Consider the following 72,089-nt stretch of genomic DNA (forward strand, 5'->3'; position numbering starts at 1 on the left):
TTTGACTGGTATTTCTTAGATCAAGATTTTTAATTACTGAGTTCTGCTTGCAATGAACTATTTTGATAATATCATGCGATTACCATTTCATCTTCTTGTAGCATGATTGTTTTTATGTGCGTTTTATTTATTAATTTATTTATCTTAGTTTTCAATTGGTTTCATGAAAAGCTTTTACATATTTAATAATTTTTGTTTCATAAAAAAGCTTTGTAAAAATTATAAGTGTCTTAGGTTCATAATTAAGTGGTAAATATCTATTTGGTTTTAATCTTTTTATTTTTTTCATTTATGAATATTTGTTTTTAGATTTTTGTTGTTAAAATGTTTCATGTAAGCCGTGGATGTGAAGAGGCGTACTTTTCTATGACTTTCTTGCCATATTTGTTTATTTTCTTGCAGTGTAAATAGTGTGCCATTATTTCGTGGTAAGTGGAAGCACTCTGCAACTATTTGGCTCCCATTTACTGTCATGGTAAGAGATCTGCAATTGTTTGGTTCAGTATTATCTCTTTCTCTCTTGGCTCAAAAATAATATGGTGGTTTTTCTTTATAATATTCTTTTTAATGTATAGAATTATTTATGAAATTAAAGATTGATGCTGTGTGAATAGTTTTCCTAATAATATTTTCAATTGTTTTGCTAATAATATTTTGAGTGTGTTTATAAGGATTATTAGTTTTAATTATTTGATCACTGAAAAGTTAAAACTACTCATTTATAGTAACTACTCATTCATAGTCATTGCATTGATACATTCAAACTTAGTTTTTGTTAAAATGATTAAAATCTTGAATTAACTAAAGCAATATATTTATAAGAACATGCAATTTCTATACCAAAAATTATAACTTTCTTGTTAGTTTAATAAATTAATTAATAAATATGCATTTGGTTTTAATTCTTTTCATTTATTAATTTTTGTTGTTATAACTTTTTGTAGAAGTATTAGGTTTGAAGAGAGGCATTTGTTATAGTCATGTGGGACTCTTTGGCTAGAAGAGATTTGTATTTCATCCCAATGCAAACAATGTGCTTTTGTTTGGTGATCAATGCAAGCATTCTACATATGTTTGGCTTGTATTTGTTGCGATTGTAAAGCATTTGTAATTCTTTGGTTGAGTAAAAGCAGTTTCTCTCTTGACTCAAAATACAATGCCTTTTCTTTACAATGTTTTCATATTATTTCATTGTTGAAAAGTTAAAGCCAACCATTTATGTTTTGTCATATTAATTGAAGTTGGGTTATTTTTTTTAATATTCAACCATTTATGGTGGTCATGTTAAACTATATGGTTCATAATATTGTTAATATTTGAATTCAATCCCACAGGTAACACATTTTTTAGTTTGGTATATTTATATTTTACCATGCAATTATATTTTACTACCTCCTACCATGGTTTGGTTTTCCAAATGGCTTTGATTGGTATCTCTCTTCAACATTATTAATTGCTCAACATTTAAGAAGTTTTGGTTTATTAAAAACTTTGCAAATATTTAATATGGACAAAATATAATCATTGGTTGTGATGTCAAACTAAAACTCAATATCGTAATTATCAAACACACTGTATTGCTCATGAAATAGAGATTGGTTTTGGGTAAAAACTAATATATTACATAGAAAACTAAAACATAATATTATAACCCACTCAATTAACTATAAACAAATAGAAAATTACAAATGCTTTCCAAAACATAACCCTTCTAATTTTAATGATATAAGATTATTTTTAATTCATTATTTTTAATATTAAAAAATATATTAATAATTATTAAACATTAGATTAATATAAACATAAAATTTGTTATAAAACTAATTTTTCGTCAAACTAAAAATCAATATTGTAATTATCAAACATACTGTGTCAAAAAACATGTTGATGAAAATAGAGATTGGTTTTACCGGTTGATGAAAACAAAGATTGGTTTTGCATTTTAGTTAATTATTGAATAGAGCGATATTAATATAAATAATATTAGTATTATATAACAAAATAAAACCTAATATTATAACCCACTCATAACCCACTCCACTGGCTAAGAAGAAATAGAAATTTACAAATGCATTCAAAAGAATAGCCCCTTGTAATTTTAATGATATAGAATTTAATTATTTCCTAATAAAATAATTGTCAAATAAGTGATAGGTCAACTAAATGGTTACAGGAACGAAATCTTTGATCACTTTGAGAGGAAGGCATAAAAATACTGAAGTTCTTGGTATTGTAAATGAATATGTATCTATTGACTCTATCATTTTTCAATTTTATGGAGGATGGACCAACAAAAATACAAAAAATATAAGTTGAATGAAATAATTATTTCTGTTAGCAATATATCAAACCCAATAAATTAAATTCAAAATAAGTAAGGCTACACCATTGAAACAAATGAGATATTGCAAAATTTAGAATGCCACGCTAATATTTTGATATACCATGCTCATAAACAATTTACAAAGTTTATTTTTTAATATGAGGTTTTATTTTTTAATATAGGATTTAGTATTAGGTTTACTAATATATTATTTTATGTTTATTAAAATTTAAGTTAATAATAATAATAATAATTTTTTAAGAATTTAGTATAAAAATTCTCTTGCTAATATATGTAATAATTTAAATTTAATATATTTTAGCAATTGATTTTAAAAAAAGTTAATAAGTTACACCATTGAAACAAATCAGATATTTCAAAATTTAGAATGCCACTCTAATATTTGACATATACTTGTATGCATCTAAAGAATTTACAAAGTTTATTTTTTAATATAAGGTTTTATTTTTTAATATTGGATTTAGTATTAGGTTAACTAATATATTATATTATGTTTATTAAATTTTAGATTAATAACAATAATAATATAGTTTTAATAATTTAATATAATAAATTTTAGCTATTAAATATAATAATTTAATTTAATATATTTTAGCAATCAACTTTAACAAAACTTTAATGTTGTTAATAAAAAAAGTACCTATCATACAAATGTAAAGAAAAAATGGATTATTTTGATAAAAAATTTAAATTCATACATTAAATATTTAATTTATTTTATTAATTATAATTTAAAAAATAAAAATAGATTAATTTGATTAAAATTTATAAATTTATACCGTAAAATATTTAATTTATTTTTATAATTACAATTTTTTTTGTTTTTTCACCATGTAAAATTAAAATTACAATTTGTACTTGAAAAATCTTTAAAAACGTTGAAATCTCACTTGAAAAATGAATCCTGAATAATTAGCATTTATTGTTTAATAATATTGAAGTTAATATGAGTGTTTAGTTCATCCACGCTTTGGGTCTGCTATAATTAGCATTTATTGTTTAATAATATTGAAGTTAATATGAGTGTTTAGTTCATCCACGCTTTGGGTCTGCTATAAGGTTTGGTTTTATTTTTAATATTTGTTGTTTCGTTTTTTTAATATTAGATTTTAATAATAAGTTTATTATTAATAGTAGATTTATATTAATTTTTTATTGAGGTTAATGATTATAATATATTTATATTAAGATTTATACTAGAGTTAATAATAATATTAGATTTAATATAATTTGTATGAGATTCAATATTGATATTAAGTAATGATTATTACCATTATAAATATTATTATTTTAACATTATATTTAATAGGTAATGATTATTAATATTCATAATATTTTAATGTTAATATTTAATATTATTTATTGATATTATTTTTAACATTATTATTAATTTTAATTTTAATTTAATATATTATTTTAATTTGGTTTTATTGGATGTTAACCGTCATCATGACCATCATCATATTAAAATTAATATTAATTTAAATATTGATTATTAATATTAATATCAATTAATATAAATATGAATATTGATATTATTTTGATTATTAATAATATTTATAAATATCAATTTTAATGTTAATTATTAATACTAATAACATTAAATGATATTAATAATGATGATTATTAATAAAAGTATTAATATACCATGTGAATTATGTTTAGAAAATTAATATTAATAATATTATTAATCATAATAACTTTTTGAAATTTTTAACATAATAGCATTAATATTGTTAATAACATTTAAGTTATAATATTAAATTTAACAACATTTGATTAATATTATTAATATCATTAACATTATTACTATAAATAATATTAATAACATTTAGTATTAAAAATAATATTAATAAATTTTAATTTATTAATATTATTTTCTAGTATTATTTCCAATTTTTAATATTATTAATATAAATATTAATTAATGGTGACGGGCCTTGGTTTGACTGTAAAGGGTGCACTATTAAGGCACTTCATGCAATATGCCATTGGTTCCAGTCCCCCTATGGGCGTTGACTTACCAAAAAAATTATTAATATTAATTAATATATTTTAACATTAATATCATTAACGCTTATATAAATAACGCTTTAATATTATTTATTAATATTAATTTTAAAATTAAAATTAATATTAATATTAATTAAGATGAATACAAATATTAATATTACTTTTAATATTATTAATATTTACAAATATTAATTTTAACATGAATTAATAATATTAATAACATTAAATAATCATGGTCAATCATGGTCAAACATGGTCATATTGTGATGAATATCGTCTCTTGGTCCAACATCACATTATCACAAGCATGGTCATCCATAGTCAACTAAGGTCCAACTATGGTGACAAAGTTTGTCTCAATATCATAATCAACCTTGGTCAACCATGGTGTGAAATCACATTGTGACAAATATTATCTCAATATGAAAATCAACAAAGGTCAACAATGGTCTAACGTCGCATTGTGACAAATATTGTGTCAATATGAAAATTAACCATGGTTAATAATGGTCAAACGTGTTTCTTTTAGGGTTTATAATATTTATCTTGGGGTTTATATACATTGGGTTTATAATATTAAATCCTTGGGTTTAATATTATTCCCTCGAGTTTATAATCCCTTGGGTTTTTAGTATTAATCCCTTGTATTTATTAATCCCTTTGGTTTATAATATCAATCCCTTGGGTTTATTAATCTAAGGGTTCATATATTCATAGGCTATAATATTATTCATAGGGTTTATAATATTAATCCCACAGTTTAATATAAATCCCTTCGGTTTATAATCTTGGTCAACCATGGTTAATGAGTGGCCAATGTCACATTGTGACAAAGATTGTCTCAATATGAAAATCAACCACGTTCAACCATCGTCAACCATGGTCCAATGTCACATTGTAACAACGATTGTCTCAAAATGAAAATCAATCATGGTAATATTAATACCATGAGTTTAATCCCTTGGGTTTATAATATTGATCCTAGGGTTTCTAATATTAATCATAGGGTTTAATGTTAAGCTTATTGTTTATAATATTAATGTTATGGTTTAATGTTAGTCCCTTAAGTTTATGATCTCTTGGGTTTATCGTATTAATCCTTTGGGTTTATCAATCTTAGGGTTTATGTTCCTAGGATTTAATATTAATCCTAAGGTTTAATGTTATTCCCTTGGGTTTTTAAAATTAATCCCTTAGGTTTATTAATCACATATGTTTATAATGTTAATATTAAGATTTATAATATTAATATTAGGGTTTACCGTTTATTTTAGTGTTTATATCCCTTCGGTTTATAATATTAATACCTTGTGTTTAATATTATTCCCATGGGTTTATAATCTGTTGGCTTTATTAGTCCCTTGCGTTTATGATAGCAATCCCTTGGGTTCATTAATATAAGGGTTCATATTCCTAGGATATAATATTATTGACAAGATTTATAATATTAATCTTAGGGTTCAATTCAAATCTCTTGGGTTATAATCCATTGGGTTTATAATATTGTGTCAATATGAAAATCAACCATGGTCGATAATGGCCAACCATGTTTATTTTAGGGGTTATAATATTTATCTTAGGGTTTATATACATTGTGTTTATAATATTAAATCCTCGGGTTTAATTTTATTCCCTTGGGTTTTTAGTGTTAATCCCTTGATTTTATTAGTCCTTTTGGTTTATAATATCGATCCCTTGGGTTTATTAATCTAAGGGTTCATATTCCTAAGGTAGAATATTATTTAGAGGGTTTATAATATTAATCATAGGGTTTAATATAAATCCCTTCGGTTTATAATGAAGGTCAATTATGGTCAAAAAGGGTCCAATGTCAAATTATGACAACGATTCCCTCAATATGAAAATATACTATGTTCAACCGTCATCAACCATGGTCAACCATGGTCCAACATGACATTGTAACAAATATTGTCTCAATATGAAAATCAACCATGGTCAACAATATTCAATCATGGTCAACCATAGTCAAATGTCGCATTGTGATCAAGATAGTCTCAAAATGAAAATCAAACAGGATCAATCATGGTAAATATGAAAATTAATCAATGGAAAATCATCCTCAACCTTGGTCCAACATCACATTGTGAAAAATATTGTCTCAATACAAAAATCATGTAGGAATTTACAGGGTAAGTTCCTTAGAGAGAACACCAAAGGACACCGCTCACAAATAGATCACAGATCAATACACCGGTATTCTTGACGTGGTTAAAACCCTCAAAGAGGGAACAGTCCATGGCCTGAGCCAACACGGCCACTTCAGACAATTTATTAATAAAAGAATGAAAATTTACATAAGCTTCTCTCATGAACGGTTACCCTACAAATCACCCTCCATGCTCTTTAAATAGAGATCATGGACCAATCGGGTGTTAAGCCACGGATCAAGTGTCGGTAATACCGAGGAGAGAATGAACCGTTAGATCAATTCATGTCTAGAACATATCATGACTATCGGATTGTAAGTTACAAAAGTACATAGTAAATAAACACACTTTACCTAACTCTACACTAGACCAAGTTATACTTAACTATTTCCTATGTGTCAGAATATCCTAACATCCCCCCTTAAGAACAACTTGTGATAGGATTGAAGGATGTACAAATATGACACAATAGGAGAAGGAAGGAGGAATTAGAGCCTATCCCCCCTTAGTGAAAACTTCCTGAACTCCAACCATAAATTGAAGTTTAGTAAAATTTGTCTCTGTGAGAGCCTTTGTAAAGATGTCTGCAACTTGATCATTTGTTAAACAATATTGCACTTCAAGAACATGGTCATGAATGAGCTTTATGATGAAGTGCATGTGCAATTCAATGTGTTTTCTGCATTGATGTTGGACTAGATCTTTGCGTAGTTGAATATCACTTTGATTATCACACCAAAGTGTACTCGGATGCTCCTACTGAAACCAAACTCTGACAGGATCTAATGAAGCGCAAGGCTTCCTTACTAGCTTCTACAGCACCAAGATACTCTACCTCTGCTAAAGGAAGAGAAATGGCACTTTATTTCTTGCAAGCCCATGTAATAGGTCCTAAACCAAGAGTGAACACATAACCTGCAGTAGACTTCCGATCATTAGGTTCAACAACCCAATCAGAATCAATGAAACCAACCAATAGAGGAGATGCTTTTGCACTATAATGAATCCCAAATTGAACTGTACCTCGAACATAACGAAGTATTATTTTAGCTGCTTTCCAATGACTTTCATGTGTGTTTTTCATAAAACAAGCAATAAGGACAACCACAAAGGAAAGGTTAGGATGAGTATGGGTCAGGTACAAAAGTTTTCCTACAAGTTGATGGTATAAGGTAGCATCAACTTCAACGGAAGTACAAGTGACTAAAAGTTTGGCTCCAGAATAAAAGGGAGAAGGGGTTGGCTTAAAGTCTTCCATATGAAAATGGCGTAGAATATCATAGGCATACTTGGACTGGGAAAGGGAAACATATTCCTTGGATTGCAAGATTTGAAGACCAAGAAAATAATGCAAGTGTCCTAAGTCTGCCACTTCAAACTTCTTTTTAAGGCTGGAGTTCACATGGTTTATAAGGTTGGGATCACTACGAGTAAGGATAAGATCATCAACATAAATAACAAGAATGATAAGAGACTTGCCCACTTTCTTGGTGTAGACATTATTGTCAGAATGACACCTAGAAAAGCCAATTTCTAAAAGAAAGGTATCCATTTTGGCATACCAAGCCCAAGGGGCTTTCTTGAGACCATAAAGGGATTTCTTAAGCTGACATACAAGGCTGGATTCTGTTTGTATAAAGCTAGTAGATTGTTCCATATAGATTTCTTCATGCAAGTCCCCATGCAAGAAGGCATATTTAACATCCATCTGATGGACTTCCCATTTGAAAGAGGTAGCAAGGGAAAGAACAAGGTGGATAGAGTTCATTTTGGCAACAGGGGAGAAGGTTTCCATATAGTCAATGCCTTCAACTTGTGAAAAACCCTTAGCAACAAGACGAGGTTTATGTTTATCAACTTTTCCATCTAGTCCATACTTGGTTCTATAAACCCATTTGCATCTAACAAGTTTTCATCCCTTTGGAAGAGGAACAAGATCCCATGTATCATTTTCCAATAATGAACGATTTTCTTCATTCATATCTGCGTCCCAATCTGGATGGCCTAAAGCTTCTACAAAGGTGTCAGGATCATAATTCGCTCAAGCTTGAGCTAGTAATGAAGAGGCTCTATCGAACTAAGAACGTGTACGTCGTTGATTTGTAGGATCACCAGCAAGAGCACCTGCTGCATCCCGAGTAGCACAGACCCATTTTGGAAGCTGAGGAGCTGAAGGAGGATCCTTAGAAGGTGGGGGAGGATTGTCATCCTCGCTGTCATCATCTGAAGAAGAAATGTTTTTAGATGTAGAAGGGATAGAGAGAGGTGGCACATCCGCCGAACTAGGCTCGTAGGCCGATATATTTTCAGAAAACTTCACATATCTTCTAATGATAATAGTTTTGGACTTAAGTGGAATAAGTCTATATCCTTTGACATCTTCATAATATCCAACAAAAATACATTTTTCACTCTTAGGTTCTAAAGCTTTATGTTTCTCATCTGGATTATGGGCCCATGCTTCACTTCCAAAAACATGAAAGTGACTTACATCTGGTTTAATTGAGCTCCATGCTTCTTCTGGAGTGATATTATTTAAAACCTTAGTAGGAGCGCGATTTACTATGTAATTTTCACAGTTAATTGCTTCTACCCAAAAATTAAGACTAAGTCCTTTAGATTGAAGCATACAATTAGCCATTTCCTTTAAGGTGCAATTCTTCCTTTCAGCTACACCATTTTGTTGTGGAGTATATGGAATAGTATGTTGCATTTGAATTCCATTCTTAGTGTAAAAGTTGATGAATTTGTTGTTAACATATTCTCCACCATTATCAGATCTTAGCTTAAGAATTTGATGTCCAGATTTCTTTTCAACAAAGGCCTTAAAGGCCAAGAACATGCTAAATACTTCACTCTTGAGTTTTAAGAAGTATACCCAAGTGCGTTTGGAGAAATCATCAATGAAAGTTAAGAAACACTTGTAGCCAGAGAATGAAACAAGTGGAAGTGAACCACATAAATCACTATGCACAAGCTGTAAAGGGGCTGAGTCGTGCCAAGAGGCATGTTTTTCAAAACTATCCTGATGATGTTTTCCGAGTACACATCCGGAACAAACACCATCTCTACAAGACACCATTGGAAGACCTGTCACCATATTTTCTTTACATATATTCTGAAGGGAGCGATATTTTAAGTGACCAAATCGCTCATGCCAAAGTTTGCTCACTTCATCATTATGAGCAACAAATACCGAGGGAAGATTTGATGACCCAAAGGTGTTAAACTTATACAACCTTGTATAATCATCAGTAATGCCAATAGCTAAAATCTATCTAGGATCTCTTAGGTCCTTAATTACAACATCGTGAGGTGAAAATTCAACGATTTTACCTTCACCTGAATGAGTTATATGATATACAGATAGAAGGTTGCAGGATAAGGTTGGAACACATAATACATCATTAAATTGACCATTGTCTAGATGAACAATTCCAGTCCCTACAACACTAAGAGATCTATCATCACCAACATATATATTTTTGGTGTTACAATCATTTAAAGAAGAAAACATGGCTTTGTTTTTGGCCATGTGATAAAAGGCTCCAAAATCAATGAGCCACTCATGAGAATGAGAAGAATAAGATACATTTAGTGCATAACCAGACTGAGATGCTTACAAACGACATGTAGAAAGTGTTATTCCTCAAAATGAAGTTGAAGTTGAAGAGTTATCGAAATTGATGTTATGCTTCTTCATTGTTGCTTCCAAGGCTTCCATATTCTTAAAGCATTTGGATTCTATGTGGCCACTTCAATTACAAAAGTGGCAATGTCTATCAGTCTTCTTCCCTTTGTTTTTATTTCCCTTATCATTTAATTGAAATGATTTTTCATTTTGAGACTGAAATTGCTTAGGACCCTTGTTTGTTTTAGGACCATTCTTTTTAGGATACTGCTTTTTAGAATTCTTTGAATTTGGTTGTTGCTCGATGGCTAAGGATTTCTTAGAAGAGTTTCAATGATTAAGAAGACCAAGATATAAGAGCTTTTCTTGTTCTCTTATTAAATGATCACAAAAGGCATCAAAAGAGGGGGACTTGAGAAATAAAGGCTTCTCTAGTAGAATGGAAGGTGGAAACGAACACAGAGTAGGCTAGTCCCAACTTAGTAAGAATAGAATATAAAAGGCTACCATCTTCTTTCTTAACCTTAACACCTTCCAAGAGAAGTCTAAGGGTCTTAAACTTGGACAAAAAATCTTCAATGGAAGAAAAATTATTGGGGTCCAATGTAAGAAACTCATTTTTGAGTTGATGGGCTCTAATTTCATTTTTAATTCCAAAAACTTTAGTGAACTGTTTCATTGCTTCATTAGGAGTATCAAGTTCTGTGATATGGAATCTAAGGTCTGGAGAAATAGACATCCCTATCAACCCACGTGCTTGATCTTGCCTATTTTCCCATTTGGTTGCCTTATCTTCATCTTGAGGTTTGGTTTCTTGGCCTGAGGCTATTCTGTAAAGACCTTTACTTCCAAGTAAATCCACAATGTAGGACCACCATTGGAAGTAGTTGGTGCTGTCAAGAATAACTTGGCATGGACTTTCCATTTTAATAGAAACTGAAGCTGTAGATGTTGAAACTAAGTGTTCCAATGGAAAGGTCTTGAAAAATTAAGCTGATTAAAAAAAACAGCTTTGAAAACAGCTTCAGAATGAAGAAGTTATGGCTTTTTGAAGAAAAGTTGTTGAAGATGCCAACAAAGTGAATGAATGTGCGAAAATGAATGATAATGTTATATTTAAACACACCCCCCTCGCCCCTCCTTCCAAACTTAATCTAATTATCTCATTTAAAAAAAAATAAAATTATGTGACTCACTTTTATAAATAAGTGAAAGTCACTTTTACAGGTCGAAGGTAAATTTACAGGTAATTTACAAGTTTTTATGGTTTTTGTTTCGAATTGTCTTTGAATATTTATGCCATTGGCTAATTTCCTACTTTCTTCATGTTTTCCAAGTTGGTTGCAGGTTTGGTGAGCTCTGGAGAAGGTTTGGACATGGAAGACGATTGGACATGGCTTCTACGCCTATCCGGTAGGAAAAATCCTAACAACCATTGCCACTATGTTTTTCAACACCTCACCTTCCTATTGGAATTTTTGTTATTTTTTCTCTTGGAGTTTCAATCGCTTTGCGTTTGGTGAGTCTCCTGTTGCATTTCAAAGGGTTTTGTAGGTTTAAGGTTTTGTGTGTCTTTAGGTGTTTTCTTAACTTTCAGAGTTCTTCACAGTTTTGCTTACTTTTTTATTTTCATTATGGTTTTTTGTGCATTGGCTTTCCCACTTCGTAAGTCCTTAGTCTTTACTCCAAATTTCATAAACTATTTTCTTATTGTAACTATCATTCTGCTCTGCAATTGATTCATTCTCAGAGGACATTTATTTAAGAAAAGGGTGGTCCATGCCATCGACGTATATGGAAGCATGGCCTGTGTATTTATCCTATCTTAGCTTAAACAATAGGGTGTGTTAATTTATTCATTTCGGATGGAATTTGTTCAGATGCAACTTTATCATGTTTGGGTGAATTAGGTTTTGCACTGATTCATATTCTGTTGGATATTTTTGTTTCTTATGCCTAATGTGAATGTACGAATTTTGATGTTTATGCTATACAATGGATTTAACTGGTAGTGTGTTCCCAGATAGATTGATTTATAAGTTGTGTTGGTGGAAGATTGTTAATTGAGTCCTGGTATGGTTACATCGTTTATAGTTTTCTTTAGGCCATCATGTGTTGCCTGAGTCAGTTATAATTTAATTTGTATTTGGTATATTTTAATGAACCACAAAGTTATATGGAAGCATGGCCTTTGTATTTATCCTATCCTAGCTTAAACAATAGGGTGTGTTAATTTATTCATTTTGGATGGAATTTGTTCGGATGCAACTTTATCATGTTTGGGTGAATTAGGTTTTACACTGATTCATATTCTGTTGGATATTTTTGTTGCTTATGCCTAATGTGAATGTATGAGTTTTGATGTTTATGCTATACATTGGATTTAACTGGTAGTGTGTTCCCAGATAGATTGATTTATAAGTTGTGTTGGTGGAAGATTGTTAATTGAGTTCTGGTATGGTTACATCGTTTATAGTTTTCTTTAGGCCATCATGTGTTGCTTGAGTCAGTTATAATTTAATTTGTATTTGGTATATTTTAATGAACCACAAAGTTATTGGCAACAATTGTAACAAGTAAAAACATTTTCTTAAGGCATTTAAATCTAATATTTAAATGTGGATATTTGAGCATGTTAAAGAGTAGCAATGAACTCAATTCCAAAACTTGAAATTGGACAGTTGGAAGTGTGAAGTATAGAGATTGACATTTAGCAAAATAAACTGTCAATAAACTTATAACAGAGGAAACCATGTGTTGGAGGCATGTTAGGTCCCTATACTACTAGTGTAACCCCTTATTGTTATTAATACAACCCCCTTATTATATTGTTGTGCCCATGTAGTCCCCATATTGTTATTATTGTGCCCCATAGAAGCCCACTATTGTTATTATTGTGCCCTTACATTATTATTGTTATGTCAGCTCTGATTATATTATGACCCCTTAGACTCCTATATATAGAAATGAGGTCTTGTCATTTGTATCATTTAAGAATTGTTCATTTGTGTAATGTAAAGGAGGTTTCCCCCTTGAAGAGGCTTATTTCTAAGGTGTTGATCTATCTTTCCTATCTTTTTGTGAGCTGGTTTCATAACATTTGGTATCAGAGCTTTGGATTCTAGGGTTTCACTACTCCAAACAGGTCATCGTAACATTTTCTCTATAACTTTTGCGCTACAAAGTTTCAAAAGCTAAAAGGAAAACCCATTTGAGAAGATATCGGTCTAAACCTCACGTCCAAATTTCAGATGTTGTCTCGCTATATTTTCGGAGATATGATCTGAGGAAGTTAGGGTATTTGCAAGCTCCAGAATTTCATCTCAAACAGGTCATCATGGAATTTTTGCTATAGTATTGTTTCTACAAAGGTTCAGACTCTAAAATTAAAACCCATTTGAGACAAAAAGTTTGTGAAGCTTAGGTCTAAATCTCAGACCTTTTCTCGCTATATTTTCGGAGATATAATCTGAGGAAGTTAGGGTTTTCGCAGACTCCCGAATTACATTCTAAATAGGTGACCTTGGGAAAATCATCATAACGTTTTCTCTGAGAAACAAATTGAAATTTCGTAAGTAGTTACAGAAAGAAGACAAACTGTAGTTTTCTGTGTATATTTTTCAGATCTAAAGGTCGAAACAATGACACGTGGCATGTCGTACAAGTTTGTTGTACTGAAACATTATATAATAAAGTCATCTTAGGAGATTGGGCATTACGTTTTCTTGGAGAATCATATTCTAATCAGACTTGCGGGGTTAGAAAGAGGACTCAGAGGGCTACTGCAGGACACAATTTCAAAACTTGGAGATCTAAAATTAGCAAGTTACAGTCGTTTCAAGATCAAGCTCTTAAAATCAAGAAAAGGCGACATGAGGAAGTTTGATGGCAATGATCCGGTACAGATGGAGCAATATTTTGATCTACATGAGGTTCAACTATTACAAAAGGTACATATTGCATCTTTATATTTAGAACCAAATCAATTTTTATGGTATAAAGGGATTTTTTCTCGTAAAACACTTGTCACTTGGTCAATTTTCACAGAAGAAATGATAGCACATTATGAGGATACAAAGAGTAACACCTTCTTTAGCCAATTGATAAATCGCGAACAAAAGGGTTCAATGGTAGAGCATGTTGAGGACTTTCAAAAATTGAATATAAGGGTAAATGATATTCCAAAGAAGCAAAGGATTGATGTCTTCATAGGGACTTTAAAGGATAACATTCAACATGAGGTTTGTCATTGGGACCTTGATTCATTAGAGCAGGCATTCAGGTTGGAAAGAAAAATTAAAAGTGAAATTATCAAAACAGGGAATCCCACCACTCACAACTATAATTATGGAAGTATTATTCCTCCTAGCCTTCCACAACCTACAAGGTTTACACGACAAGAATTGGAAGAATAAAGAGAAAAAGGGCTTTGTTACAATTGTGATAGCAAATACACTAAAAGTCATAAGTGTGCTAAGAAGAAATTATTTTACATAGATTATGAAGACGAGGAAGAAAATGATCAAGAAACATCAAAAGAAGAGGATATACACCAGGAACCAACCCCAGAGAAAGAAGAAATGAATCCGACCATATCTTGTAAAGCATTGGCAAGAATTAACACTCCTCAAACTTGCAAGATAGAAGGACATATCAAGAAGAAAAAGGTTCAATAAGTGAAAGATCACATCGAGAAAGAAGAAATGAATCTGACCATATCTTGTAATGCATTGGCTGGAATTACCACTCCTAAAACTATCAAGATAGAAGGACATATCAAGAAGAAAAATGTTCAAGAAGTGAAAGATCACATCGAGCATTAAGAAATGAATCCAACCATATCTTGTAATGCATTGGAATAAATTACGACTCCTCAAACTCTCAAGATAGAAGGACATATCAAGAAGAAAAAGATTCAAGCAGTGAAAGATCACATCGAGCATGAACAACAAGTTCTCCAACTTTTAAAGGATAATGCCACTTTGGTGCAGAATCGAATGAAACAATGGGAAGATCAACATCGCAGTGAAAGAAGTTTTGATGTAGGTGATTGGGTATTTTTACAGCTACATGTCAAGAAAGCTATTTATGAGAAGGAAATGTTGGCAATACTATCTGCACTTAAGAAATGGCGACCTTAACTAATGGGAAGACACTTCAAGGTAAAAATGGATCATGATGGTCTTAAATACTTTTTAGAAGAAATACTATCTTTAGAAGAACTGAAAAATGGGTCACAAATATGTTGGGTTATGACTTTGAAATCATCTACAAAAAATGGAAGGAAAATGTTATTGCAGACGCACTGTCAAGAAAGGATGAGGATGTGGAAGCATTTTTTTGTGCTATTTCTATTATCCAACCAGATTGGATAAACAAAGCAAGGGATGAATGGAAGAAGGAATAAGAAGTATGGCCACTCATTCAAAAGTTGCAGAAGATCTGAGTCCAAACAATATTTCCATAACTTGATGAGGAAGGAAAAATCATATTGGAGCCTGGAGCAGTCACTGAAACAAGAACCTAACAGATACAAAATCGATCAATTTCAAAGTATCTCATCAGGTGGAAGAACTTACCAGCTGAAGATTCCACCTAGGAGGACAAGAATTTTATATAGAAGCATCAAGAACTACTCAAGCGTTGAGGACAACACTTTTTATTTTGAAGGAGAGGGGCATGTTAGGTCCCTATATTACTAGTGTAACCCCTTATTGTTATTAGTACAACCCCCTTATTATATTGTTGTGCCCATGTAGTCCCCATATTGTTATTATTGTGCCCCATAGAAGCCCACTATTGTTATTATTGTACCCTTACATTATTATTGTTATGTCAGCTTTGATTATATTATGACCCCTTAGACTCCTATATATAGAATGGAGGTCTTGTCATTTGTATCATCTAAGAATTGTTCATTTGTGTAATGTAAAGGAGGTTGCCCCCTCGAAGAGGCTTATTTCTAAGGCGTTGATCTATCTTTTCTATCTTTTTGTGAGCTGGTTTCATAACAAGGCATGCTCTTGAAAGTAAACTAACAAGCTAGCAAACCTTTTTCCTTCCACAAAATATAGGGTACCATCGAAGGGATCAATATGATTGACAGAAAAAAGGTGGCTAAGTACATTGGAACTAAGCACTAGTTGTCACATAGACTGAAGTTGATCCATAGCCCCATAGAATATTTCAGAGCCACAATAACTAAACATGTAAATGATTTCTTTAGTGGTTCCAAAAGGAGTAGCAGGAGTAGCTATGGTGAAGTAGAATCTGTCCTCCAAGCAAGGCAACACACTCATCAGATTGATTATGCTTACATAATTGTGTTTATGCATCTCAATCATATCGTTGTTACATGATTTGGTAGATAACATGCTTGTAGCAAACTACCTTTAGCCATAGAACACTTTTTCCATCCTAACCTTGGGGAGTTCATTATGGTGATCTCTGGCCATCTTAGATTCCATTAAATAGATTGGTGTGGATTTGCTTCTATTTTATGGTTAGAAATGTTAGGGTATGTAGGTTTTATGGTGCCAATTTTTTCAAAGGATAGTGTATGCATGGATGTATAGAGGGCCATTTTGGCCCCTCTTATGGACAATATTATAATGAAAACTTGTTCATTTTTGGCATGTTCACTATTGGATCCATTTCCTGTGGCCCTGTGTTTTTGTCTACAGGGGATGAATGTTGACCATTTCCTGCATATTGCTATTTCAGTGGCTCTGAATCTTTGTTCTTTTACACTTTTGGTCTATGCTCTCAATAACAAATGACCAATTTAATTGAAAATTTGAGTTGAATTTTCATCAAGGAGGTAGTCCATTCAGGCTTTTACACTCGTTGTGTTTTGTTAGGTCTGTTAGTTTTAATTTTTTCTAGTAGATTTGGGTTTCCAAATGATATGTATATTTTCTGTGGCAATTTTGCATTCAAATATTTTGATTTCTTTTACTGGTACTTATGGTAATGGTTAAATTTTCAGTGATTTTACTGTATTGTAAATAATGAAGTTGATTGACTTGTTTCAGATGTTTGCTCAACAAAAATCAGGGTTTTTTTGTGTGTACTATTTGGAAAGATGCAAGATTTTTCCAGAGGAAAAAACTGTAATTTTCATTCATTTGTAATGGTTCAAAGTTACTTTCTGTAGACACATTTCTGTTGTGTTTTCTTAATGTTTATGATTATTAGTTAAGTGATCTTTTTTCATAGCTTCCAAAGAGGATTTTTATACATTGTTCAACCAAAAAGGACGAGTGAATAGACTCCTTTCATAATGCTGTGTGCAACCAAATAGCATATGGAGAGTTCAAAATGTATAGTAGAAAATGAAAGGGATGAAAGTAGTCAATTATCTTCCTTCCCGTGCAAAGAAATCCATGCAATGTTTTATGTTTTAACTATAGGTATTATGTGCGTTATCTGTTGTTTCATCATGAAGTATTGCTACATTCTCATGAAATGTAAACTAAAAATGTTGTCATTGTTTCACTTGTGTAAACCATTTGGTGTGTAGATGCATAACAGAAAATCCCATTTGCATTCTCAGGTAAGATTTCTACATTATAATAGACTATATATGTTCCTTCTAAAATGGATTTTGGTTACAATGCCGCACACAGTATGAAATAAAACAACCTAGGTTGTAAGCCAAAATGTTTCTGTGACAAGAAAAAGATACAATCCATCCAAAATCCACATCATAATGTGGTTACAACCAAAAACATATGACACCCCTATTCTTTATGGCCCTGAGAATCTTGAGTGCCAAAACTCCCTGAGTTACCTTCTTGAGCTAGGTAGGTTGGCCTTCCTAAAAAGGGTTGATTAGAAAATGGTTGATTGCTGCCATATGATTGAGTCCAATTTGCAGCTTCCAACCATGGACGTATTGAGTACCCATACCTCACATTTGCACTACTGACCACTGCATTAAGTGGAGGCGTGTAATGAGCATACATAGAATTGACACCTCCTCTGGTAGGAAAAAGGCAAGTGGGTAAACCCTTAGTTTTATAGTGAGGCACTTGAATGTTTATGAGATATTGGGATAATGGTGTATTATCTACAATGGAGTCCAATGAGTTTGAAATAATCATGGTTTCATCAACTATGCTTGCATCATTGTCAACCATATTGATCATCCCTTGTTCCTTTTCAAGAATTTGTTGTGTCTTTCTTGATTCCTTTTCCTGTCCTGCCATTTGTTTTTTTTGGTCCTTAACTTTCCTTGCTTTATCTCTTTCAAGCCTTTCATATGCTCGACGTTGCGCTGCAACAATCCTTGCTGCCTTCTTCTCCTTGACTAGATCATTATTTTTCTATTTTAATTCTTGCATTTCAAATTTCTTTTTTTAGACTCAACTAACAGGTTTATATAGTCCTCTGAGGTGAGTAACTGTGAGCTTCAACCCAAACAAAGACTACCCGGTGTACCTTGATTTTTTTTCATTGATACTCTTTCTACTGGTAGCTTTAGGAACTAACCAAGTATCTTCTCTACCCCCCCACTTGCATGTGATTTCTTGGTACTTCCCTTTCAGTATCTGATGGAATTGATTGAACTATATCATTATCTTCATTGGATGCCTCATTATGTACTTCATCTTCTTCCATTGATCTATTTTCCACAAAAAAATGAACAATTTCATAGTTCAATTCTACTGGTTGTGAGGGCATGTTCATTATTTGTTCATTGGTTGTTGAGACACTATGTGCATTCATATTAATCATTGCTTCTTCTAGCCATGACGGTGGGGTCACTTGGCTTGGCAATGTCAATTGGTCATTGTCAACTACATGTTCAACAATGTCATTAACAATATCAACAGCAGGAGTTTCATGTTCTTGAGTTGGTGGAACGATCTCCATGTTACTGCAAATTTGTTCATGGTTATACTGTGTTTCACATACAGTTTCATCATATTCATCATATAAGTGTCCTTGAGAGAGGGAAATCATATTACCAGCTGCAACCACATCATCTTGGTCATCTACTTCATGCACTTCAACACCTATTTGGGCATTCCCTTCTTCCAGACCATCCACATGAAATGCCTGGCTACAACCAGTATCATGCATAAGAGCATCATAGTTCAGTGGCCAGATTCCTATCCTCCTAAAGCCAACCTTGATATTTGATGGTGTTAGAGCCCTTTTAAAAGCTTTACTTGCAAGCTCTGCTAGCTCGAACCTTTTCACCTCAACCCCTGGATTTTTTGCCATCCATGCAGCACACTCCGACTTGAAATAGTTCTTGAAAGGGCCAAACACACTAACATCAAGGTGTTGCAGTCTGTGAGTGGTATGAGAGGGCAATGTCAACAGGTCGATGCCTAAATTGTTTGCTTCCTCAATTTTTTGTACAACCATGTGGCTCCCATGGCCATATAATATCAATGGGTGTCTATTACTAGGTGAGACGCCACTTGGTACCAATGCAGCAAAGTGAAAAATCCAACTTAAAAATAGTTCTTTAGTCATCCATGCATGGGGATGTGCAACCATGCATGCACCTGGTTCACAGTTCTGTATATAGTTTTTCAGTTGATTTTTACCTTTGAATAGATAAAATCCTGGGATTGAAGTACCAATTGCATTGACACAACATAAAATAGTTATCCACTCCCTACTCTTAGGAAAAATATTTGGCACATTTCGGCTTCCTCTATTGGCAATTACTTGCATGCCACAATTCCTCCCTGCCTGTAAACCTGTTTCATCACATTTCCATATATGGTCTGCTCCATAAGAATGTTTATTGTAAGCACTAGAAAGTGTGTCATAGAACTTCTGCACAACTGCAGGGCGCAAATTTAATGCTCTATCTCTATCAAGGCCCTCAACAGTATGCAATATAAGTTCTGGATGCCTTTTTTTAAACCCAAACCACCATGATTTACCAGGAAATCCATCTTTGAATGAGTTTGGCCTCCCTTGACAGATTTGAGCAACTGTGGATTTGAGTTGTATCAACTCTAGCCCATGTCCCAATTGGGCCATCTCTTTACACCACTCAACCACCTCGGCCTCCTCCTCCTCAGTGATAACTGTAAGAGGCCCTCTACATTTTGTATGAGTCAGTGCATTTATCTAATAATGTATTAACGCAGGAGGAATACCATGTTTCTTTGGAGATGCCTGAACTAAGTGTCCATTAAACTCTATGTCATCAATTGCAACTAACATTTCTTCTTTTTTCCATCCTCTTATAGCACTAATATTTTTAGTTGAGCTTGCCCCTTGGATCGTTGTTGATGGTGGTTCTGTGGATGATGCTGTGATAACATCAGCTTCAGTCGCATGGTCATCCTCAACAATGTTCCTTGGGGCATTGTTGACATTGGCATCACCTGTCCTGTCCTCATCAGACGATGTGCATCGCAGTTGTGCACCCCTTGTCACTCTCCTGCCACTTCTCCTTGTACGAGCAACATAAATACCTTTTGCCATAGATGCAACAACCTGTAAAATTATTGCATGCATTTAAATAAGAATATTTGTAAATTATGCTTTCATATAAGGCAAAAATACTTCTGCTTTATTACAGGAAATTATCAACAGGTATGTTAGTATCCTTGAAAAATCAAATATACAGAATCATTTTGTTGTATGTCTTCAAAATTATCAGTGATTGTTGTTTTGATAACTTTTATTTACACTTAAAATACCATGACTGTATTGATTGGTTTTGTTATGCATTTCCCAACAGTGCCTCTTGTTCGATTTGACTACTTAAAATATTGTTTTGTTGTTTTGATAACTTGTCTTTACAGTTAACATACCACGAGAAGATCTGGTAGTTACTATTGCTTGAATTAATTTGTTTAGACTCCTGCTTGTTATTGCAATTGAATTCATTCACGGCCCCCGCTGTCTCACCAGGTGGACTTGCATAATGCCTTCTAGGTCTGTTCTAGGTCTGTTCTTCGGTAATGAGGGTGAAGTTAGATAGAAATATAAGTTGTTGTTTGGTAGAGGGTGCATGCATGTGTCACCTTCAGTGAACTAGAGTGTTTCTTTTGTAGGTCTTCAGATCAGCCTCCCATTCAGTTAAACATCTAGTTAAGTTCTAAGTTCAATTCAGTTCTAGTTCCTCCCACTACAACCTATCCCTCTTAACATTCATTATCTAATTTTATTTTATTTTATGTATGGATGCACTTCTCCAAAAATGGATCTCTGGCTATCAAGGAGTTATCATTGGCCAAACCAAGCATGGTATTTAATTTCACCAAGGCTACAACTTGAGACCCCCTAAAGCACTCTTGATTGCAACTTGGCACCATAACAATTTTTTTCCTCATGTTACTTACAATTGAAGTTTTTAGTCATGTAAACATTCATTTCAACTACAACTCTTATTTGTATCTTGTCTACATATATAAGAGAGGCCATGCCTTTTTCTTAAATCGGGAAAGCATATTATCAATTTGTAAAGTTTTGAGTAATTATTGACCTCATATATCAAATTAGATAAAGTGAATAGGAGTAATGAGGGTGCAGTTGGATAGAAATATAGGCTGCTGTTTGGTAGAGGGTGCATGCATGTGTCACCTTTAGTGAACTAGAGTGTTTCTTTTGTAGGTCTTCAGATTAGCCTCCTATTAAGTTAAACATCTAGTTAATTTCTAAGTTCAATTCAGTTCTAGTTCCTCCCACTACAACCTATCCCTCTTAACATTCATTATCTAGTTTTTTTTTTGTAAGGATGCACTTCTCCATAAGTGGATCTTTGGCTGTCAAGGAATTATCATTGGCAAAACCAAGCATGGTATTTAATTTTACCAAGGCTCCAACTTGAGACCCCCTGAAGCACTCTTGATCACAACTTGGCACCATAACAAATTTTTTCCTCATGTCACTTACAGTTGAAGTTTCTAGTCATGTAAACATTCATTTCAACTACAACTCTTATTTGTATCTTATCTACATATATAAGAGAGGCCATGCCTTTTTCTTAAATTAGGAAAGCATATTATCAATTTGTAAAGTTTTGAGTAATTATTGACCTCATATATCAAATTAGATAAAGTGAATAGGAGTAATGAGGGTGCAGTTGGATAGAAATATAGGTTGTTGTTTGGTAGAGGGTGCATGCAAGTGTCATCTTCAGTGAACTAGACTGTTGCTTTTGTAGGTCTTCGGATCAGCCTCCCATTCAGTTAAACATCTAGTTAAGTTCTAAGTTCAATTCAGTTCTAGTTCCTCCCACTAGTTCTAGTTCTAGTTCATCAAAACTTGCATCATAAGATCCTTGTTGAATAACATGTAAAATATGGACATGTATTCAACCCATTCAATCTAGCTGACAAATTTTCATTACATGGATAACTAGCCTCAGTACCTGTTTCCATTTCTTCTTTTCAATGTTGATCATCCTTTTCTTGTTTAAGAACACATTTAGACTTTAGCATAATAGGAAAGAAAGCTATCTATAGCAGGTGGTTTTGGGGTATAGAAAGTGATTGGTCAACGAGTTTACAAAGCGTCAACTTTTTTGGTTCTATGTTTGCTTTTCTTCAATTCTTCAAAAATCTTCCTTGCCACATGTAGCTTTTGCCACATTTGCAATAGTTTGAGGATGGTTGTGCCTTCTTTGTGGTCCTTCATTCTGATAGTTTTCCCCTTGTGTACAACAACATTCCAATAGGTCCCTTCCACTGCTTCTTGTTCATTTGTTTATGCTATTTTCTTCCTTTTACATTGTTTTGTTTTCTTTCTGATCATATTTCAAGAATGATCTAAACCCCCTTTTCCTTTTCTCCTTTCAACTTTTTCTTCACTTTATTTTGCAGGTCTTGTTTATGCTACCATTAGTCTTGATAATGTTTATTGGTGGCCTCATACAAGGTTTTCGGTTCCAACAGCCGAAGTTGTATTGCAATAGTTGACCACTAATTAAGCAACTCATCTGAAGCTTCTGATCTATTTTACAGCCAACACAAGGACAATAAATCTATGCTTATCTTCCAATTGGGTCATAGTTTTTGTTTCTTATTATAAAATTTCATTAAGCTTTTGTTAAAAATGATTCTCAGAAAGAAATTGCCTTGAGAAATTATGGGTAAACAGATTTCAATTGAGTTGATCATCATGTTCCTACATATTTTTGCATGTTGTCTTATGATAAGTTGTTATTTTAGCCTTCATGTCACTAGAGAAATGTCCAGGCAACCAAACTTCTGCTGCAATACCTAAGGTGCTACCATTAAAAGTTGGGGGCTTTTCAAGTTATGTTGATTTTCAACTTCCTCTATATATGTAAATGAGGTGAACCACATGCTCATCTTTTCTTAATGGATCTTGCATGTACATTTTTGTGCTTACATTGACTCCAGGAAGGATGATAGCTCTTAGTCCAATCTTCACGTTGATATTGGTGAATATTTTGCCAACATACTTAGATTTTGCTGCATTTTGTTTGAATCCCTATGATCATTCTTTGTCAGACTCTCATTTTTTATTAATCCCTTCAATATGTTATGTTACCTATGTGGTTCTTCAGGGTTTCTTTGTCCAAATCCCCATTTAACATGTTCCTCTTTTTTCACTCAACTTTTTATTATTGCATGTTGCTTCTGTAATTTAAACACGAGATTCTTGATGTGCTCAAGGCATCAAGCGACACCCTGTTTCTCTTCATCTACTGACTAGAGTTGTTCCCTTTATTAATGGGTCTCATCTACGAGTTCTTTGTTCTTATCTACCAACTTTAAACTATTAATATAGTCCCATTAGCTTTCTATAGTGTTAGTCTTTAATATTTATCTATCCTTTAACATAAGGATTATGGACCTAAGAGAGAACTCAGAATAACCTAGTCTGGTGTGTTAATTCATAAATCATATAAAAAATGCTAAATTTCTAATGTTAATTTCACATAGATGCATGGCATTTCTAACCTCATTTATGCTATGTACTCTGATATTTGGAGTGGTACCGTATAAATGCATTTTTTATATTCAGTAGAGGTAGAAATGTATTTGAAACTTTGTCTCTAGGTTTGTTTGTTCATTGTGAATAGGATATCTAAATTGTTCAGATATGAATGAGAAGACTTTACCTGGGTAAGGGGTCCAAACCTCTCAATGACATTCAAGGTTTAAAACAGGAAAAACAAATTCTATATGGATTATCTTCAACCATCTATCTTGTGGAATATCTTTACTTCAAAGGTGGGCTTAGTTGAAATCCATGTACATGAATTGCAGTGCCATCTTCACGTCAATGTGGGTGAATATTTTGTAAGCATACTTCTTACATTTTGCTGCATTTTGTTTGAATCCCTACATCATTCCTTGTCAGACTCCCATCTTGTCTTGATCCCTTCAATGTGTTATGTTACCTAAGTGGTTCTTGAGGCTTTCTTTGTCCAAATCCTCATTCAACATGTTCCTCTCTTTTCACTCAACTTTTTATTGTTGCATGTTGCTTTTGTATTTAAACATGAGATTCTTGATGTGCTAAAGGCACCAAGTGACACCCTGTTTCTCTTCATGTAATGACTAGAGTCGTTTTCTTCATTAGTTTGTCTCATCTACCAGTTTTTTTTTTAATTTACCAACTTGATATTATTAATATTGTCCCATTAGCTTTCTATACTGTTAGTCTTTATCCATCCCTTAAAATAAGAATTATGGACCTAAGAGAAAATACCCTAGGCTGTGTGTTGATTTTCATGACACTGAAACTATAAGAACTAAAACTGTAATTGAATCTAAATCTGTAAGAACCGTGAGAAATGAAAATAGAATTGTAAGAAAAATGTGTTGTAATTCATATAACTAACTTGGATATACTGGCAACTGTTTTGTGATGTTTTGTCTTCAAGGTCGGTGAATAGTTTTAAAGCATAACATGCAACTTCAGTGGTTGAACTTCTTTTATAGTTTTTGGCACTTGAATTTAATTGGTGGTAAAGATGGACATGGATTGCAATGGCTTCATTTTGAATGTGTGATCTAGATTTAATTTGATGTGATCCAATGGTTGGGAATTTGTTATTTGTTGATCCATGTGCTTTGATTTGTTTTAATGAGAAATAGAATGGGTTGGGTGTCATTTATTGAAATTATTGGGTTGGGTGTCATTTATTGAACAAAGTGGGTTTAAATGTTATTGGGTTGGGTGTCATTTATTGAACATAGGGGGTTTAAATGTTGAATAACACAACAGTTATGACTGACATACATTCACTTTTATTATGTGCAGGTATGGGTTTAAATGTTATTGGGTTGGGTGTCATTTATTGAACATAGGGGGTTTAAATATTGAACAACACAGCAGTTATGGCTGACATACATTCACTTTTATTATGTCCAGGTATGGATATTTATTTGGGATACAAAGCTTCAGTTCTGATGAGTGGGAGTTGAAGTGACTGCGACTTTGTACTTCTCGAATAGACCATTTTGGAAGCATTTATGGTTTTATCTGTTTTCTAGTTGGGTCAATATGGTTTGCACTCTTAAGTATTAAGATACTATTTATGGACAGTTGTGGGCCCAGTGAATGTTTTGGGAAATTTTAGACATAAATTAATACTTATTTGCACTTAATGTTATTTATCTTTGTTTAAATATTGATTGCAAAAGTCTCAATTTCTGGTGGTTTGGTGAGATGAGTACTATATCAATCATTGGTCCCTACACAACATTAGACATCTCTCCCCTAGTGTTACTTTAAAAATTTGAAAAACAGACAGGGCATGAGTTGGAAATACAGGGAAGACAACTTTGAAAGTTCACTTAAGACAACCCTGTCGCTCTCAAGAAGAGGGTGAAAGTCAAGACAACTAATTAATGTTACTCATGACTACGCATGCGACAGAGGTTCCAGTCGACGAGCACGACGACTTTTAAAGTTCACATAAGACACCCTCAAGAATCTTTTAGCATGGGCTATTAACATCGTTTACTAGCCCGTAGCAATATCCGAGAAAAGTCCGCTGCGGCTGTTTGTGAACAAATTATCCCATCTGACAAAAAGAGGGTGAAAGTCAAGACAACTAGTTAATGTTACTCATGACTACGCATGCGACAGAGGTTCCAGTCGACGAGCACGACGACTTTTAAAGTTCACATAAGACACCCTCAACAACCTTTTAGCGTGGGCTATTAACATCGTTTACTAGCCCGTAGCAATATGCGAGAAAAGTCTGCTGCAGCTGTTTGTGAACAAATTATCCCATCTGACAAAAAGAGGGTGAAAGTCAAGACAACTAGTTAATGTTACTCATGACTACGCATGCGACAGAGGTTCCAGTCGACGAGCACGACGACTTTTAAAGTTCACATAAGACACCCCCAACAACCTTTTAGCGTGGGCTATTAACATCGTTTACTAGCCCGTAGCAATATGCGAGAAAAGTCCGCTGCGGCTGTTTGTGAACAAATTATCCCATCTGACAAGGGTTTGAAGGATTCGCCAGTTTGATCGTGCCCGGAAGCCTTCCATTGCGTGTTTTCTCGGACTCACTCGTATGTCACACGGCAGTTGTCGAGGTTGCCGCTAATCTTTCCTGAAGCTACGGATACAAGGTAATGAATCTTCAGAACATCCAGCCAGGCAGCCCTGGAATTTGGAATTTCAAGTTTGTTTAGTCTGTCAAGTCAAAATTTCATGAAGGTTACTAGTCATGCATATGCATGGGTGTGTATGTGTCTTTATTTAAGTTGTAAATCACAGCATTTCATATTTAAAATTTTCAGAAAAGTATGAGGAATTAATTGAATATAGTTCAATATCAACAAACCCGTCATCCTCAAAGATAGAATCCTGGTCATAACCAATCACTCCTCATCATAATAATGACAATGGAGTTATTTAAGGAGGTAGAGGAATTGTATGGGTAGTTAAAAGAGCTGGGAATTTGGATACAAAAATATATCAATTTTATCAAAATATTGCAAAAATTTAGGTAATTATTAAAACCAAAAACCTAAGTCCTTATACTATAGCAAATTAAAAAGGGTACTTGCTTCGCGAAAGAGGGAACTGTAGGGAATTATTTTATCCAGAAAACAAAGGGTACTTGTCTCGCGAAAGAGGGAATGGTAGGGAATTATTTTATCCAGAAACCAACCAATTCAATACAAACATGTACTCAGCTATTAGAATTTATGATGGCTCATTTAAATGCCTACACTCCAAACCTACCGTTTAAATTTTTTTCCACCTGTCCTTCTTGAGTTTTTAAGTCTTTTTAGTACCTATAAAAATAGGTCTAAAAAGCAAAATAACTTTTTGTGGAACGTCAAGGCTTGCAGCTAGGGTCTCCACGTTAAATTCCAGGTCTGCTGCCAAGGTATAAATTTCAAAATTCCAGATCTGCAGCCGGGTGTAAATTTCAACGTACTGCTTGCGAAGTAAATTTTCTAGGACTGTTTTAAAAAGTATTTGTACAGATTTTTATTTTTATTTTTATTCATTTAAATCTTTTATATTTATGTTTTTATTATAAAAAAATAAAATAATATTTATTTTTAAAATTATTAATTTAATATAATTTAACTAGTAATTAAAAAATAATATATTATTATTAATACTATCAAATATCCATAAAAAGTTAGATGCAAACAAATATTTTCAATTCACAATTTTCTTTAGGCCCCAGGATCGTATGTGTTTCTTTTCTGCATGTCCAAAAACACTAGTGTAATGAAGGTTCAAAATTGAAATCCTCATTATGTTTTAAGAATTTTTTGGTTAGTAATAGAAAGCATAAAATTATTTATTATGCAAATAAAAATTAAAATATAAAATTATTTGTTATATTTGAAATGAAATTTATTAGGATTTTTTCAATTAAAAGGTAAAGAAATTTTTCACAATATATTTTACTTTTCATTATTTTTATTTTGTTTTTTTTTAATTGATACAAAAAAATGCTAATCATTTTTTTTATATTATGAAGAGTTCAAAAAATGAAATGCTATCATTTTTATATTATAAAAGCATTGAAGATCAAAAGCTTTATTTGTGGTGAATTCTTTCCTACTCACAAAGGAGAAACAATTCCAATTTGAATGAGTATCCATCTTCACCCTATATGGATTTGCAAATGGCACCTACCAATCTTCCATCGCTCCACCTAGAGATATTCTTATTACCCTTCTGTCTCAGGGGAGTTATCCATAGAGAAATTAAATTCTAGAATAGACCATAGGATGTATGTTGTAGAGTAGACTGAACAACCTGCTAGTTTTTAGGATGATAGAGAAAAAACAAAGGGCTTGGTTCTCCATCAAGTGAATCATCAAGTAGAAAAATCAAGAATGTTGGTTGATGGAGAAGTGAATGGCGTTCACGTGGAAGGGGACAATATGCACAGTGATTTAGGGAAAAACAACATTTGGGATCACTATCCAAGGTGTTATCTAGTGTGCATCCTGGTAGAATTTTCCATGTTACATCTCCGTAGACAAGGGTTTTTCTACAGAATTAGCAGTGGAAAATGAAAACTTTGCTGCCATGCATGGTGGAGAAAATCTTTTACAGGATTTAAAGGCACTTAATTTGGGAAATGCTCCACAAAGGAAGCTAGAGCATATGAGGATTGAAACTCATTCAGATCATAACTTTGTGGTTCATTTGCAGTCAAGTGATGGGAAAAGGCCTGAATTTCACAGAGATTCAGAAGGTGAGGATGTGGAAGTTGTTCTTGGTTAACGAGATGGGAAGAATATAGATAGGATGGAGAATGTTTACACATATAATAAAGAAAATGATGCAACTGGAGCAAATATTCCAAATTACTCGTCAAATGATGCTTTGTAAAAGAATACAAATGCCTTTTTTAGGACAATCAACATGTTAAGGATTTCGATTTCACAAGGGAGAATGAGGACATTAAATTTCCAGTCACTGATTCGTTCAAGAGGAATACAGGTTTTCTGAGGGGAACTGATATTTCATGCGAACCTAATGCATTCACCCTTCTAGAGGATAATGTAGTTCTTTTTAGCACCGATTTTTTTGCATGCAATAACTTCTTTAGTTGCTCTTGTACCTAACAAACCTACTGATGCAACAACTTCTGAAAATTTTACTTTTGTATAAGTTTCTTCACCTGAAAGAAGCAATGTTGTAACCTCTACGATTGTTCCAATATACGATCAAACTCCACCAAATAGTGTCGACACTATTGTACGAGAGACCTTGTGGGAAGAACTCGAAGAAGGAAGTAAATATAACGAGTTAGAGAAAAATACCATTACTGGAAGTGACAGGGTGATGCTTATCACAGAAGAGTTGTTAGTGGAGTGCATGATCCAGGTGGATCTTTAAAGAAGTACCAGTGGCATGGTAAAAGGCTCAAAACTCAAAGTGGTAGAATTTGGATAAACTCAGCATTGGATCGAAGTGCTCATCATCCTGATTCCAATGGTGCGAATGGCACTCAAATATGAGTTCATACAAAGAAGTTAGAGCAAGTCAAAGTTTATGTTTGACTTGTCTAGGTGGTAGGAGGAGATGACGTGGCAAACACTCTCAGCGAATGGGGAAGCGCCAAGTGGTAGGCTGCCATTGGTCCTGTATATCACATATTGCAGCAACAGGAAGAAGCGGCTTAAGGAAAATCGGCCCTAGGAAATAAAAGTTGCGATGTGATAACTGCATATCACAATTGCAAAAGATAATTGTTTATGAATCAACCCTTAGCAAAGCCCGATTGCGATGTGATAAATTCGCAATCACAGATCGTAGTGAGAGAAGTTGTATGGAGTATCACCTAGGCGTCCGTTGATTGAGATTTGCGATGGGGCTCTGGACCCAATGTCTTATACATTGTGATTAATAATCTCGATGGGTCTGTGTTATCGCAAAACGCCTGTTTGGGTCTATACACCGATGGGCTCTGCCGATTGCGATTTGTGATGGGGTTCCCGATTGCAATATTTTATGTGTCATGGTTAATACTCCTGATAGGTTCATGGTTATCATAGGGTGCTTGATCCATGGGTTGTTCTGTCCACCGATTGGGAACGCCAATGGGGGAAACACCGACAGTGAAAGAAGTCGGTTTCAACGCGCAGTTAAAGAAGTTTCGTGCCATGTTTGTAAGGGATTTCGCCATAATTGTAAGGTTTTTTTCCATGTATCATTCAGGCCCGAGATACTTGGTCCTAAGAGAATCCCTCCTGCTAAACTTCGACATCCATTTGGAATTGGCCGGGGTTTGATGGATTTGTCACCAGCCTATATAAAGGACCATTTATGTCGGAGGAAGGGGGATATGGCTGGCAGATTAGTTAACAAGCCATCACGTACAGTAGAACCTGACCTAGCAGCAGGTCGAGACCTTTCCTTGAGCAGCAGGGAGGTTCCGAGAAGGTGCAGAAGGCCCAATTATCCAAATTGGCTGTTCGGATAGGTGTTTTTGCACAATTTTTCACCAGGCTTTCTCTGGTACTGTCTGTTTCTAAGGCTGGACTCTCCATTCTTCGAACACCTTCCATATTGGAGTTATAAGGATTGTAAATTATGTTTTTTATACATTTATCTCTTCTTATGCCACTTAATAAACAAAGGCTTCCCCACTATTGAGCAAGGCCTAGAGATGTAGTCCAAATTGGATGAACTCCATAATCAAATCTTTGTGTCATGGTTTTCTTTCTTATCCTATTATTTCCGCATTGTGTATGTTATTTTTAATTTCCATGGTTAATAAGCTCTATTTCATGTAATTTTGATGCATCTATAAGTAAAATATCTTGGATCAATGCAATTCAAATGGCGTAAAATTACCAAGGCAAGACGAAGGTGTGGATAAAACATACTTGAATGGTAAAATGAGTGAGGATAATAATAAGACATCAAGAAACATGTGTTCATCTTAATACGGTCCAAATATTTTGTTTCCATCCATGACTTCAAGATATGAGATATTAGACAAGAAAATTTCTACTGCAAAAGCAAAAGAGGAGGTAAAACAAGTGTCCTATAAGAATGATCATGTTGGAATGACAATGCCTATTTTAGATCTGGAAGAAAATGTAGTGCAATAAGAAGTTCCCGAGGTATGCATAGACAGGAATTGCCTTGTTTGTAAGTTGAATTATTTCTCATGTTTATTCCCTACGATTTCCTCTTTGTGTTTGCAATTAAATGAATGAAATTATTTTTGGGCCAAAACGGTTCTTTGGGGTTAGATGAAGATGTCCACAATCATTCGTTGGGCATGGAAAAGAGTTCTTCAACAAAAGATAAGTCCCAAGCATTGGATAAATATATAGGTACAATTAATATATTTCAATCTTCATTTATTTCTGAGGTAGTTGCTAATTTTCTCTTTGAGAGTAATGTTTTGAATTTGAAGCATGATGTGTTCATTACTTTTTTGTCCTAAATTTGCATGTGGAGTCACATGGAAATTATGTCCTTCAACTTATTCTTTATGATGTGATTCAATCCAAACAATAAAAAAATGTTGACATGGAAGAAATATCAGAGCTTTGTTCTGCCACATATGGGACGGTTTATCATGGAAAATGGAAGGGATCAGATGTTTCTATCAGGCATATCAAAGTGAGCTATTTTGAAGGAAAACCATGAGAGAGAAAGTTTGGTGTGTAAATTTTCATGCATCCTTTCCATGTCTATTGATCTGAAAAGGAGCTAAGTTCTCCATCGTATTTTTTTGTTGTTGTTATATATGGTAGGATAGGTGCAATCTGCATATATCATATCTAAGATGAATTTAACATAGCTCAAGCCAATTGTTAGAGTAAAAGTTTTAATTGATGATTTTCAGCTCACAAAACTAGATAGGGTATTTCAGAACCAAGAATTCAATTTTAAGTTTAACAAAATGAGCGGTTATGTTGAAGATTTTGAACAAGGATTAACTATGTTTTCTTCCAACCTTTGGGAAGTCTTGGAATGACAGACAAGGTAAAAATTTACAAAACACAGTAGCAATGGAAATGTCAGGATCACATAATATTAGTGCATGTTGATTGAATGGAGTCTGGACGTAGCAAATCAAATCACTTGCGAAGTTTAATATTTTACAAATAAAGCTCAATTTGAATGCAGTCAACTGCTCATGAGATAGATGTGAAAAAACGACAACTTAATAGGGACAAATTGTTTTAATCCCATGAAATTTTCAATAATTTTCTCTCATGCTTTTGATAACAAATATGCACTGTTAAAACAAAATATAGCACCCTTGTATGATGTAAATTCCCAAGCATCAAAGGGCTAGTCATGTGCAACTCAAAAAGGATACATATTGTGACCACAGTAGCTCTTCCTCTCTCTTTTGGGGGCTTTCCTCAAAGAGATGATGGCTAAGGTTGTAGAGTGGAGGCACAAGGTGATTTAGTTATATGAAGCCTAAGAAAAACGTATGGTAGTAGTATAATAGAAAGTGAGTGCCGCGAGAAAGGAGTATGAAGGTAGAAACCCGATGACCATGTGCCAATCTATATATGGGCCAAATGGAGTCAAAGTGGCATGAATCCAGAAGGGATAGTGTTTGAATACGGAAATTTAATAAGTGATTCTATGCATGCCACAAATCAGCCTTAAATTGTTGAGATTTATGCAGAAAATTAACCTTGGAGAGTTAAGATTGCTACTCTAAAACAATGTTTTGAAGGTGATGTTATGTTATTCAAAGAAACAACCTTTGTTAGATGCAAGTTTAATATAACGGAATTTATAATAAGACAAATCAATTCCTTACTTAACATTACTCAAATGACACATGCTTCATTACAAGGCCTTCATAAAAATGTTGTAGGGGTCTTTAAAAATAATAAATGACATGTGAGAAAGATTGTGCACATAAAAGGCTTTAAAATAGATAGCTTTATGCTATATACCATGTTTAGTTTAGATTAAAAATAAAATGTCATTAGTTAAGAATTGGAACATGAATGTGGTAGGGCCTTTAATGTAGATCAAACATATCTTAAGTTATGAAAACACTAGATTGTTACCCAGAGCAATGCTCGGGAAATTGTTGCCGATGGAAACCATTGTTAGAAAATAAATATGAAGGAGATCTTGGGTTATTCTAAGGGCTCTATTATCTCTTCACACAAATAATCATGGGGAATTAAACTTGCAACTACTTTGTTAGTTTTGAAAGTTTGACATTCACGTTTACCTATTAGCATGACCTTTTGCAATGGTTTAGTCAATTTTTTGCATAAATTGTTATTTTGACAAAAATCAGAAAAGATTATTTATCTTCATAGGTTACATTTATCCACATTTCTTCTATGCATTCAAATTTTATGCTTAAAAGTATACAAGATTCAAAATCTCTTAAATAAGATTGAAATTCTTGATCTCATATTATATTTGTTACAAAAATTGGCAAGGATCTAATATTTTGATGGATAAATTGAACATTCCAATTCTTCTACTTTCTCTAATTGTAACATGCCAAGCATTAGAGTGAACTCAATTTTATTATGGCAGGGATATATATTTTCTTATTTAATCTTTAGAATTGGATAATCTTTTGACCATAGTTATGGGACCTGCATCTCTGCATGTTTGAATCCACTCAAGATATGTTTCAAGTTTGGAAGTATTGGGGGATCCACTTGAGATCTGTTTCTAGCCAAAAATGGCTAGCGTTTAGATCCTTAAATGTTTTTTTTAAATGTAACATAGAAATATAAAATAAAATTTAAAATATGCCAAGTATGGGGACCTAAAATCCTAAATTTTCCTTATAAACAATCCTTCCCTAATGCTAAAACTGACAAATATGAGCTTTTCATAGCAGTTTCCATTTCTAAATTTTGTAATAGAGATTTGTAGCGAAACACATTTGAAAATGTGAATTATCTATGTTTTTAATAAGTGTGGACACATGTTTCTAATACCATTTTTCTATATCTAGATCTTAAGTTAAAAAATTTTATGTTGTATATGTTTGTTGTGTGCATAATTTGTTTCCCTTTATCCAGATATCGAGTTTTAAGAAATATGGTATATCAGTATCTGCATGTGTATATGTTTCAATGCAACTTAGCTTTAGTACTTATGGAAGATGGAAGTGATTTAAATAGTTCTAACTTATATTTCAAGAGAATAAGAATAATAGATTTTGTTGTAATTGTAATTCTTAGCTGCTTGTGTGTGGGTTGGCAAGCTTATCAATTTTTTGTGATATAATTTGGAAAGAAGACTATGATGTTTTGGGAATATGCAATAGGTTTGAAAGAGTTAAATCGGTAAAATTTGTTGCATATAAGAGGTTGGTATTAAGAATTGAAATCCAGACACTTGTTCCTTAGAGGGAATGTAAGGATCTAGAAACTCAACTCCAGTAAGAAAAGAAAAGACACAACTCTGCTTTCATAGAATTCAGAAACCTTCAAAGGGGAAGGTACATTCTTAGATTTGCACACACTCTCATTTTATTCTACTATAATTATAATGACAAATATTGTTTTGATATTTTCCTATGGTCCTATAATCTATAGTGAATCATGATTAACTCTTTTACTCTTTATTTTAAGGATGGAATCACTATTAAGAATATTTCTTCTTCTCTATGCTTTTAAGAAGCTGTAGGTGTGTTATAGCTTTCCAGAATGCTAAACATAATATTTTGTTTATGTTCTTGTTCAACATTTTAATGCTACATTGTGCTTCTACTCTTATGTGCATGAAATTTGGAGGTATCAAGTTTACCCAAACCAGTGATTGTAGCAAGGGAAGCCAGGGGTTCTATTGTTTCTAATAATGGAACAAATAGGTTTTATGACTTGGACTCATTATTTTTTTCTTCCAAGAAGAGTATGAGTTTCCTCTACATGTTCATATTTAGATTTGAATTAGTGTAGGTTGTTTCCATAAAAGGTTTTAGAGTGTTGGAAATGTGGCCCTTAAACTAGGGTCTAGAGAATTTACAACTTAGGCTTGATGGGGAGGATTTTGGATTGGTTGATGATAGGGAAAAGGATTTGGTTTGTGGCATGCCATGCTTTCCCTTTTCCTTGGGCTTTGATTTGTGGCATGCCATGTTGTCGCTCTTCCTTAGCTCTCCTTTTTCAAAAGAGATGGGTTGACATTTTTACCTCATTTTTGGTTTCTATGCTTACATTCGAAATATAGATGTCCTACACAAAATTCACATGATTTTGTATTGGATTATAATTGATCATCAATTTAGCTATCATTTTTTCAATGAATTTATTTTATATAAAATTATAATAGGCTTTTAATGTTGATGCTCATTGAAATATAGGTCGTCTTCTTTGGAGGTCACACACAATTGGGAACCATAAAACTTGAAGAAGGGGATCAACATCCTTATGATGTTTTGAATTGTGGACCTACAAGGCATAATATCTTTCCATCTGTCCTGTATATACAGAAGATAGTTTGCAGGAGGTATTTCCTCATCAAGAACCTTGAAAATTTTATGTGAAGTTTTTGTAGTCCCTTGAGTTTTTTTAGGATAATGAAAGGAAAAAACTTGCAATTTTTATGGCACTTACTTTCTCTCAGAAATTGTTTTTCAACCTCTTCTCAAAGACAACCTTGTTTCTAAGGGGATTGTGCTTTCATTCATAATAAGATTTTTCAAGCAGTATCTGGTTGAGAACAATCTTCATGATATCATAACATTGTTGAAGTGAGGGAAGATAAAATATAATCTTCTTGATTTGTTCCCAATATACAAATACACCACTGAAGCTTTAGACTTTTTTGTTGGAACCAAACTGTTTATTGAAGTCTATTTATTGTTGATTGTTACTAAATTATGTCTTTTTGACTTTTTGTGTGGCAGTAAGGAGGGTTTGGGATCTCTTGTTGGATATAATAAAAAGAAAACATTTGATGTGAAATTAAAGGACATGAAAGGGCATTAACAACTTTGATTGCAGTGAATGTTGATATTTCCGAAGTCATTGAAATTGTAAAGCAGTGCCATAAAGAGTCAATGTTACATGATATTGAACAAGTGCATATCTTATGGGATGCTATTATGGATGTTGTATAGTGGTATGGAAAAATCTAGCAACAAAATTCAAATTTGGCATTTTGTCAAGTTAGTATTTAATCTTTTCTCACCATGTAGTATCTTTTGCTTTCCCCACATGTGTTATGCCTCATCATATCATGAACAATTTTATGGATTTTTACTGAATTTTGAGAAGTATTTTCTTCTTGTCAATTGTTTAATATGTTTACAACTTTTAGTCAATATTAGAATCTAATTGGAAAATGGGTCTAAGGATAACTGTTTTAAGTGTCATCCCTATGGCTTGCATTTTTCTACTTTTAAGAATCATGTTTTGTTACACACTTTGATCCTTTCATTGATGTGCGTGAGAAAATAGAATGTTTCAATTTCATAGACAATATTTTTTAAAATCTGAATGAAATTGTGGATACTTTGTTTCTTGCTTTGGATATCATGTTTTGCTTCTTACACATGTTTATTGTGTTTTATTGATGTATATATAAATATTTTTTATAGAACTGTCAATTCAATAGATATTTTTTTTGGAAATTAATTACAAAATGTATACACATGGAATATTGAATCCTTCAACCTATATTTACATGAAGGTTTCATTCAATGTAAAGAGTTTGCATGTCTTTTCTTGACCATAAATATGGTTACACTGGATTTTCTAACATATCTTAAATTTTCTAAACTATTTTGTTAATGTGTTTTCATTTTATCTCACTTGGAATTCATAAGTCAATAATTTGTTCATGCTAGTGCTAGATTGGATGTTAATTCCATTTTCTATCAAAGGTGCTACAATAATCAAACTTCACAGTGAGAGAATGCATTTAATGGGAAGAGATCTCCTTTGGCTTGAGGGAATTATTATCTTTCCCTTGCATTGTTTGTATGTAGCATGTAGGGATTAATTATGCATGCAATGTTTGTATCCCTAGTTTTCCATCCAGCGTGTACTTTTTTTTCCTATGGAAAACTTCAGTGGGGAAATCCTTGAGGGGATTCCTCACACTCCTATGAATGATAGCCATGGTAAATGTTGTTGGTCTATAGCATGTACTCGTAACTGAGAGGGACTTTACAAGACTTGAACCCATGACCCCTCTGCCTTAAAGCTGGTGAGTGAAAATTGATTGAGTTAACCCATTGGGTTACCATAATGTACTTATTAACTTTCGTGTGCAATATTTCTTATAGTGGTTATCCATCTAACATGGATCTTTTCCTTTTGTATGTAAAATGATAACACCTTTTGTTTTCTCATTGGCATTTGGAATTCATTAGTTTTCTGGTTATTTTATTTCAAGTCTTAACAATTCAATTATTAGAAGTTTTGTTTGTGGGTTTTTTGTAAATTGTATGAAACTTACATATTTTACTAAAATGTTTCTCTACTTTGTTGAATTATCAGGTTAATACATGGGTAAAACTCCTTGATAGTTTTTGTGCAACTGCAAAACTATAGTTGGAGATAATTTACAAGATTCAAATTCAATGTTATGAAGATGCTAAACTCATGAAATCGTTTCCTAAAATTATGAGGTCTCTCTGCGACGATGAAGTTCTTGTTGAAGATACTATTTTGATGTGGTTTCACAAAGGTGGTAACCCAAAGGGAAGATATTAACAACCTAACATTCTTTTATTCTTTGGTTTTTTTACATTTTTGTTTTGAAGAAATGCAATTAATTTAGGTTTAAACAAATCTAATTATATTATTTAGAGAGTTTTGAACTCTATTAAAATGAGACTTGAAATGCTTGACTAAGAAATTTTTGGGATTTCATAAAGCTAATACTATTCTTATAGTTTGAGTTTTGTCAGGGTGAAAATAAGATCTAATGTGATTTTGGGCATTTCAGGTAAACCTTTGTGAAGTCATTAGAGCCTTTTATGAAATGGTTGGAGGAAGTTGAAGAAGAAGAATAATGTGAAATTATATTAGAATCTTAATTATGACTACAATAGTGGGGGGTAATGCTCGTGGCAACTCTGATATATTATGTTTAGTTGGTATATCAACTGCTTTACGTAGATAATAAGTTTACTATTGACAATTTATGAGATCCTAGTGCTATACTTGTGGACTATGGTGTGCTAACAAAAGTTCCTTTAATCGGATTTTATCGGAATTTTCATTGCATATAAATTAATAATTGTTGTTTAGTATCTATAGTTTCCCTTGTGATTTGATTCTTTTATAATTTAATTAATGTTTTAGAAATTAGAAATTATAAATTTTCAAGGTCTAATTCTTTGAAGGGTGCTAGCTCAATGGAAAATCACTTGCTTTACAAGAAGGTGGATGGTGGTTTGATTCCATCATGCCTAATATTCATAGGGAATAGTCAAAATCGCTACTTTTCCCTATATATGCATCAATAGTGAGGGTTCTTAAATGCTCATCATCAAAAGTTTTTTTTTTTTATATATGAAATGGTGACAGTTAATGAACTTTACCATATATATGCATCAATAGTGAGGGTCATGAAAGGTCCATCACCATAAATCTCTATTGTTCATATCAAATGGTGACAATCAATATTCGTCATTATAATTATTATTTCTGACAAGCCTTGAATGTCACCAAAACACCTATGCTTTTGGTGACACAACCTTTCGTGACGTTCAATTTTTTGTGATGGAAGTTGTTTTGACCGTCACCAATGAACTTATGGTGACATTTTTTGACCCTCACCAAAATATGAAAAGGTGACGATTGATGAATGTCACAATATATATGCATCAATAGTGAGGGCCATGAAAGGTCCATCACCATAAATCATTATTATTCATATGAAATGGTGATGATCATTATCCATCATTATAATTATTATTCATGATGGACCTTGATTGTCACCACAACACCTATACTTTTTGCGATGCCACCTTTAGTGTCGTTCAGTTTTTGGTGACGGATGTTATTTTGACCGTCACCAATGAGCTTATCATGACATTTTTCGACCCTCAACAATGACATTTTTTGTTGTAGTGGCATATGTTTTAGATAAATGATTGAATATGTTGGAAAATTATTTTTTAGTCCATAGTTTCTCTGATAGGGAGAAAATTACTTTTTCACTACCTAATGCTAGCCCCCATGTCAAGGACTGCTGGGAAACTTACTATGAGAAAAGGTTTGAGGATCCCTCTTTATTTACAACCACTCCCTCTCAGAACTCTTCTGAGACATTATCAAGGAACAATATACCCCGTGGGGAGCTATTGATCCAATAATCACCCTATGAGTGATCTCAGTTAAAGATTTATTAAATGAAGGTATTACAGACTCATATGTTGGTGTGCGTGTATATTTTATTTAAGCAATGAATCGATCAAATTGCAAATACACAGACACTTGAAATGGAAAATAGCAGAGAAACACAGTAAGCAAATACAAGAACACATGAATTTAATAAGGAGTTCACCCTATTCTCTAGGGCCACATCTCCAGTCCAGCTCTCAATGGTGGCCTTCTTTTATTGTGTCTTGAAGCAGAGAATTACAATGAAGGAGCTCAATATGTACATCTTTATTGCAGAAAAATTCTAAAGTTATTTTACTTTTATTAGAACATTTTACATCGCATCGTATATGTATCTTTACTTTATGCAAATTGACATTTGCAATATCTAGGGAAAAAATTAAAGGTTTTCATCATCATAGGTTGATGATATTTTAGTTCAGTGTTTCATATAATCTTTTTTACTCTACAAAAGTGAGTGTTCATATTTTCAAATTTCTCACAAGGAAAAAATACCTTGTTGTTTAATAGCAAAGAGAATTTGGATTTTGATTGATTGGGGTTTGAGCTAAGCTCTAGTAGATAAAACATAATGAAAGGGTAAAATTGATGGACACGCTAATGAAACTGACCTCTGTTATTTGGAATTGGACACGGGTTATCAATGTTTTGAAACTGATAATCATCTTATTCCAAAATCCACATTTTCACTACCACCACAACTTATTCCAAAATACACATTTCCACTACCATGACAAGTGTATGTGTAACGTTTTGTAGTCTTTTCATTCTCGTTAATCCTCATAAGTGTCAATTAACAAATGACATAGTAAATTTTTAATCAAACTTTATAAAAAATTAATTTAAACAAAGTTTAATCATATAATTTAGATATAAAAAAAGTTAGTGATGTGAATTAAAACAATTAGAAAACACCTAAGATTATTGCAATTTTTTATTATAAATTAAAATAATAACTTAAAAATACAAATAACAATAATATAAATAAATAAATAAATATATATATATATATATATATATATATAAATTAAAAAGACTTCGTAACAATAAACATAGAGAACGTCTTCTATTACAATTGAGCTTCCACACTTTTATATTTTATATAATTAAAAATGGTTAAGAATGATAAAGAAAGTTAGAGTTTTCTACTAGAAATGACCTTCCATATTTATTATTTTATATTAAATAAAATAAGTGTTAAGAATAATAAAGAAAGTTAATCCATATTTATTATTTTATATTAAATAAAATAAGTGTTAAGAATAATAAAGAAAGTTAATCTGGACCATGAATGAATGCATTATTATGATAATCCCCATAAATTAGCGGAGAAGAAAAGCTTTAGTCCACCAAAAGACTTAAAAATTTACCAAACTTGAAATGCCGGTTATTGCTGGATAAGTTCAAGTGAGAGCGAGAAGTTTGAAGTGTAATAGAAAGAAAATAATGTGTAACGTCAGATTACATGCTCAAGATCCAATACTAGGAGATGACGAAACTCTCAGGGGCCACCGACTGAATAAACGCCGTCTGCCGCCCGCGTTGATGAGAGAGCTGTTACTCTCTGTGTGGTACCTGTTATTTGCCCAACCACAAACTTTGGTGACGACCTTACCGTTTCGCTCAACTATGATTTCTTTCCTCGCACTCCGTCGCGTTTGTGGATTTTAATAATTGAGCAGGAGCTTCAAGCTCTCCCACCTGCCTGCACAGCCGACGGATACTATTTTCCTTCGTCTATCTCATACCTGCAATGGACTTTGCCACGCCTTCCCCTGCTGAGAATTTGACCAGAAGCACGAACAAAGAGTTGAAGCACCATTTGTTGATGTTCCCGTTCATGGCTCAAGGCCACATAATCCCCTTCCTGGAGCTCGCAACGCTGCTTGCCAAACGAACCGGATTCGCCATCACGATAGTCAACACGCCTTTCAACATCAAAAGACTCAGACCCAAGATCGATTCCATTGGCGAGACGGTCTGGCTATCCGCCTGGGAAACCAATAGACGGGCTAGCTATCTGCCTTAGAATTCACTGGAGTCCACACAGAAGCTTCAACACCTTCTCATGAACAACGTTAGAATTCATAACCGATATTATCGTAAAAATGAGAAACCAGAGTGCCGAGTGCTTTAAAAAGACACTCAGATGCCGAAGAAACTTTCTGTGTAGATTATAAACAACATGTTCTCCTTGCAGTAGGTGCTAAGAACATCGGTTGAGCGGGTAGATAAATTCAAATTCGAACATCGAATGAGCGGGTAAATAAATTCAAAATCAAATTTCAAATTAGCGTGTCATTAATGCGTATATTGTATTGTATACCCTGGTATTTATGGGCAGTATCATGTATGCTATGGCCATGAGCCGTGTTCTCGTGGGTATTGTATGGTCATGGAGCAGTCACCGGAAATAATTTGGTTGCGTTATTTTTTTGCCGACAAACAGAAAAGAGGGGAGTTCCCATGCATAATGATCTGCAGATGAGGTGTACTTCACACCTTGCAGAGAAAAAAGTAATAAATGCTCTATAGCATGGGATTTATTGGTTGCAGACGGGTATGACGTTGCATAAGATGACATAAGATGAGGTAAGCATTAATGGCCCAATAGCATGGGATCTATTGCTTGCCGTCGCTCTCAAAAAGGGAGTGAAAGTCAAGACAACTAATTAATGTTACTCATGACCTCGCATGTGACAAAGGTTCTTGTCGACCAGCACAACGACCTTTAAATTTCATATAAGACATCATATAAGACATCGTCAACAACCTTAGCATATGTTAGAAAAGTCCGCTGGGCCTGTTTGCGACTCATTTTTATTTTATTTTTTTAATATAGAGAAGCGAAAATGAAGAAGTCTAGTCAACTAATCAATCCAGAAGACAGTCAAGTCAAGGCAACTAATTACTCATGACGTCCCATAGGACATGAGTTCGAAGAAAAGGCAGGACAACTTTGAAAGTTCACTGAAGACAACCTGTCGCTCTCAAGAAGGGAGTGAAAGTCAAGACAACTAATTAATGTTACTCATGACTTCGCATGTGACAGAGGTTCGAGTCGACCAGCACGACGACTTTTAAAGTTCATATAAGACATCGTCAACAACCTTGTAGCGTGAGTTAGTAAACGTCGTTTACTAGCCAGTAGCAATATGTGAGAAAAGTCCGCTGGGCCTGTTTGCGAACAAATTTTTTTTTTTTAATATAACCTTCCATTGCGTGCTTCCTCGGACTTACTCGTATGTCACACGGCAGTTGTCGAGGTTGCCACGAATCTTTCCGGAAGCTACGGATACAAGGTAATGAATCTTCAGAAATGTAGCCCAACAAGCTAGAAATAAAGTATAAGGAATTAATTGAATATAGTTCAATATCAACAAATGAAAGATTTAGATAGATAAACAGAAAAGGTTGAGATAACATAACCACTTACTCGTATGTCACACGGCAGTTGTCGAGGTTGCCACGAATCTTTCCGCAAGCTACGGATACAAGGTAATGAATCTTCAGAAATGTAGCCCAACAAGCTAGAAATAAAGTATAAGGAATTAATTGAATATAGTTCAATATCAACAAATGAAAGATTTAGATAGATAAACAGAAAAGGTTGAGATAACATAACTGGTCATCCTCAAAGACAGACTCTTTGTCATTAGCACTCCTTATTATGACCAATCACTCTTTTTCATTAAATTGATAGGGTTTTTTTATCTGGGTCATTTTAATCATTTTGTTAATTGATACTTTTGATGAAATGATTTAAATTAAAAAATGTCAATAAATTTTTTAGTGGTTACTCTATCCATAAATGAAATTGAAAATAACAATTTCCTTACATATCTAAATCATGTGTTTAAACTTTATTTAAATTAATTTCTTACTAAACTATGATTTAAAATTTGCTACTTATATATATTTCCACTTATTAAGATTATATTTCCACTTATTAGGATTAGACAAAAAAAACAATTATAAAAAAAAAAAAAAAAAAAAATTAAAAATAAAAGTTGAACACGTGGTTTTGTGTGTGTTACATTAGAAAATGTGTGAGTTGTGATTACAATCGTGTCATCTCCATGAGCTGCTCCATTGCAACGCGTTTTAAATAGCTTTCATTGTGAAATAAATGGCTTTGACTGGTATTTCTTAGATCAAGATTTTTAATTACTGAGTTCTGCTTGCAATGAACTATTTTGATAATATCATGCGATTACCATTTCATCTTCTTGTAGCATGATTGTTTTTATGTGCGTTTTATTTATTAATTTATTTATCTTAGTTTTCAATTGGTTTCATGAAAAGCTTTTACATATTTAATAATTTTTGTTTCATAAAAAAGCTTTGTAAAAATTATAAGTGTCTTAGGTTCATAATTAAGTGGTAAATATCTATTTGGTTTTAATCTTTTTATTCCTTTTCATTTATGAATATTTGTTTTTAGATTTTTGTTGTTAAAACTTTTCATGTAAGCCGTGGATGTGAAGAGGCGTACTTTTCTATGACTTTCTTGCCAGATCTGTTTATTTTCTTGCAGTGTAAATAGTGTGCCATTATTTCGTGGTAAGTGGAAGCACTCTGCAACTATTTGGCTCCCATTTACTGTCATGGTAAGAGATCTGCAATTGTTTGGTTCAGTATTATCCCTCTCTCTCTTGGCTCAAAAATAATATGGTGGTTTTTCTTTATAATATTCTCTTTAATGTATAGAATTATTTATGAAATTAAAGATTGATGTTGTGTGAATAGTTTTCCTAATAATATTTTCAATTGTTTTGCTAATAATATTTTGAGTTTGTTTATAAGGATTATTAGTTTTAATTATTTGATCACTGAAAAGTTAAACCTACTCATTCATAGTCATTGCATTGATACATTCAAACTTAGTTTTTGTTAAAATGATTAAAATCTTGAATTAACTAAAGCAATATATTTATAAGAACATGCAATTTCTATACCAAAAATTATAACTTTCTTGTTAGTTTAATAAATTAATTAATAAATATGCATTTGGTTTTAATTCTTTTCATTTATTAATTTTTGTTGTTATAACTTTTTGTAGAAGTATTAGGTTTGAAGAGAGGCATTTGTTATAGTCATGTGGGACTCTTTGGCTAGAAGAGATTTGTATTTCATCGCAATGCAAACAATGTGCTTTTGTTTGGTGATCAATGCAAGCATTCTACATATGTTTGGCTTGTATTTGTTGCGATTGTAAAGCATTTGTAATTCTTTGGTTGAGTAAAAGCAGTTTCTCTCTTGACTCAAAATACAGTGCCTTTTCTTTACAATGTTTTCATATTATTTCATTGTTGAAAAGTTAAAGCCAACCATTTATGTTTTGTCATATTAATTGAAGTTGGGTTATTTTTTTTAATATTCAACCATTTATGGTGGTCATGTTAAACTATATGGTTCATAATATTGTTAATATTTGAATTCAATCCCACAGGTAACACAATTTTTAGTTTGGTATATTTATATTTTACCATGCAATTATATTTTACTACCTCCTACCATGGTTTGGTTTTCCAAATGGCTTTGATTGGTATCTCTCTCTTCAACAGTATTAATTGCTCAACATTTAAGAAGTTTTGGTTTATTAAAAACTTTGCAAAAATTTAATATGGACAAAATATAATTATTGGTTGTGATGTCAAACTAAAACTCAATATTGTAATTATCAAACATACTGTATTGCTGATGAAAATAGAGATTGGTTTTGGGTAAAAACTAATATATTACATAGAAAACTAAAACATAATATTATAACCCACTCAATTAACTATAGACAAATAGAAAATTACAAATGCTTTCCAAAACATAACCCTTCTAATTTTAATGATATAAGATTATTTTTAATTCATTATTTTTAATATTAAAAAATATATTAATAATTATTAAACATTAGATTAATATAAACATAAAATTTGTTATAAAACTAATTTTTCGTCAAACTAAAAATCAATATTGTAATTATCAAACACACTGTGTCAAAAAAAAATGTTGATGAAAATAGAGATTTGTTTTACCGGTTGATGAAAACAAAGATTGGTTTTGCATTTTAGTTAATTATTGAATAGAGCGATATTAATATAAATAATATTATTATTATATAACAAAATAAAACCTAATATTATAACCCACTCATATTTATCATTTTTCAATTTTATGGAGGAGGATGGTCTACGGAACACCAACAAAAACACAAAAAATATAAGTTGAATGAAATAATTATTTCTGTTAGCAATATATCAAACCCAATAAATTAAATTCAAAATAAATAAGGCTACACCATTGAAACAAATGAGATATTGCAAAATTTAGAATGCCACGCTAATATTTTGATATACCATGCTCATAAACAATTTACAAAGTTTATTTTTTAATATGAGGTTTTATTTTTTAATATAGGATTTAGTATTAGGTTTACTAATATATTATTTTATGTTTATTAAAATTTAAGTTAATAATAATAATAATAATAATATTTTAAGAATTTAGTATAAAAATTCTTTTGCTAATGTATGTAATAATTTAAATTTAATATATTTTAGCAATTGATTTGAAAAAAAGTTAATAAGTTACACCAATGAAACAAATCAGATATTTCAAAATTTAGAATGCCACTCTAATATTTGACATATATTTGTATGCATCTAAAGAATTTACAAAGTTTATGTTTTAATATAAAGTTTTATTTTTTAATATTGGATTTAGTATTAGGTTAACTAATATATTATGTTATGTTTATTAAATTTTAGATTAATAACAATAGTAATATAGTTTTAATAATTTAATATAATAAGTTTTAGCTATTAAATATAATAATTTAATTTAATATATTTTAGCAATCAACTTTAATGTCGTTAATAAAAAAGTACTTATCATACAAATATAAAGAAAAAATAGATTATTTTGATAAAAATTTTAAATTCATACATTAAATATTTAATTTATTTTATTAATTATAATTTAAAAAATAAAAATAAATTAATTTGATTAAAAATTGTAAATTTATACATTAAAATATTTAATTTAATTTTATAATTACAATTTTTTTTTGTTTTTTCACAATGTAAAATTAAAATTACAATTTGTACTTGAAAAATCTTAAAAAACGTTGAAATCTCACTTGAAAAATGAATCCTGAATAATTAGCATTTATTGTTTAATAATATTAGAGTTAATATGAGTGTTTAGTTCATCCACGCTTTGGGTGTGCTATAAAGGTCTTAATATAGGTTTTTATATCACTTTAGGTTTTAAGATTTCAGGATTTAAATTATTTTAGGTTTTAAGGTTTGGTTTTATTTTTAATATTTGTTTTTTCGTTTTTTTAATATTAGATTTTATTAATAAGTTTATTATTAATAGTAGATTTATATTAATTTTTTTATTGAGGTTAATGATTATAATATATTTATATTAAGATTTATACGAGAGTTAATAATAATATTAGACTTAATATAATTTGTATGAGATTCAATATTGATATTAAGTAATGATTATTACTATTATAAATATTATTATTTTAACATTATATTTAATAGGTAATGATTATTAATATTAGTTTTATTTTAATATTAAATATTATAAATACTAATATTAATTATTATATAAAAGTAATATCAATTATATGAAACATTATTGTTATTAATATTATTAATGATTATTAATATTCATAATATTTTAATGTTAATATTTAATATTATTTATTGATATTAATTTTAATATTATTATTAATTTTAATTTTAATTTAATATATTATTTTAATTTAGTCTTATTGGATGTTAACTGCCATCATGACCATCATCATATTAAAATTAATATTAATTTAAATATTGATTATTAATATTAATATCAATTAATATAAATATAAATATTGATATTATTTTGATTATTAATAATATTTATAAATATCAATTTTAATGTTAATTATTAATACTAATAAAATTAAATGATATTAATAATGATGATTATTAATAAAAGTATTAATATACAATGTGAATTATGTTTAGAAAATTAATATTAATAATATTATTAATCATAATAATTTTTTGAAATTTTTAACATAATAGCATTAATATTATTAATAACATTTAAGTTATAATATTAAATTTAACAACATTTAATTAATATTATTAATATCATTAACATTATTACTATAAATAATATTAATAACATTTAGTATTAATAATAATATTAATAAATTTTAATTTATTAATATTATTTTTTAGTATTATTTTAAATTTTTAATATTATTAATATGAATATTAATTAATGGTGACGGGCCTTGGTTTGACTGTAAAGGGTGCACTATTAAGGCACTTCATGCCATATGTCATTGGTTCCAATCCCCCTATGGGCGTTGACTTACCAAAAAAATTATTAATATTAATTAATATATTTCATCATTAATATCATTAATGCTTATATAAATAACGTTTTAATATTATTTATTAATATTAATTTTAAAATTAATATTAATATTAATATTAATTAAGATGAATACAAATATTAATATTACTTTTAATATTATTAATATTTACAAATATTAATTTTAACATGAATTACTAATATTAATAACATTAAATAATCATGGTCAATCATGGTCAACCATGGTCATATTGTGATGAATATCGTCTCTTGGTCCAACATCACATTATCACAAGCATGGTCATCCATAGTCAACTACGGTCCAACTATGGTGACAAAGTTTGTCTCAATATCATAATCAACCTTGGTCAACCGTGGTGTGAAATCACATTGTGACAAATATTATCTCAATATGAAAATCAACCATGGTCAACCATGGTCCAACGTCACATTGTGACAAATATTGTGTCAATATGAAAATTAACCATGGTTAATAATGGTCAACCGTGTTTATTTTAGGGTTTATAATATTTATCTTGGGGTTTATATACATTGGGTTTATAATATTAAATCCTTGGGTTTAATATTATTCCCTCGAGTTTATAATCCCTTGGGTTTTTAGTATTAATCCCTTTGGTTTATAATATCAATCCCTTGGGTTTATTAATCTAAGGGTTCATATATTCATAGGCTATAATATTATTCATAGGGTTTATAATATTAATCCCACAGTTTAATATAAATCCCTTCGGTTTATAATCTTGGTCAACCATGGTTAATGAGCGGCCAATGTCACATTGTGACAAATATTGTCTCAATATGAAAATCAACCACGTTCAACCATCGTCATCCATGGTCCAATGTCACATTGTAACAACAATTGTCTCAAAATGAAAATCAATCATGGTAATATTAATACCATGAGTTTAATCCCTTGGGTTTATAATATTGATCCTAGGGTTTCTAATATTAATCATAGGGTTTAATTTTAAGCTTATTGTTTATAATATTAATGTTTTTTTTTTCTCGTTAAGACTATGCTATTCTATTATGTACATTAACAGGAAACCAGTTACAGTCATTAGGTTAGATTGCCAGAGGCCGAGGATGGCACTCTGGACTGACAGTGATAAAAAAACCACCCATACAGGGTCCACACCACTAAGACCGATCACCCGCGCAGGGGCCCTACCATGGAGACAAGTCACCCGTGCAGGGGCAACACCACTGAGACAAAACACCCACGCAGGGGCACCACCACTGAGACAGATTACCCACGCAGGGGCTTTAAACCATTGAGGAACAGTGAGAGCAAAAATAGTCATCCCACGCAGGGGCATAGAAGAGAAAAAGAAAACCTTCATCAAGATCCCTCGCAGGGGCGTAGACAGACATTGAACTATATATTTCTTGAACCAAACAAAGACATCCAAAACATACAGTAAGCCATTGTAGCGGACGTAGCAATTCATAGAAAAACCTGAGCATCGTCTGAAGGGTAGAGCCTGAGCGAGCGGACGACTATTCGTCCGGCTCCTCTTCAAAGATCCAGCACATACCTTCCGGGGGAGGGCCCCAATCGACCTTGTCCTTCTCTGAAGAAGGCGCTGCCTGAGTCGAAGGTGGGACGACGTCCGGCTCTGGGCGACCCTCTGGCAGACCCTCAGCGTCCCTGGAGCTTTCAGCCTGATGAAACTGTGTGCGGGGTTGCTCCCCGACTTCCTCCTTCGGTTCTTCCAGAAAAAGGACCGAGACATGGGCGTTAATACGAGAATTGCCCTGGGCGCTGCTGAAGGAGAAGACCGCGGTTCCAAACGCAGGTAGCGGGCTAGAGCCCGAATCAGGATTACTGGACTCCATGAACTGGCTCGACTGGATGGGATGAGCCTCTGCAACCTGGTGGCATAGACAACGGCAGCAGCGAGAGGGGGGATTTGCGACTGAGGGGCGTGAGGATCCGCCTCTACCAGAGCCTCGACGACTGATGAGGCGCTGTCGAGGCTTGACCATGATTTCCCTGAAAGCAGGAAAGCGGAACAGAGCAGGGTAAGAGGAGATGGAAGGTGTGAAACAACCGTCACCCGCCCTTGCAGACCTGAAACCACCTTCAATTGCCAAAGGGGCGACTTGAACCTTAGCTCTGAGAGCCGACGACCATAATCCCAATTCCAAAATCTGAACTCGACCCAATGCATGACTTTCCATACCCTCATCATTCTTATGCTCCTCTGCTCTTTCTCGATCCTCGTATGCCATAACTGCACACTGAAATCGTAATTGAAGCCCGGACAAGGCAATGAATTGCCGTCCCTTCTTGCACCTGCACCCACGCTTGCAATCCATGGCGGCGGATCGCAGTAAATGCTCATCTTATGCTTGGGGCCGCCCATGGTAACCAGGTGGCATTCCATTCTCCGCGGTCGTGTCACCCGCATCCAGGGTTTTATAATATTAATGTTATGGTTTAATGTTAGTCCCTTAATTTTATGATCTCTTGGGTTTATCGTATTAATCCTTTGGGTTTATCAATCTTAGGGTTTATGTTCCTAGGATTTAATATTAATCCTAAGGTTTAATGTTATTCCCTTGGGTTTTTAAAATTAATCCCTTAGGTTTATTAATCACATATGTTTATAATGTTAATATTAAGATTTATAATATTAATATTAGGGTTTATCGTTTATTTTAGTGTTTATATCCCTTCGGTTTATAATATTAATACCTTGTGTTTAATATTATTCCCATGGGTTTATAATCTGTTGGGTTTATCAGTCCCTTGCGTTTATGATAGCAATCCCTTGGGTTCATTAATATAAGGGTTCATATTCCTAGGATATAATATTATTGACAAGATTTATAATATTAATCTTAGGGTTCAATTCAAATCTCTTGGGTTATAATCCATTGGGTTTATAATATTGTGTCAATATGAAAATCAACCATGGTCGATAATGGCCAACCATGTTTATTTTAGGGGTTATAATATTTATCTTAGGGTTTATATACATTGTGTTTATAATATTAAATCCTCGGGTTTAATTTTATTCCCTTGGGTTTTTAGTGTTAATCCCTTGATTTTATTAGTCCTTTTGGTTTATAATATCGATCCCTTGGGTTTATTAATCTAAGGGTTCATATTCCTAGGGTAGAATATTATTCATAGGGTTTATAATATTAATCATAGGGTTTAATATAAATCCCTTCGGTTTATAATGAAGGTCAATTATGGTAAAAAAGGGTCCAATGTCAAATTGTGACAACGATTGTCTCAATATGAAAATATACCATGTTCAACCGTCATCAACCATGGTCAACCATGGTCCAACATGACATTGTAACAAATATTGTCTCAATATGAAAATCAACCATGGTCAACAATATTCAATCATGGTCAACCATAGTCAAATGTCGCATTGTGATCAAGATAGTCTCAAAATGAAAATCAATCATGATCAATCATGGTAAATATGAAAATTAATCAATGGACAATCATCCTCAACCTTGGTCCAACATCACATTGTGAAAAATATTGTCTCAATACAAAAATCATGTAGGAATTTACAGGGTAAGTTCCTCAGAGAGAACACCAAAGGACACCGCTCACAAACAGATCACAGATCAATACACCAGTATTCTTGACGTGGTTAAAACCCTCAAAGAGGGAAGAGTCCATGACCTGAGCCAACACGGCCACTTCAGACAATTTATTAATAAAAGAATGAAAATTTACATAAGCTTCTCTCATGAACGGTTACCCTACAAATCACCCTCCATGCTCTTTAAATAGAGATCATGGACCAATCGGGTGTTAAGCCACGGATCAAGTGTCGATAATACCGAGGAGAGAATGATCCATCAGATCAATTCATGTCTAGAACATATCATGACTGTCGGATTGTAAGTTACAAAAGTACATAGTAAATAAACACACTTTACCTAACTCTACACTAGACCAAGTTATACTTAACTATTTCCTATGTGTCAGAATATCCTAACATCCCCCCTTAAGAAAAACTTGTGATAGGATTGAAGGATGTATAAATATGACACAATAGGAGAAGGAAGGAGGAATTAGAGCCTATCCCCCCTTAGTGACAACTTCCTGAACTCCAACCATAAATCGAAGTTTAGTAAAATTTGCCTCTGTGAGAGCCTTTGTAAAGATGTCTTCAACTTGATCATTTGTTGAACAATATTGCACTTCAAGAACATGGTCATGAATGAGTTTTCTAATGAAGTGCATGTGCAATTCAATGTGTTTTCTGCGTTGATGTTGGACTGGATCTTTGCATAGTTGAATATCACTTTGATTATCACACCAAAGTGTACTCGGATGCTGCTGCTGAAAGCCAAACTCTGACAGGATCTGATGAAGCCACAAGGCTTCCTTACTAGCTTCTACAGCACCAAGATACTCTACCTCTGCTAAAGGAAGAGAAATGGCACTTTATTTCTTGCAAGCCCATGTAATAGGTCCTAAACCAAGAGTGAACACATCACCTGCAGTAGACTTCCGATCATTAGGGTCACCAACCCAATCAGAATCAATGAAACCAACCAATAGAGGAGATGCTTCTGCACTGTAATGAATCCCAAACTGAACTGTACCTCGAACATAACGAAGTATTATTTTAGCTGCTTTCCAATGACTTTCATGTGGGTTTTTCATAAACCAAGCAATAAGGACAACCACAAAGGAAAGGTCAGGACGAGTATGGGTCAGGTACAAAAGTTTTCCTACAAGTTGAGAGTATAAGGTAGCATCAACTTCAGGGGAAGTACAAGTGACTGAAAGTTTGGCTCCAGAATAAAAGGGAGAAGGGGTTGGCTTAAAGTCTTCCATATGAAAATGGCGTAGAATATCATAGGCATACTTGGACTGGGAAAGGGAAACATATTCCTTGGATTGCAAGATTTGAAGACCAAGAAAATAATGCAAGTGTCCTAAGTCTGCCACTTCAAACTTCTTTTTAAGGCTGGAGTTCACATGGTTTATAAGGTTGGGATCACTACGAGTAAGGATAAGATCATCAACATAAATAACAAGAATGATAAGAGACTTGCCCACTTTCTTGGTGTAGACATTATTGTCAGAAAGACACCTATAAAAGTCAGTTTCTAAAGAAAGGTATCCATTTTGGCATACCAAGCCCAAAGGGCTTTCTTGAGACCATAAACGGATTTCTTAAGCTAACATACAAGGATGGAGTCTGTTTGTATAAAGCTAGTATATTGTTCCATATAGATTTCTTCATGCAAGTCCCCATGCAAGAAGGCATATTTAACATCCATCTGATGGACTTCCCATTTGAAAGAGGCAGCAAGGGAAAGAACAAGGTGGATAGAGTTCATTTTGGCAACAGGGGATAAGGTTTCCATATAGTCAATGCCTTCAATTTGTGAAAAACCCTTAGCAACAAGATGAGGTTTATGTTTATCAACTTTTCCATATAGTCCATACTTGGTTCTATAAACCCATTTTCATCTAACAAGTTTTCATCCCTTTGGAAGAGGAACAAGATCCCATGTATCATTTTCCAATAATGAACGATTTTCTTCATTCATATCTGCGTCCCAATCTGGATGGCCTAAAGCTTCTACAAAGGTGTCAGGATCATAATTCGCTAAAGCTTGAGCTAGTAATGAAGAGGCTTTATCGAACTAAGAATGTGTACGTCGTTGATTTGTAGGATCACCGGCAAGAGCACCTGCTGCATCCCGAGTAGCACAAACCCATTTTGGAAGCTGAGGAGCTGAAGGAGGATCCTTAGAAGGTGGGGGAGGATTGTCATCCTCACTGTCATCATCTGAAGAAGAAATGTTTTTAGATGTAGAAGGGATAGAGAGAGGTGGCACATCCGCCGAACTAGGCTCGTAGGCCGATATATTTTCAGAAAACTTCACATATCTTCTAATGATAATAGTTTTGGACTTAAGTGGAATAAGTCTATATCCTTTGACATCTTCCTAATCTCCAACAAAAATACATTTTTCACTCTTAGGTTCTAAAGCTTTATGTTTCTCATCTGGATTATGGTCCCATGCTTCACTTCCAAAAACATGAAAGTGACTTACATCCGGTTTAATTGAGCTCCATGATTCTTCTGGAGTGATATTATTTAAAACCTTAGTAGGAGTGCGATTTACTATGTAATTTTCACAGTTAATTGCTTCTGCCCAAAAATGAAGACTAAGTCCTTTAGATTGAAGCATACAATTAGCCATTTCCTTTAAGGTGCAATTATTCCTTTCAGTTGCACCATTTTGTTGTAGAGTATATGGAACAGTATGTTGCATTTGAATTCCATTCTTAGTGTAAAAGTTGATGAATTTGTTGTTAACATATTCTCCACCATTATCAGATCTTAGCTTAAGAATTTGATGTCCAGATTTCTTTTCAACAAAGGCCTTAAAGGCCAAGAACATGCTAAATACTTCACTCTTGAGTTTTAAGAAGTATACCCAAGTGCGTCTAGAGAAATCATCAATGAAAGTTAAGAAACACTTGTAGCCAGAGAATGAAACAAGTGGAAGTGAACCACATAAATCACTATGCACAAGCTGTAAAGGGGCTGAGTCATGCCAAGAGGCATGTTTTTCAAAACTATCCTGATGATGTTTTCCGAGTACACATCCGGAACAAACACCATCTCTACAAGACACCATTGGAAGACCTGTCACCATATTTTCTTTACATATATTCTGAAGGGAGCGATATTTTAAGTGACCAAATCGCTCATGCCAAAGTTTGCTCACTTCATCATTATGAGAAACAAATACCGAGGGAAGATTTGATGACCCAAAGTTATTAAACTTATACAACCTTGTATAATCATCAGTAATGCCAATAGCTAAAATCTATCTAAGATCTCTTAGGTCCTTAATTACAACATCATGAGGTGAAAATTCAACAATTTTACCTTCACCTGAATGAGTTATATGATATACAGATAGAAGGTTGCAGGATAAGGTTGGAACACATAATACATCATTAAATTGACCATTGTCTAGATGAACAGTTCCAGTCCCTACAACACTAAGAGATCTATCATCACCAACATATATATTTTTGGTGTTACAATCATTTAAAGAAGAAAACATGGCTTTGTTTTTGGCCATGTGATAAGAAGCTCCAGAATCAATGAGCCACTCATTAGAATGAGAAGAATAAGATACATTTAGTGCATAACCAGACTGAGATGCTTGAAAACCACATGTAGAAAGTGTTATTCCTCAAGATGAAGTTGAAGTTGAAGAGTTCTCCAAATGGATGTTATGCTTCTTCATTGTTGCTTCCAAGGCTTCCATATTCTTAAAGCATTTGGATTCTATGTGGCCACTTCGATTACAAAAGTGGCAATGTCTATCAGTCTTCTTCCCTTTGTTTTTATTTGCCTTATCATTTAATTGAAATGATTTTTCATTTTGAGACTGAAATTGCTTAGGACCCTTGTTTTTTTTAGGACCATTCTTTTTAGGATACTGCTTTTTAGAATTCTTTGAATTTGGTTGCTGCTCGACGGCTAAGGCTTTCTTAGAAGAGTTTCCAAGATTAAGAAGACCAAGATATAAGAGCTTTTCTTGTTCTCTTATTAAATGATCACAAAAGGCATCAAAAGAGGGGGACTTGAGAAATAAAGGCTTCTCTAGTAGAATGGAAGGTGGAAATGAACACAGAGTAGGCTAGTCCCAACATAGTAAGAATGGAATATAAAAGGCTACCATCTTCTTTCTTAACCTTAACACCTTCCAAGAGAAGTCTAAGGGTCTTGAACTTGGACAAAAAATCTTCAATGGAAGAAAAATTATTGGGGTCCAATGTAAGAAACTCATTTTTGAGTTGATGGGCTCTAATTTCATTTTTAATTCCAAAAACTTTAGTGAACCGTTTCATTGCTTCATTAGGAGTATCAAGTTCTGTGATATGGAATCTAAGGTCTAGAGAGATAGACATCCCTATCAACCCACGTGCTTGATCTTGCCTATTTTCCCATTTGGTTGCCTTATCTTCATCTTGAGGTTTGGTTTCTTGGCCTGAGGCTATTTTGTAAAGACATTTACTTCAAAGTAAATCCACAATGTAGGACCACCATTGGAAGTAGTTGGTGTTGTCAAGAATAACCATGGACTTTCCATTTTAATAGAAACTAAAGTTGTAGATGCTGAAACTAAGTGTTCCAATGGAAAGGTCTCGAAAAATTAGGATGATTAAAGAAAACAGCTCTGAAAACAGCTTCCGAATGAAGAAGTTATGGCTTTTTGAAGAAAAGTTGTTGAAGATGCCAACAAAGTGCATGAATGTGCGAAAATGAATGATCATGTTATATTTAAACACACCCCCCTCGCCCCTCCTTCCAAACTTAATCTAATTAGCCCATTTAAAAAAAAATAAAAAAAAAATATGTGACTCACTTTTATAAATAAGTGAAAGTCACTTTTACAGGTCGAAGGTAAATTTACAGGTAATTTACAAGTTTTTATGGTTTTTGTTTCGAATTGTCTTTGAATATTTATGCCATTGGCTAATTTCCTACTTTCTTCATGTTTTCCAAGTTGGTTGCAGGTTTGGTGAGCTCTGGAGAAGGTTTGGACATGGAAGACGATTGGACATGGCTTCTATGCCTATCCGGTAGGAAAAATCCTAACAACCATTGCCACTGTGTTTTTCAACACCTCACCTTCCTATTGGATTTTTTTTTATTTTTTCTCTTGGAGTTTCAGTCGCTTTGCGTTCGATCAGCCTCCTGTTTCATTTCAAAGGGTTTTATAGGTTTATGGTTTTGTGTGTCTTTAAGTGTTTTCTTAACTTTCAGAGTTCTTCACAGTTTTGCTTACATTTTTATTTTCATTATGGTTTTGTGTGCATTGGCTTTCCCACTTCGTAAGTCCTTAGTCTTTACTCCAAATTTCATAAACTATTTTCTTATTGTAACTATCATTCTGCTCTGCAATTGATTCATTCTCAGAGGACATTTATTTAAGAAAAGGGTGGTCCATGCCATCGACGTATATGGAAGCATGGCCTGTGTATTTATCCTATCTTAGCTTAAACAATAGGGTGTGTTAATTTATTCATTTCGGATGGAATTTGTTCGGATGCAACTTTATCATGTTTGGGTGAATTAGGTTTTGCACTGATTCATATTCTGTTGGATATTTTTGTTTCTTATGCCTAATGTGAATGTACGAGTTTTGATGTTTATGCTATACAATGGATTTAACTGGTAGTGTGTTCCCAGATAGATTGATTTATAAGTTGTGTTGGTGGAAGATTGTTAATTGAGTTCTGGTATGGTTACATCGTTTATAGTTTTCTTTAGGCCATCATGTGTTGCCTGAGTCAGTTATAATTTAATTTGTATTTGGTATATTTTAATGAACCACAAAGTTATATGGAAGCATGGCCTTTGTATTTATCCTATCCTAGCTTAAACAATAGGGTGTGTTAATTTATTCATTTTGGATGGAATTTGTTCGGATGCAACTTTATCATGTTTGGGTGAATTAGGTTTTACACTGATTCATATTCTGTTGGATATTTTTGCTGCTTATGCCTAATGTGAATGTATGAGTTTTGATGTTTATGCTATACATTGGATTTAACTGGTAGTGTGTTCCCAGATAGATTGATTTATAAGTTGTGTTGGTGGAAGATTGTTAATTGAGTTCTGGTATGGTTACATCGTTTATAGTTTTCTTTAGGCCATCATGTGCTGCTTGAGTCAGTTATAATTTAATTTGTATTTGGTATATTTTAATGAACCACAAAGTTATTGGAAACAATTGTAACAAGTAAAAATATTTTCTTAAGGCATTAAAATCTAATATTTAAAGGTGGATATTTGAGCATGTTAAAGAGTAGCAATGAACTCAATTCCAAAACTTGAAATTGGACAGTTGGAAGTGTGAAGTATAGAGATTGACATTTAGCAAAATAAACTGTCAATAAACTTATAACAGAGGAAACCATGTGTTGGAGGCATGTTAGGTCCCTATACTACTAGTGTAACCCCTAATTTTTATTAGTACAACCCCCTTATTATATTGTTCTGCCCATGTAGTCCCCATATTGTTATTATTGTGCCCCATAGAAGCCCACTATTGTTATTATTGTGCCCTTACATTATTATTGTTATGTCAACTCTGATTATATTATGACCCCTTAGACTCCTATATATAGAAAGGAGGTCTTGTCATTTGTATCATCTAAGAATTGTTCATTTGTGTAATGTAAAGGAGGTTTCCCCCTTGAAGAGGCTTATTTCTAAGGTGTTGATCTATCTTTCCTATCTTTTTGTGAGCTGGTTTCATAACATTTGGTATCAGAGCTTTGGATTCTAGGGTTTCACTACTCCAAACAGGTCATCGTAACATTTTCTCTATAACTTTTGCGCTACAAAGTTTCAAAAGCTAAAAGGAAAACCCATTTGAGAAGATATCGGTCTAAACCTCACGTCCAAATTTCAGATGTTGTCTCGCTATATTTTCGGAGATATGATCTGAGGAAGTTAGGGTATTTGCAAGCTCCAGAATTTCATCTCAAACAGGTCATCATGGAATTTTTGCTATAGTATTGTTTCTACAAAGGTTCAGACTCTAAAATTAAAACCCATTTGAGCCAAAAGGTTTGTGAAGCTCAGGTCTGAATCTCAGATCTTTTCTCGCTATATTTTCGGAGATATAATCTGAGGAAGTTAGGGTTTTCGCAGACTCCCGAATTACATTCTAAATAGGTGACCTTGGGAAAATCATCATAACGTTTTCTCTGAGAAACAAATTGAAATTTCGTAAGCAGTTACAGAAAGAAGACAGACTGTAGTTTTCTGTGTATATTTTTCAGATCTAAAGGTCGAAACAATGACACGTGGCATGTCGTACAAGTTTGCTCTACTGAAACATTATATAATCAAGTCATCTTAGGAGATTGGGCATAACGTTTTCTTGGAGAATCATATTCTGATCAGACTTGCGGGATTAGAAAGAGGACTCAGAGGGCTACTACAGGACACAATTTCAAAACTTGGAGATCTAAAATTAGCAAGTTACAGTCGTTTCAAGATCAAGCTCTTAAAATCAAGAAAAGGCGACATGAGGAAGTTTGATGGCAACGATCCGGTACAGATGGAGCAATATTTTGATCTACATGAGGTTCAACTGTTACAAAAGGTACATATTGCATCTTTATATTTAGAACCAAATCAATTTTTATGGTATAAAGGGCTTTTTTCTCGTAAAACAATTGTCACTTGGTCAATTTTCACGGAAGAAATGATAGCACATTATGAGGATACAAAGAGTAACACCTTCTTTAGCCAATTGATAAATCGCGAACAAAAGGGTTCAATGGTAGAGCATGTTGAGGACTTTCAAAAATTGAATATAAGGGTAAATGATATTCCAAAGAAGCAAAGGATTGATGTCTTCATAGGGACTTTAAAGGATAACATTCAACATGAGGTTTGTCATTGGGACCCTGATTCATTAGAGCAGGCATTCAGGTTGGAAAGAAAAATTAAAAGAGAAATTATGGAAACAAGGAATCCCACCACTCACAACTATAATTATGGAAGTATTTTTCCTCCTAGCCTTCCACAACCTACAAGGTTTACACGACAACAATTGGAAGAAAAAAGAGAAAAAGGGCTTTGTTACAATTGTGATAGCAAATACACTAAAGGTCATAAGTGTGCTGAGAAGAAATTATTTTACATAGATTATGAAGAGGAGGAAGAAAAGGATCAAGAAACATCAAAAGAAGAGGATATACATCAGGAACCAACCCCAGAGAAAGAAGAAATGAATCCGAACATATCTTGTAAAGCATTATCAAGAATTAACACTCCTCAGACTTGCAAGATAGAAGGACATATCAAGAAGAAAAAGGTTCAGTAAGTGAAAGATCAAATCGAGAAAGAAGAAATGAATCTGACCATATCTTGTAATGCATTGGTTGGAATTACCACTCCTAAAACTATCAAGATAGAAGGACATATCAAGAAGAAAAATGTTCAAGAAGTGAAAGATCACATCGAGCATTAAGAAATGAATCCAACCATATCTTGTAATGCATTGGAATAAATTACGACTCCTCAAACTCTCAATATAGAAGGACATATCAAGAAGAAAAAGATTCAAGCAGTGAAAGATCACATCGAGCATGAACAACAAGTTCTCCAACTTTTAAAGGATAATGCCACTTTGGTGCAGAATCGAATGAAACAACGGGAAGATCAACATCGCAGTGAAAGAAGTTTTGATGTAGGTGATTGGGTATTTTTACAGCTACATGTCAAGAAAGCTATTTATGAGAAGGAAATGTTGGCAATATTATATGCACTTAAGAAATGGCGACCTTACCTAATGGGAAGACACTTCAAGGTAAAAATGGATCATGATAGTCTTAAATACTTTTTAGAACAAATATTATCTTTAGAAGAACAGAAAAATGGGTCACAAATATGTTGGGTTATGACTTTGAAATCATCTACAAAAAAGGGAAGGAAAATGTTGTTGCAGATGCACTGTCAAGAAAGGATGAGGATGTGGAAGCATTGTTTTGTGTTATTTCTATTATCCAACCAGATTGGATAAACGAAGAAAGGGATGAATGGAAGAATGAAGAAGAAGTATGGTCACTCATTCAAAAGTTGCAGAAGATCTGAGTCCAAACAATATTTCCATAACTTGACGAGGAAGGAAAAATCATATTGGAGCCTGGAGCATTCACTGAAATAAGAACCTGATAGATACGAAATCGATCAATTTCATAGTATCTCATCAAGTGGAAGAACTTACCCGCTGAAGATTCCACCTAGGAGGACAAGAATTTTATATAGAAGCATCAAGAACTACTGAAGCGTTGAGGACAACAATTTTGGAAGGAGAGGGGCATGTTAGCTCCCTATATTACTAGTGTAACCCCTTATTGTTATTCATACAACCCCCTTATTATATTGTTGTGCCCATGTAGTCCCCATATTGTTATTATTGTGCCCTATAGAAGCCCACTATTGTTATTATTGTGCCCTTACATTATTATTGTTATGTCGGCTCTGATTATATTATGGCCCCTTAGACTCCTATATATAGAAAGGAGGTCTTGTCATTTGTATCACCTAAGAATTGTTCATTTGTGTAATGTAAAGGAGGTTGCCCGCTCGAAGAGGCTTATTTCTAAGGCGTTGGTCTATCTTTTCTATCTTTTTGTGAGCTGGTTTCATAATAAGGCATGCTCTTGAAAGTAAACTAACAAGCTAGCAAACCTTTTTCCTTCCACAAAATATAGGGTACCATCGAAGGGATCAATATGATTGACAGCAAAAAGGTGGCTAAGTACATTGGAACTAAGCACTAGTTGTCACATAGACTGAAGTTGATCCATAGCCCCATAGAATATTTCAGAGCCACAATAACTAAACATGTAAATGATTTCTTTAGTGGTTCCAAAAGGAGTAGCAGGAGTAGCTATGGTGAAGTAGAATCTGTCCTCCAAGCCAAGGAAAAACCAACAGTTCTCACAAATAAAGCATTGTGAACTTTTTAATGGATTTGAACTTGCAAGCAACACACTCATCAGATTGATTATGCTTACACAATTGTGTTTATGCATCTCAATCAGATCGTTGTTACATGATTTGGTAGAGAACGTGCTTTCAGCAAACTACCTTTAGCCATAGAACACTTTGTCCATCCTAACCTTAGGGAGTTCATTATGGTGATCTCTGGCCATCTTAGATGCCATTAAATAGATTGGTGTGGATTTTCTTCTGTTTTATGGTTAGAAATGTTGGGGTATGTAGGGTTTATGGTGCCAATTATTTCCAATGACAGTGTATGCATGGATGTATAGAGGGCCATTTTGGCCCCTCTTATGGACAATATTATAATGAAAACTTGTTCATTTTTGCCATGTTCACTATTGGAGCCATTTCCTGTGGCCCTGCGTTTTTGTCTACAGGGGATGAATGTTGACCATTTCCTGCATATTGCTATTTTAGTGGCTCTGAATCTTTGTTCTTTTACACTTTTGGTCTATGCTCTCAATAACAAATTACCAATTTAATTGAAAATTTGAGTTGAATTTTCATCAAGGAGGTAGTCCATTCAGGCTTTTACACTTGTTGTGTTTTGTTAGGTCTGTTAGTTTTAATTTTTTCTAGTAGATTTGGGTTTTCAGATGATATGTATATTTTCTGTGGCAATTTTGCATTCAAATATTTTGATTTCTTTTACTGGTACTTATGGTATTGGTTAATTTTTCAGTGATTTTACTATATTGTAAATAATGAAGTTGATTGACTTGTTTCAGATTTTTGCTCAACAAAAATCAGGGTTTTTTTGTGTGTACTATTTGGAAAGATGCAAGATTTTTCCAGAGGAAAAAACTGTAATTTTCATTCATTTGTAATGGTTCAAAGTTACTTTCTGTAGACACATTTCTGTTGTGTTTTCTTGATGTTTATGATTATTAGTTCAGTGATATTTTTTCATAGCTTCCAGAGAGGATTTTTATACATTGTTCAACCAAAAAAGACGAGTGAATAGACTCCTTTCATAATGCTGTGTGCAACCAAACAGCATATGGAGAGTTCAAAATGTATAGTAGAAAATGAAAGGGATGCAAGTAGTCAATTATCTTCCTTCCCGTGCAAGGAAATCCCTGCAATGTTTTATGTTTTAATTATAGGTATTATGTGCATTATCTGTTGTTTCATCATGAAGTATTGCTACAAACTCATGAAATGTAAACTAAAAATGTTGTCATTGTTTCACTTGTGTAAACCATTTGGTGTGTAGATGCATAACAAAAAATCCCATTTGCATTCTCATGTAAGATTTCTACATTATAATAGACTATATATGTTCCTTCTAAAATGGATTTTGGTTACAATGTCGCACACAGTATGAAATAAAACAACCTAGGTTGTAAGCCAAAATGTTTCTGTGACAAGAAAAAGATACAATCCATCCAAAATCCACATCATAATGTGGTTACAACCAAAAACATATGACACCCCTATTCTTTATGGCCCTGAGAATCTTGAGTGCCAAAACTCCCTGAGTTACCTTATTGAGCTAGGTAGGTTGGCCTTCCTAAAAAGGGTTGATTAGAAAATGGTTGATTGCTGCCATATGATTGAGTCCAATTTGCAGCTTCCAACCATGGACGTATTGAGTACCCATACCTCACATTTGCACTACTGACCCCTGCATTAAGTGGAGGCGTGTAATGAGCATACATAGAATTGACACCTCCTCTGGTAGGAAAAAGGCAAGTGGGTAAACCCTTAGTTTGATAGTGAGGCACTTGAATGTTTATGAGATATTGGGATAATGGTGTATTATCTGCAATGGAGTCCAATGAGTTTGAAATAATCATGGTTTCATCAGCTATGCTTGCATCATTGTCAACCATATTGATCATCCCTTGTTCCTTTTCAAGCATTTGTTGTGTCTTTCTTGATTCCTTTTCCTGTCCTGCCATTTGTTTTTGTTGGTCCTTAACTTTCCTTGCTTTATCTCTTTCAAGCCTTTCATCTGCTCGACGTTGCGCTGCAACAATCATTGCTGCCTTCTTCTCCTTGACTAGATCCTTATTTTTCTATTTTAATTCTTTCATTTCAAATTTCTTTTTTTTAGACTCAACTAACAGGTTTATATAGTCCTCTGAGGTGAGTAACTGTGAGCTTCAGCCCAAACGAAGACTACCCGGTGTACCTTGCTTTTTTTTCATTGATACTCTCTCTACTGGTAGCTTTAGGAACTGACCAAGTATCTTCTCTACCCCTCCCACCTGCATGTCATTTCTTGGTACTTTCCTTTCAGTATCTGATGGAATTGATTGAACTATATCATTATCTTCATTGGATGCCTCATTATGTACTTCATCTTCTTCCATTGATCTATTTTCCACAAAAAAATGAACAATTTCACAGTTCAATTCTACTGGTTGTGAGGGCATGTTCATTCTTTGTTCATTGGTTGTTGAGACACTATGTGCATTCATATTAATCATTGCTTCTTCTAGCCATGACGGTGGGGTCACTTGGCTTGGCAATGTCAATTGGTCATTGTCAACTACATGTTCAACAATGTCATTAACAATATCAACAACAGGAGTTTCATGTTCTTGAGTTGGTGGAACGATCTCCATGTTACTGCGAATTTGTTCATGGTTATACTGTGTTTCACATACAGTTTCATCATATTCATCATATAAGTGTCCTTGAGAGAGGGAAATCATATTACCAGCTGCAACCACATCATCTTGGTCATCTACTTCGTGCACTTCAACACCTATTTGGGCATTCCCTTCTTCCGGACCATCCACATGAAATGCCTGGCTACAACCAGTATCATGCATAAGAGCATCATAGTTCAGTGGCCAGATTCCTATCCTCCTAAAGCCAACCTTGATATTTGATGGTGTTAGAGCCCTTTTAAAAGCTTTACTTGCAAGATCTACTAGCTCGAACATTTTCACCTCAACCCCTGGATTCTTTTCCATCCATGCAGAACACTCCGACTTGAAATAGTTCTTGAAAGGGCCAAACACACTAACATCAAGGTGTTGCAGTCTGTGAGTTGTATGAGAGGGCAATGCCAATAGGTTGATTCCTAAATTTTACGCTTCCTCAATGGTTTGTACAACCATGTGGCTCCCATGGCCATATAATATCAATAGGTGTCTATTACTAGGCGAGACACCACCTGGTACCAATGCAGCAAAGTGAAAAATCCAACTTAAAAATAGTTCTTTAGTCATGCATGCATGGGGATGTGCATCCATGCATGCACCTGGTTCACAATTCTGTATATATTTTTTTCAGTAGATTTTTACCTTTGAATAGATAAAATCTTGGGATTGAAGTACCAATTGCATTGACACAACATAAAATAGTTATCCACTTCCTACTCTTAGGCAAAAATTTTGGCACATTTCGGCTTCCTCTATTAGCAATTACTTGCATGCCACAATTCCTCCCTGCCTATAAACATGTTTCATCACATTTCCATATATGGTCTGCTCCATAATAATGTTTATTGTAAGCACTAGTAAGTGTGTCATAGAACTTTTGCATAATTGCAGGGTGCAAATTTAATGCTATATCTCTGTCAAGGCCCTCAACAGTATGCAATATAAGTTCTGGATGCCTTTTTTTAAACCCAAACCACCATGATTTACCAGGAAACCCATATTTGAACAAGTTTGGCCTCCCTTGATAGATTTGAGCAACTGTGGATTTGAGTTGTATCAACTCTAGCCCATGTCCCAATTAGGCCATCTCTTTACACCACTCAACCACCTCGGCCTCCTCCTCCTCAGTGATAACTGTAAGAGGCCCTCTACATTTTGTATGAGTCAGTCCATTTATCCAATAATGTATTGATGAGGGAGGAATACCATGTTTCTTTGGAGATGCCTGAACTAAGTGTCCATTAAACTCTATGTCATCAATTGCAACTAACATTTCTTCTTTTTTCCATCCTCTTATAGCACTAATATTTTTAGTTGAGCTTGCCCCTTGGATCGTTGTTGACGGTGGTTATGTGGATGATGCTGTGATAACATCAGCTTCAGTCGCATGGTCATCCTCAACAATGTTCCTTGGGGCATTGTTGACATTGGCATCACCTGTCCTGTCCTCATCAGACGATGTGCATCACAATTGTGCACCCCTTGTCACTCTCCTGCCACTTCTCCTTGTACGAGCAACATAAATACCTTTTTCCATAGATGCAACAACCTGTAAAATTATTGCATGCATTTAAATAAGAATATTTGTAAATTATGCTTTCATATAAGGCAAAAATACTTCTACTTTATTACAGGAAATTATCAACAGGTACGTTAGTATCCTTGAAAAATCAAATATACAGAATCATTTTGTTGTATGTCTTCAAAATTATCAGTGATTGTTGTTTTGATAACTTTTATTTACACTTAAAATACCATGACTGTATTGATTGGTTTTGTTATGCATTTCCCAACAGTGCCTCTTGTTCGATTTGACTACTTAAAATATTGTTTTGTTGTTTTGATAACTTGTATTTACAGTTAAGATACCATGAGAAGATCTGGTAGTTACTATTGCTTTAATTAATTTGTTTATACTCCTGCTTGTTATCGCAATTGAATTCATTCATGGCCCCCACTCTCTCACGAGGTGGACTTGCATAATTCCTTCCAAGTTTGTTCTAGGTCTGTTCTTCGGTAATGAGGGTGAAGTTAGATAGAAATATAAGTTGTTGTTTGGTAGAGGGTGCATGCATGTGTCACCTTCAGTGAACTAGAGTGTTGCTTTTGTAGGTCTTCAGATCAGCCTCCCATTCAGTTAAACATCTAGTTAAGTTCTAAGTTCAATTCAGTTCTAGTTCCTCCCACTACAACCTATCCCTCTTAACATTCATTATCTAATTTTATTTTATTTTTCTGTAAGGATGCACTTCTCCAGAAATGGATCTCTGGCTATCAAGGAGTTATCATTGGCCAAACCAAGCATGGTATTTAATTTGACCAAGGCTCCAACTTGAGACCCCCTAAAGCACTCTTGATCGCAACTTGGCACCATAACAATTTTTTTCCTCATGTTACTTACAGTTGAAGTTTTTAGTCATGTAAACATTCATTTCAACTACAACTCTTATTTGTATCTTGTCTACATATATAAGAGAGGCCATGCCTTTTTCTTAAATCAGGAAAGCATATTATCAATTTGTAAAGTTTTGAGTAATTATTGACCTCATATATCAAATTAGATAAAGTGAATAGGAGTAATGAGGGTGCAGTTGGATAGAAATATAGGTTGTTGTTTGGTAGAGGGTGCATGCATGTGTCACCTTCAGTGAACTAGAGTGTTTCTTTTGTAGGTCTTCAGATTAGCCTCCTATTCAGTTAAACATCTAGTTAAGTTCTAAGTTCAATTCAGTTCTAGTTCCTCCCACTACAACCTATCCCTCTTAACATTCATTATCTAGTTTTTTTTTTTTGTAAGGATGCACTTCTCCAGAAATGGATCTTTGGCTGTCAAGGAGTTATCATTGGCCAAACCAAGCATGGTATTTAATTTGACCAAGGCTCCAACTTGAGACCCCCTGAAGCACTCTTGATCACAACTTGGCACCATAACAAATTTTTTCCTCATGTCACTTACAGTTGAAGTTTCTAGTCATGTAAACATTCATTTCAACTACAACTCTTATTTGTATCTTGTCTACATATATAAGAGAGGCCATGCCTTTTTCTTAAATTAGGAAAGCATATTATCAATTTGTAAAGTTTTGAGTAATTATTGACCTCATATATCAAATTAGATAAAGTGAATAGGAGTAATGAGGGTGCAGTTGGATAGAAATATAGGTTGTTGTTTGGTAGAGGGTGCATGCAAGTGTCATCTTCAGTGAACTAGACTATTTCTTTTGTAGGTCTTCGGATCAGCCTCCCATTCAGTTAAACATCTAGTTAAGTTCTAAGTTCAATTCAGTTCTAGTTCCTCCCACTAGTTCTAGTTCTAGTTCATTAGAACTTGCATCATAAGATCCTTGTTGAATAACATGTAAAATATGGACATGTATTCAACTCATTCAATCTAGCTGACAAATTTTCATTACCTGAATAACTAGCCTCAGTTCCTGTTTCCATTTCTTATTTTCAATGTTGATCATCATTTTCTTGTTTAAGAACACATTTAGACTTTAGCATAATAGGAAGGAAATCTATCTATAGCAGGTGGTTCTGGGGTATAGAAAGTGATTGGTCAACGAGTTTACTAAGCGTCAACTTTTTTGGTTCCATGCTTGCTTTTCTTCAATTCTTCAAAAATCTTCCTTGCCACATGTAGCTTTTGCCACATTTGCAATAGTTTGAGGATGGTTGTGCCTTCTTTGTGGTCCTTCATTCTGATAGTTTTCCCCTTCTGTACAACAACATTCCAATATGTCCCTTCCACTGCTTCTTGTTCATTTGTTTATGATATTTTCTTCCTTTTACATTGTTTTGTTTTCTTTCTGATCATATTTCAAGAATGATCTAAACCCCCTTTTCCTTTTCTCCTTTCAACTTTTTCTTCACTTTATTTTGCAGGTCTTGTTTATGCTACCATTAGTCTTGATAATGTTTATTGGTGGCCTCATACAAGGTTTTCGGTTCCAACAGCCAAAGTTGTATTGCAATAGTTGACCACTAATTAAGCAACTCATTTGAAGCTTCTGATCTATTTTACAGCCAACACAAGGACAATAAATCTATGCTTATCTTCCAATTGGGTCATAGTTTTTGTTTCTTATTATAAAATTTCATTAAGCTTTTGTTAAAAATGATTCTCAGAAAGAAATTGCCTTGTGAAATTATGGGTAAACATATTTCAGTTGAGTTGATCATCATGTTCCTACATATTTTTGCATGCTGTCTTATGATAAATTGTTATTTTAGCCTTCATGTCACTAGAGAAATGTCCCAGCAACCAAACTTCTGCTGCAATACCTGAGGTGCTATCATTAAAAGTTGGGGACTTTTCAAGTTATGATGATTTTCAACTTCCTCTATATATGTAAATGAGGTGAACCACATGCTCATCTTTTCTTCATGGATCTTGCATGTACATTTTTGTGCTTACATTGACTCCAGGAAGGATGATAGCTCTTAGTCCAATCTTCACATTGATATTGGTGAATATTTTGTCGGCATACTTAGATTTTGCTGCATTTTGTTTGAATCCCTATGATCATTCTTTGTTAGACTCTCATTTTTTATTAATCCCTTCAATATGTTATGTTACCTATGTGGTTATTCAGGGTTTCTTTGTCCAAATCCCCATTTAACATGTTCGTCTTTTTTCACTCAACTTTTTATTATTGCATGTTTCTTCTGTAAGTTAAACACGAGATTCTTGATGTGCTCAAGGCATCAAGCGGCACGCTGTTTCTCTTCATCTACTGACTAGAGTTGTTCCCTTTATTAATGGGTCTCATCTACGAGTTCTTTGTTCTTATCTACCAACTTTAAACTATTAATATAGTCCCATTAGCTTTCTATAGTGTTAGTCTTTAATATTTATCTATCCTTTAACATAAGGATTATGGACCTAAGAGAGAACTCAGAATAACCTAGTCTGGTGTGTTAATTCATAAATCATATAAAAAATGCTAAATTTCTAATGTTAATTTCACAAAGATGCATGGCATTTCTAACCTCATTTATGCTATGTACTCTGATATTTGGAGTGGTATCCTATAAATGCATTTTTTACATTCAGTAGAGATAGAAATGTATTTGAAACTTTGTCTCTAGGTTTGTTTGTTCATTGTGGATAGGATATCTAAATTGTTCAGATATGAATGAGAAGCCTTTACCTGGGTAATGGGTCCAAACCTCTCAATGACATTAAAGGTTTAAAACAGGAAAAACAAGCTCTATATGGATGTATCTTCAACCATCTATCTTGTGGAATATCTTTACTTCAAAGGTGGGCTTAGTTGAAATCCATGTACATGAATTGCAGTTCCATCTTCACGTCAATGTGGGTGAATATTTTGTAGGCATACTTCTTACATTTTGCCGCATTTTGTTTGAATCCCTACATCATTCCTTGTCAGACTCCCATCTTGTCTTGATCCCTTCAATGTGTTATGTTACCTAAGTGGTTCTTGAGGCTTTCTTTGTCCAAATCCTCATTCAACATGTTCCTCTCTTTTCACTCAACTTTTTATTGTTGCATGTTGCTTCTGTATTTAAACATGAGATTCTTGATGTGCTAAAGGCACCAAGCGACACTCTGTTTCTCTTCATGTACTGACTAGAGTCGTTTTCTTCATTAGTTTGTCTCATCTACCAGTTTTTTTTTTAATTTACCAACTTGATACTATTAATATCGTCCCATTAGCTTTCTATACTGTTAGTCTTTATCCATCCCTTAAAATAAGAATTATGGACCTAAGAGAGAATACCCTAGGCTGTGTGTTGATTTTCATGAAACTGAAACTATAAGAACTAAAACTGTAACTGAAACTGAATCTGTAAGAACCGTGAGAAATGAAAATAGAATTGTAAGAAAAATGTGTTGTAATTGATATAACTAACTTGGATATACTGCCAACTGTTCTGTGATGTTTTGTCTTCAAGGTTGGTGAATAGTTTTAAAGCATAACATGCAACTTCAAAAGTGGTTGAACTTCTTTTATAGTTTTTGGCACTTGAATTTAATTGGTGGTAAAGATGGACATGGATTGCAATGGCTTCATTTTGAATGTGTGATCTAGATTTAATTTGATGTGATCCAATGGTTGGGAATTTGTTATTTGTTGATCCATGTGCTTTGATTTGTTTTAATGAGAAATAGAATGGGTTGGGTGTCATTTATTGAAGTTATTGGGTTGGGTGTCATTTATTGAACAAAGTGGGTTTAAATGTTATTGGGTTGGGTGTCATTTATTGAACATAGGGGGTTTAAATGTTGAATAACACAACAGTTATGACTGGCATACATTCACTTTTATTATGTGCACCTATGGGTTTAAATGTTATTGGGTTGGGAGTCATTTATTAAACATAGGGGGTTTAAATATTAAACAACACAACGGTTATAGCTAACATATATTCACTTTTATTATGTACAGGTATGGATATTAATTTGGGATACAAGGCTTCAGTTCTGGTGAGTGGGAGTTGAAGTGACTGCTACTTTGTACTTCTCGAATAGACCATTTTGTAAGCATTTATGGTTTTATCTGTTTTCTAGTTGGATCAATATGGTTTGCACTCTTAAGTATTAAGATACTATTTATGGACAATTGTGGGCCCAGTGAATGTTTTAGGAAATTTTAGACATAAATTAATACTTATTTGCACTTAATGTTATTTATCTTTGTTTAAATATTGATTGCAAAAGTCTCACTTTCTAGTGGTTTGGTGAGAGAGTACTATATCAATCATTGGTCCCTACGCAACATTAGACATCTCTCCCCTAGTGTTACTTTAAAAGTTTGAAAAACAGACAGGGCATGAGTTGGAAATACAGGGAAGACAACATTGAAAGTTCAGTGAAGACAACCCTGTCGCTCTCAAAAAGCGGGTGAAAGTCAAGACAACTAGTTATTGTTACTCATGACTACGCATGCGACAGAGGTTCCAGTCGACGAGCACGGCGACTTTTAAAGTTCACATAAGACACCCTCAACAACCTTTTAGCGTGGGCTATTAACATCGTTTACTAGCCCGTAGCAATATGCGAGAAAAGTCCGCTGCGGCTGTTTGTGAACAAATTATCCCATCTGACAAGGGTTTGAAGGATTCGCCAGTTTGATCGTGCCCGGAAGCCTTCCATTGCGTGTTTTCTCGGACTCACTCATATGTCACACGGCAGTTGTCGAGGTTGCCGCTAATCTTTCCTAAAGCTACAGATACAAGGTAATGAATCTTCAGAACATCCAGCGAGGCAGCCCTGGAATTTGGAATTTCAAGTTTGTTTAGTCTGTCAAGTCAAAATTTCATGAAGGTTACTAGTCATGCATATGCATGGGTGTGTATGTGTCTTTATATAAGTTGTAGATCACAACATTTCATATTTAAAATTTTCAGAAATGTAGCCCAACAAGCTAGAAATAAAGTATGAGGAATTAATTGAATATAGTTCAATATCAACAAACCGGTCATCCTCAAAGATAGAATCCTTGTCATAATAATGACAATGGAGTTATTTAAGGAGGTAGAGGAATTGTATGGGTAGTTAAAAGCACTGGGAATTTGGATAAAAAGATTTAAGAAATTTTCAATATTTTTGATAGTGGAAATAAGTTCAACACCATTATAAAATTTTAAAATAGTTAAAATCTTGAAATTTAACAACTGTAATTTAAATTTACAAAAATATATCAAATTTTATCAAAATATTGCAAAAAGTTAGGTAATTATTAAGACCAAAAACCTAAGTCCTTATACTATAGCAAATTAAAAAGGGTACTTGCTTCGCGAAAGAGGGAACTGTAGGGAATTATTTTATCCAGAAAACAAAGGGTACTTGCCTCGCGAAAGAGGGAACGGTAGGGAATTATTTTATCCAGAAACCAACCAATTCAATACAAACATGTACTCAGCTATTAGAATTTATGATGGCTCATTTAAATGCCTACACTCCAAACCTACCGTTTAAATTTTTTTCCACCTGTCCTTCTTGAGTTTTTAAGTCTTTTTAGTACCTATAAAAATAGGTCTAAAAAGCAAAATAACCTTTTGTGGAACGTCAAGGCTTGCAGCTAGGGTCTCCACGTTAAATTCCAGGTCTGCTGCCAAGGTATAAATTTCAAAATTCCAAATCTGCAGCCGGGTGTAAATT

General features: G+C 33.4%; 1 pseudogene; it reads left to right on the top strand.

Annotated features, from left to right (window-relative positions):
* Positions 1–30,156: 30,156 nt before the first annotated feature.
* LOC149188588 (uncharacterized) lies at positions 30,157–38,045 on the top strand (annotated as a pseudogene).
* The last annotated feature ends 34,044 nt before the right edge of the window (positions 38,046–72,089 follow it).

The sequence above is a fragment of the Pinus tabuliformis genome, chromosome 3_1 (assembly GCF_031772625.1).
Source record: "Pinus tabuliformis cultivar Carrire ecotype Pingquan chromosome 3_1, CPIR1, whole genome shotgun sequence".
NCBI lineage: Eukaryota > Viridiplantae > Streptophyta > Pinopsida > Pinales > Pinaceae > Pinus > Pinus tabuliformis.